Source organism: Lactuca serriola, chromosome 4 (assembly GCF_051521515.1).
Source record: "Lactuca serriola cultivar US96UC23 chromosome 4, Lser_US96UC23_V15, whole genome shotgun sequence".
Lineage (NCBI taxonomy): Eukaryota > Viridiplantae > Streptophyta > Magnoliopsida > Asterales > Asteraceae > Lactuca > Lactuca serriola.
The window spans coordinates 283,053,740-283,121,439 of record NC_136411.1 but is presented as its reverse complement, the minus strand read 5'-3'; the positions used below and the strand labels follow the sequence as shown (position 1 = coordinate 283,121,439).

The window sequence follows — 67,700 nt, the reverse complement described above, 5'->3', positions numbered from 1 at the left end:
ACTTTATAATATATGTTGCCAATTCTCTATGACTTTTGTGCATAGTCATTACAAGAGGATCATTGCATATAAGTTTAGAATCTAACAGATTACAGTAAATGGAAAGAATTTGGTATTCTTACATTTACGGTAAGGATTTGGAATTGTGAAATGATTTTCATTGAAGATGTTTTCAATTAATCTATTTCACAAAGAAAGGACCATAGACAAACATAGCATGCTTGGAGCATGGCATAACTATTGTTTTAATTCAAGTATTAAGTTGATTTATCGAAACAGTATATAATGAATAATGTGTAATCAATATCGTGATTAGATAAAAAGGTGTTTTACTTATATTCATAAGTTCTGAGAGCATATTGGATTCAATTATTCTTGTGTTTCACTTTACATGTTTTGACTTCCCGAAAAACTAGGTTATTTAAACTATCCACAGTCGATCATACTTTGGAAGTAGGCATTGAAGCTAGACTATCATGAATGGTTCTGTAGATTGTCTAAAGGCGTTTAGACATAGCACAAGTTTGATGCAGTGTTCATGAGTACTTCTGGAATAAGATTAGAGTATTGTATTAAACCCACATTCATGTGAATCACTTCATGGACTTTATCATGAGTGATTGTGAGACGATAATATCTTATATTCTTGAAACCAAGATATGTGAGTTGTAATTTACTAGTCGGTTGCACATTGACATATGTAAACGCACCAGTAATTTGGTGTTACAAAACATATTGTTGTGTGTGATTTGATGAGTAAGTACAAGCAAGCATTTTAGTCAAAGTTTATACATTCCTTTAACACAAAGTGGGATAAAAGCGATATTTGTGGGCCCCTCGATGATTTAGTGATGACAACCCTAAGCGCTTGGCCAAGCCAGGACTGATTTGATTTGTTCAATTAAGCAGTCGTCATAAATCAAAAATTAGGAAACAACAGATGGACAGAGAGAATGATTATAATCTATGTCTCATGTCCATATGATATCTAGAATGGAGGAATATATGATCCCTTATCTAATAAACGCATCATTGACGAGTTCAGAGTTCGACAACGACTTTTAAGAGCAACGATTGCCAGTCGGGCTGCAGATTCGTACTTGCAATAATAGTTATTAGACTTATCCAAGTGGGAGATTGTTGGATTAGGTGTCTAAGACCATAACTATAATTGGTATGTACTTGACCCTAGAGTAGCATGGTCCATTTCGGGTTGCATGTCACCAGGACAATTTGATAGGATGGATACTTGAGTAAGAGGTTACTTATGATTTATTAATATATTATAATTCCTTATATTAATATGAAATCATATTATTTAATTAGTATTGATCAAGAATTAATTATGTGATCAAAAGAGACTAATTAAATATATGGGGATTGATTTGGTAAATCAGTGATTCTTATAGTGTGGGCCGATTGTTATTTAGGATGGGCTAAACCAATATGGTAGTCCATGGAGGTTTAACCCATGGAGCCTAAGTAATATGAAAGGTCATGGGCATTAGGGTTTGAATGGATGTAATCCAAGACTTTGCCACACTATAAAAGGACTCCCTTAGCACCCAAAATCGACCACTAGAGTTCTTGGAGTTCACTAGATCCGATTTTGGAGCTAGCAACATCTCTCTCAAGTTCTCCTTTTGTCCTAGGTGTGTTTTGAACCATTTGAGGCATCACACTTGGGGTGCTAAGTTCTTAAAGCCCAAATACAACAATTTCTACAAGCTACATAAAGAGGTAAACTCCTAACGAGTATTTTATGTTGTTTATGTCAACTGTATGCGAGTTGTAGGCCTAATGTTTTGGAAACAATATTGCATGTATAATTAGAGAAAACATAGATCCAAATCATTTAGGGTTGTATGTGCACCATAGGATTTTGTTGTTGGATAAGGTGTATAAGTCCATAAATTATTTGGTATATACTTGACCCGACCCGGCATGGTCCATTTGGGTTGCACTTCACCCGAACAATTATTATGGATAATCTTATGAGAACAGTATGTTTATGATTTATTAATATATTATAAGTTATAATATATTAATATGAAATCATATTGTTTAATTAGTATTGATCTTAAATTAATTATGAATTAATTTAGTGATCAAAAGGTGACTAATTAAACATGGGGTATTGCATTTTATATAATGTGGGCTTACACTCATTAGGAATGGGCTAAGCATGCATGGGGGTCCATGGATGATCCATGGAGCATTTAACCCATGGATCCTTGGAAAGGAAAAGACATGGGTTATTAGGGTTTACCCTAATCCTCCACACTATATAGAGATGCTTGTGATGCTTGAAATGACAACTAGTTGTGTAAGAACTAAGAGGTGGCCGATTTCAAGAGTACACATCCTATTCTTTTAAGTTTCCAAAGTTTGTGGTGATTTGTGATTCCACTTGAGGCATTCACACTATTGGTGCTAGGCTCTCAAACTCCAAGTAATCATTAACTATCAAAAGGTATGTCACTCTTCTAGTGTTTTATGATTCTAGTTCATGCCATGATAGATAGGATGTAAGCCTTGGAATTTATTATTTGCATGTATTTTAGAGAAAACATAAATCCAATGTTTATTAGGGTTGCATGTACACTTAGGAGTGTTAGAATACTCAAAACCCAACAGTTGTAGTATACTAAAACCCAACAGAAAATACCACGTAAAGTTGCTAAATTTACGTCCATGCATGGCATTAAGGGGGCTAAAACACTCAATCATAGATTCTTAAAGGATTTAGGGCATTAAGGAAGGCTATGACTTGATAAATATGGCAACTTTAAGTTAAAAGAGGCCCTAAGATGTCCATATCTGAGGTCATAGCTTCATGACATGCTCAAATCCAAGAATAGTCCCAAAATGAACTAATAATGAACATAAAATCCTACATGAAGAGATCTAGCAAATAAATGACCAAGGTATCAACTTTATACCTCAATATGGCTACCATAACAGTGAAGACTCCGGTTCTACGGTCTCTCCCTTCAGCTATGCACCTCCTACTTCAAGCCTTCTTAAAAAAAACACCAAAAATGCACTCTTTAAGCTCTTACACACTCAAAATGTAGGACAAGATCGAACTAGGGTTTCTCTGGACAAAGGAGCGATGGGGGAGGCTAACAATGAGGCTTAAAGCCTTTAAATAGGGTACAAACCCTAAAAATTAGGGTTTTCTTTTCCAGCATCTACTCGTCGAGTTAAGGCTCCCCAACTCGCCGAGTTGAGTCCTTAAACCCGCGTCCAAATGAATTTCTACACGACGAGTTGGAGCTCCCCAACTTGTCCAGTTCCAGCCCAAAATCCTAAAATATTAAGAAATAAATAATACCTAGACCAAGTGTTACATATCGCCTTGCATCAAGTTTTGTGTAGCTAAACTACAGTTGATTGCATGAACTTGGCTTACCTAGTTGTTTATGACCATTAAATTTCTAGATCTAGAGATTGACCATATCCTAGTGTAGGCGATTGTAACATCCGGAATTTCAGGTATTATATTTATTCATTTTATTTTGAGCTTTATGGAAGAACTCGGCGAGTTGGTGCGTAGACTCGCCGAGTAGAGACGCGATTTCTCACCCGGATTAATGACCGGACTCGACGAGTCGCATTGGTGGACTCGGCGAGTCCGCGCTGTTTAATGAAACCCTAATTTCTCGGGTGTGGGGCCTATTTAAAGGGTCTTATGGCCGTCATTTGTGCTCACCAACCCCAAGAGCGAAACCCTAGTGAGCTTGAGCGTTTGGAGTGAGAGAAGGAGCCATTGTCGACCTTGGAGGTGTTGTCTAGAAAAGGAAAGGAAGCTAATATCCAAGAGGAAGCAAGAGGGTTAACTTCCTGAAGATCTGAGGTCCAGAAGATCACGTTTGAGGTACTATTTTCGAACCATTTTCTGTTGAGGTGATGTTCATGTTGATTTAGGGCTTATTGAGCCCTTTTATGACTAGATCTAGTGCTCCCATGGTCCCTTAAGCGAGTTAGGTTCTGGATCTGGACCCATGGAGGTACAGAGTGCCTCTTTGTCCAAGCTTTATATGATTCTATGGAGGTTTTGGTTTGGGATCATTGTGTGTGAGGATAAAACACCATTTATGAGTCAATAGGTGTGATATGAACGCCAAGACATAAACTTTACGTGATAAATAATCTTGTAAAGACTGGATCTATGAGCTAGTGGAATAGATCTGACCTTAGAAGGTCGTTTGGGGTTATGCATGGAATGCACTCATCGAGTCCATTGGCAGACTCGATGAGTTGGAGCGAGTTGTTCCATGTTTTCAAACCAGGGGTTGAGTAACCGAGTTGGGTGAGTGACTCGGTGAGTCGGAAGGGATTCAGAGGAATTGGGTCCCCGTAGGGACTCGGCGAGTCCACGCCAGACTCGGCGAGTTGGGTTGACCGTTGACCATTGACCAGAGTTGACCGGTGTTAACTTGACAGAGTTAGTCAACCCTAGTTGGGAAAGTGTTAATTAGAGATATATTTGTGTTATAGGAGGACTATAGCTCGGGAGATCGAGCACTAGTGATTTCAGGGATTTACGAGTTACCGAGATACGCGAGGTGAGTCTTCTCACTATACTTTACCTTGAGTAGGTAATTAGAGTTATGTGATACAGTGTTGTATGCTATATATATATATATATATATATGTGTGTGTGTGTGTGTGTTATGTGTTGCACTGCATTATTCTATGTGATTTATGTTGTGCATGCTACAGAGTTAGAACCGGAAGGTTCCCAGAGATAGAGCCTGAGGGTTCATAGAGTTGGGTGCACGGACCCAAAGAGTTATAGCCTCGAGTGGCTAATATGTGTTATATATATGGTATTTTGGGGAACTCACTAAGATTTGTGCTTACAGTGTTTGGTGTTATTTGTTTCAGGTACTAGTGAGGATCGCGGGAAGGCGTCGGCCTGATCAGTACACACACGGGATTTTTATGTTATGAGATCTTGGGATTGTTATATGCTATGAATTTGAGTTTCAAACAATGATATTTTTATGAATAATAAATGAATTATGTTTTTATAAAATGCGAAAAATTGTTTTGAAATTTACGGTGTTACAGGTGATAAGTTAGTTACTTAACTATGTCAGAGAGTAATATTTAACCATAATATTTTCTTGATTACTAGACTTGATCATAGAATAGTCGTCTAAAAATTTTATCTTTCAGAGTCCAAATTATCTTTAAAATCAATTTGGTGTCATTATCTTGCATGATCATTGGGGTTAAAGTTCATGATTGACTTATGCTAGTTAGTCTAACCATGATGACTAGTAACTTTTATTTTGTAACTAACATAATTAATCCATTGTCTTGAAATCAACCATAGGAAAAAGGAGGGATATGAAGCTAAACAAAAGTATCTTTTATTATTTATTTAAAATCGTCTTTCTAGTTGATTACTTTAGTAAATAATTGAGTGTTTTAATTAAGTTAATATGAACTTCAAAATTAAATAAAACCCCTTATTTTCGTTGTTTTTCTTAGTTTAACTTTTTGTAATTGTTTTATTAATTAAATACCATTCCATGTAATCGACACTCGACTTACTTTAATCTTCTATAATCCGACTAGGTGCACTGCCTATAAGTGCATAGTTAGTTAACTTTTGTTAGGTTATGTTGGGCTGAAGTTAATTTTGATGTTGCATCTTTTGGGCTCGATAGTTTAGCTATGTACACTCCGGTTTGGGCCTGTCCAACCGTGAGCCTTTTATGTATTATATATAAGTATATGCTTGCATTCATATTAGGTTAACGATTAAGAGATTAACGAAATAGCGATTTATCTAGAGCATAACAGGTTTCTTTAATCGTTCTTGTAATCTACCAATCCTCTACAGTTGATGTTCTTAATAGAGCTCTTCTGAGGATTTTGTTTAATCATTCGACTCGTTTGATTCAATCTTGTCTTGTTCTTATTATTGCGTTCTTACTGTTTTATATTCATATACTTGTTCAAGATCTAATCGATCTTCATTAATTAAAGGTTTTTAATCTCCTCAATTGGTATCAGAGCAAGAGGCTGTGTAATCAATACACATCTTTTCTGTGAAAAAGATTTCCATTAGGGTTTTTCCGCAACTATCGATATTTATTGAGCCGTCATCTCATTATTGACGTATCTTGATATTTATTGTTTTGCCCTAATCTGCTTTATTACAAGTCTGATCTTTGAACAGGTTTTTTCGATCATAATGGACGAGACGCAATCAAATCCAATTAATATTTCCAACAGCATTGGTTCGACGACAAAGATTCCAATCTTATACACCCATGACTATGAAGTATGGGCGCATCACTTCGAAGACTACGTGATCGGATCTGAGGATAATGGATACCTCATATGGGAAGCCATCATTAATGGACCGTTTTCTCATTCTACAACGTCCAGAATTATTAAGACACAAAAGGAGTACAATGATCTGCTGAAGGATGTTAAGGATATTGCACAAGACGAGAAGGACAAATTCCAGTGCAATATCAAGGCGTTGCGGTTAATCAGATTCGCTCTTCAATCCGACACCTTTAGGTTGGTCAGCTCATGCACGACGGCGAAGGAAGTTTGGGATAGACTTCGCGAACTGTATTCTACAGACGAAGATCTTGAACATTCTATCCAAACCTTGCTCTTATCTGAGTTTGGAGAATTCAGGCAAGGAGCCGAAGAATCAGTGACCCAGACGTTCGATCGCTTCAATCATCTTCTCAGCAAGATGATCAAACACGATATTGAAAGGAAGCTTATCGAGCAGAAGGTTACTTTCTTAAATGGACTGAGATCTGAATGGAGAGCAGTGGTTTCTACAGTCAAAGCCCATGAGCAATTTAAATCATACTCCTTGGCGAAACTGGTGGGTATTCTAAAGTCCCAAGAGAAGATTGTGGTGCAAGAGAAGAATGTCGTTTCTAGCCTTGGTTCGTTGGCCCTCCTATCAAAAAGTAAAGCTGTGATGGAGGATGAAGACCTCAACTTGGAGGAGTATGACCTCACGACTGAGGATTACGCCATGATGGTGTCCAATCCCAAGAGGTTCATAAAGAAGAGATTCCCCAGCAATAAAAACCGAAACTGGCAGGGGAGCTACAGCTCAGAAAAGGTGAACAATGAACCGAAGGTTGAGGAGCCCAAGAAGGAACCGATGGTGGATAGTGATTCCGGAGTAAGCTGTTACTACTGTGGTGGGAAAAACCACTATGCTAAAGACTGTGTGCTTAAGAAGATGGCTAAAAAGGATGATGGAAAGGATGAGGAAGCTGTGTTGCAGAAGAGGCTGGATGAGTTAAGAAAGAAGAAGTCTACCGCTAACTCCTCTATTAATGCTCTTATTGTGCAGGGTTCGGTTGCTAATGATGAGTTTGGTAGCACTGAAGTTTGGTCTACCAATTCAGAAGACGATGAAGTAAGGAAGCCTACCCATGGAAAGGCTTACGTGGCAAAGGAGGAAAGCAGTGGAGGAAAATGCTTCATGGTGTCTGACGTATCTCAAATGAGGGGATACAACACCGATGGTGGAAGCGATGGACCGAAGGTGCAGGAGGACATGTGCTTTACGGCCAAACCCCTCAGCCAGCAGTTCAATGAGCTTGACGAACTAATAAAGAAGGTACAATCAGTTTTTATTTCATCTAAAGTACCACCATCCTCATATGAGAAAGAACTAAAAAACGTTAATACAAGAATTTCTCATCTAGATAGTAGCTTAACTCAAACTCGAGTCACCAATTCTAACCTAACTGATCAATTAAGCAGGGTGGCGTCAAAGAGTGAGGAGCGGAGAATGTGGATCGAGTTGAAGGAGTCTGAATTAGTTAAAGTTAAAGACGAAAACATTTACTTGCAAAGAGATAATTTAAAATTGTTAAAACAGCGGAATGTTTTTTGTTTAATTGCAAAACGTCTGTATTCTAATATTACTCAGCTTCACCTAGACTGTGAAATAGGCCAAAAGATCCATCGCATGATTTTGCCCTTCCTTGAGTTTAAGGAGGATGAAATCGATGTCAAAGCCTATAATTGTGAGAGTGTGATATCGTCTGATGATATCAATCCGACCTACATGTATGGACTGGACAAAATTGAGTCCTTCATTAAATCCAAGGACCACAAGGACATGCTCAAAAATCTTTTGGATGAAAATGATAGACTTAAACTGAGAACCAAAACCATACAAAAATTTGACTCCTTAAACGCCAACGTAAGCTCAGAAAACAAAATTGATGTTGAAAATGCATCTGAGCTTAACGAGGACGACAACATGAGTGAAATTTCTGTAGAGGACACGGTTGACTGCTCAGAATTTGTTAAAAGCAAACCTGAAAACCACAAAAATCTTATTTCTGGAAATTCTGTGGAGTTCGCTCGATTGTCCCAACAAAAGTCCCCGAAATTAGCAGAGAAAGTTGTTGTGTATCAAAAGGTCAGGACCACTCCGAATCAAGTATACAAGGTGACTGGAGTAACCGAACATCAAACAGCTGAACTCACAGCTATTGTAAACGAAGACAATGCTGATGGCTGTGATGAGTATTTCTGGGAAGCTCCAATAGATAATGCAAACGAAACCGTTGGCTTATCTGAAAGAACCTCCTGGATGAGAAAAGGAAGATACATACCTGAACCCTTGAATAAGCTGGATAATTTCAATGGGCCTAGCACCAGTGTTACGAAAGACATTCCTCAGGAGGATGAAAATTCGACAAAAGAAGACGCTCCTTCTACTCCCTTATCTCAAAATGAAACTCCTTCAGACACTCCCTCTGCTCCCTCGGCACAAAGTAAAATTCCTTCAGTTCAAAAGGAACCAGCCAAGGAGAAACCGAAAACGAAAGCTAACATTCATCATCAACCAAAGCAGATGAGGAATAAGAAGAGAGAAAGGAACCAAAGATATAGGAAGAATCTCTCTGAAAGGAGACAATTCTGGCAATCCCAAAATGCATACTTCTCACACCAAGATAAGAATCTGAAGTATGAAAACAATCCTGTTGGAAAGCATGAGAAAGACTTCAACCGAAAGCCAAGGTTCGGTTCACAAGAAAACACCAACCGAAAGCAAACGTTCGGTTCTGAGAAAGACTTCAACTGAAAGCCAAGGTTCGGTTCACAAGATGATTTCAACCGAAAGCAAAGGTTCGGTTTAGAAGTTAAAAGAGATCAAAACTCTAAGGTCTGTCCTTCAAATGATCAAAAGCAAAAGGATCACCTAGAGTCTGTAGCCAAGAACTTCTCTCCATCAAAACTCACTTCTTCCACTATTTCCAATTCTTCTACTGAACCAACTTCTTCTACTTCTTCTAATTCTTCTACTTCCACCAATTCATCTCCATCTAGCTCTAAAGCTAATTCTGTTCGTTCTCAAAAATCTCATCCATCCGCTGAACAAAAGGGCAAACCGAAGGTCAATGAATCTAAACCAGAGTCCAAACTGAACACATCCAATCCTAATAAAATAAAAGTGTTTACCATTAAAAAGAAAGATGAAACAACTCTCATAAAACGAACATATCTAGTTGACATCTCTCTTACTGTTCCTATTCCCATGAAAAGCTCATGTGGACCCAAGAAACTTTGGGTTCCTAAATCTGCTTAATTTTTGCAGGTTATAAGTGACGAGCAGTTCGACGAAGAATGGTACATCGATAGTGGCTGCTCACGTCACATGACAGGGAGGAAAGAGGAGCTCAGGGAATACAGATCTCTTGCAAATGGTGGAAACGTCAAGTTTGGAAATAATTCTTTCGGCACCATAAAGGGATACGGGATGATAACAAATGGTGACTTTACTATAAGGAAGGTTGCCTATGTGGAAGGACTACAACACAACCTCATCAGTGTATCTCAGCTTGTTGGAGGTACAGGTCTAAAAGTTTCATTCGATGATGAAGGTTCTGAAATTATTGAGAAAAAGACAAAGAAAGTGATTCTCAAGTCAGAGCGAAAGGGTGAAATGTTTCCTCTAAACATGAAACCCATCAAAGGAAACCCAGCCATATGCCTGTTATCTAAAGCTCAATCCGACGAAAGCTGGTTGTGGCACCGAAGACTCTCTCATCTCAACTTTAAAGATATTAACCGACTTGTCACTGGAGGTCATGTTAGAGGTCTTCCATTGCTCAAGTTCGACAGAGAGCATTTGTGTGTTGCATGTGAAATGGGGAAGCAGAGTCGTCAAAGTCACCCATCTGTAATCAACACAAAAGTTGTTGAACCACTCGAATTACTTCATATCGATTTGTGTGGTCCTTCATCTATCGAAAGCATCGGTGGTAGCAAGTATATTCTTGTTATTGTTGATGACTTTTCACGATCTACATGGGTGTTCTTTCTAAAGCTCAAATCTGAAGCGACTCAAAAGCTGAAAGTGTTTATCAAGCATATTGAAGTACAGCTCAAGAAGGTTGTTCGCAACATCAGGAGTGACAATGGTCTTGAATTCAAGAATAGGGAGTTTGAAGAGTTTCTTGCAGAAAAGGGAATTAGTCACAATTTCTCAGCTCCCTACACACCACAACATAACGGAATAGTCGAAAGACGAAACCGATCTTTGTGTGAAGCTGCCCGAACTATGCTAAGTTTTGCTTCCTTACCTCTTTATTTTTGGGCTGATGCTATTTCTGCTGCTTGTTTTACACAGAACAGGTCCTATCTCAACAAGCGATTCACGCTCACACCATATGAGATACTAAACAACAGAAAGCCCAATGTGAAATTTTTCCATGTGTTCGGCTCAAGGTGTTTCATCTTTAACTCTAAAGAACACCGCAACAAGTTTGATGTCAAAGCCGACGAGGGAATTTTTCTGGGTTACTCGCTCACATCCAAGGCGTACAGGGTCCTAAACAAGCGTTCGAGAAGGATTGAAGAGACGTACTACGTGACCTTTGACGATAGCTATGTCAAAAAGCTACAGGCCAAAGAAGATACAGCTGGGGAAATCTTTCCTCAAACTGGCCAAGTCACAATCTCTATCACCAATTTATACGAGAAATTTCTGGAACTCTTTGACGAACCGGAAAAAGCTTCTCTCTCAGAAGCAGATGCAGCTGACAACAAAGTTGATCATATGAAGCGAATTGTCGAAGATGCTGCAAGAAGAATGCATGAAGGAGAATCGCCCACTGATGACTCTCCATCCAACAATGCTTCAGTCGAGGGGGAGCCTAGTTCTCATGTCGAGGGGGAGCCAAGTTCTCATGACGAGGGGGAATCAAGCTTACAAGTCCAGGGGAAACCAAGTTCTACAACTTCAACCGAAGGTGTCTCTCCAACCGAAGGTGCTTCAACGCCTGAAAGTCCAACACCACAAGAAACCCCTGAACCTCAAGTTACTCAAAGCTCATCAATTGAGGGGGAGCATGATGATATGACGCTTGCTTACGATAGCCAATCTGAGCCAGAAGAAATGATCAATGCTGAACTAGATCCAACCATTGATCCGAATTACCCTCCTCTTACAAAATGGACCAGAGATCATCCTATCTCTCAAGTAGTTGGTGATGTATCTGAAAAGGTTCTGACCCGATCACAATTGAAGGCCAAACAGACATCCTTATTTCAAAGGTTGAGTTTTGTATGTTTAACTCATTCGTATCAAAAGTTGAATCGAAGACAGTTAACACTGCCCTCAATCACTCTGATTGGGTTCAAGCAATGCAAGACGAACTGAACGAATTTGAAAGGAACAAAGTCTGGTGCCTCATTCCAACTCCACCAGATGCTTCGGTTGTTGGTCTCAAGTGGGTCTTCAGGAACAAAATGGACAAGGAAGGTAATGTAATAAGGAACAAGGCTCGTCTAGTTGTAAAGGGATATTGTCAGGAGGAAGGGATAGATTATGAAGAGACGTTCGCTCCAGTAGCTAGGCTAGAATCTGCTAGAATATTTCTGGCTTATGCTGCTCACAAAAACTTTGAAGTTTTCCAAATGGACGTCAAGTGTGCATTTCTCAATGGAGAACTTGAAGAAACTGTGTATGTGGAGCAACCTCCTGGGTTCGTGAACGAAAAGTATCCAAACCATTGCTATATTCTGGATAAAGCTGTGTACGGACTCAAACAAGCTCCGAGAGCCTGGTATGAAACGCTAACTAAATTTTTAAAGATGTCTAAATTCAAACAAGGTTCGGTTGACCCAACCTTCTTTCGCAAAAAGGAAGGTAACCACCTTATGATAGTTCAAATTTATGTCGATGACATCATCTTTGGCTCCACGAATCCCAGCTTAACAGCTGAATTCAGAAAGTTGATGGAGACTAAGTTTGAAATGAGCTCAATGGGTCCTATTAACTTTTTCCTTGGTTTAAATATAAGACAGGGACCCGAAGGCATCTTTATCAATCAGGAAGCTTACACGAAGACTCTCCTAGCAAAGTTTGGCATGATGGGAGACTCCAAAGTCAAAGTCCCAATGACATTTGGCACCAAGCTTACCCCATCTCTAGACAAACCGGTTGTCGATATCACGCTCTATCGTCAAATGATAGGCTCACTAATGTATCTTACTGCTAGCAGGCCTGATATCATGTTTTCTGTGTGTTATTGTGCTCGATTTCAGGCAAACCCTCGCGAACCTCACATGCTGGCAGTGAAGAACATCTTACGCTATCTCAAGCGAACCACCTCCTTAGGTCTATGGTATCCATCCAACTCAGGCTTCTTCGTTCAAGCCTATTCTGATGCTGACCTTGGAGGATGTGGACTCGACAGAAAAAGCACAACTGGTGGCTGTCAATTCCTTGACGGGAAGTTGGTCAGCTGGCAATCCAAGAAACAAACGTGTGTGTCGTTGTCTACTGCCGAAGCGGAATACATTGTCGCTGCATCCTGCACATCACAAGTGATTTGGATCCAAAGTCAACTTCGAGACTATGGACTCAATATGAAGAAGATCCTACTATATTGTGACTCTGAAAGTGCAATTAGGATCTGTCATAACCCAGTGCAACACTCTAAAACCAAACACATAGCACTGAGGTATCACTTCATCAAAGATCATGTGGAAGATGGAAATGTCGAAGTTCACTTCGTAAGAACCACTGATCAACTGGCTGACGTCTTTACCAAAGCTCTTCCTGAAGCATCTTTCAACAAAATATTGCAAGGGCTAGGTATGATGGAATCAGAGTCAGTACCTCACACTACCTCTCCACCTCAAACGTAAGAAGCGAAAACAACCGAACGTTCGGGTTCGGTTAAACCATCTAACTCGCTCATCACTTCAAAGGTAGTTTTTCTATGTTGTATATTTCTTGTACTAAATTGTTTTTCTTTGTGTAAAAAGTTTTTCCAAATTGCATGTCTAAACTCCTTGGTTTCTTAAAATTTTCCAAAACCGAAACCTACTGAAGGTTCGGGTTCGGTTTTCCAAAATTTTGTTGAACCGAAACCAACCGAAGGTTCGGGTTCGGTTTTTCAAAATTTTCCTGAACCGAAACCAACCGAACGCTCGGGTTCAGTTTTTCAAAATTTTCTGGAACCGAGACCAACCGAACGCTCGGGTTCGGTTTTTCAACTTTTTCCCAACCGAAACCAACCGAACGTTCGGGTTCGGTTTTTCATTTTTTCCCAAAGTTTTTTTAAGTCTTATCTTTTTCTACTTAATTTTTTTTTTTAACTTCTTTTATTTTTTTTTATAAATCTCAAAAACCCCAAAAATATTTTTCTCTTTTACTTTTTCTTGTGTGTTTGTTTGTTTATGGGGATATAATTGATGAATTACTTAAGTGTCCCTAGAAGCATGCTGCTGTATGCGTCCCAAGCCTCATAAGATTTTGAATAATAGCCTTCATGACCTGGTATACACAAACCTTGTCTTCCCAATAAGGCTAACACATTTATTCTAATCGTGAGCTACCTCACTCTCTTCTCACATGAGTTAAGAGTTTCCTGCTTGGTCCTTATTTTCGCAGCAGAGGTACTATGTTTTCTTACACCATCCCCATTATACTTCTCCATTACATTCGATTCATAATCGTAACCCTTGAGACTCTCAGAAATTACCACTGAGGTTTATGGTTACAAAACATCTGTGTTTATGATCTTAGTTTCGTGTCACTACGAGCTGAGTGAAACCCAAAATTCAACACCAAAGAATTGACGGTGAACAATTAATTTGCTCAAGATTTCACCAAAGCATTAACGAATGTACCCTCATGAAATCTCCATTCTCTTTTGTGCGATTCCTATGAAATTGTTAAACCCCATAACATTTCTTCCCTTGGGATCCAATTTTTAATTATTTTGAGATTTTATATTTATCCAAGGCACTTTAAAGTAATAATTCCTACCTACTTGTTCAACAGACTACACTGGTCTCACAAGTACTTTGTTCACTTTCTTTCTTATTTCAAGATTAGAATAGCTGAATCAAAGGGAAAGCCACCCTTATTTTGCCTAATTAAAAGAAGCCTTTCAACATTTATTAATAAGTGTTTGATCGTAATTCAACGGGAATCCACATTAACACTTTAAGGTCTCTCTTGACCTTGAAGGAAGAGATTCGTGCCCAGGATCATCAGTTTCGTGTCATTATTGACATCACAGAAAATCCCTAAAAGAGTAGCTTTATTTCTTTTTCTTTTACACTCTTTGCACGAAAATCCTTGATTTTCCAAAATTCCGTTACTAATCATTTACAGGCTGTATTATTACTTGGTGGTTCATTATGGAGTTGTGGTCAAAAACAATCCACGTGGGCGTTTAATTCAAAAAGATGCCGTTTAACAGGATAAGACGAAAGGTTGCTGACTCGGCGGGAGTTAAAGGGATTAAAATTCAAACGACGGTAAAAAAGGGGCGCGTGTGAATTTGAAACGGCCTTGCTTTTACTGACATTGTGGACGCGTGTGCGACATCCAAGCGTCATCATTCTGGCATTAAAGGCGCGTGAGGAATTGGAACGGTTTTCTCTCTGAAACGGCGCTTGTTGGGCGGCGTGATCCTAGGAATCTGACACTCTCTCTCCTATGTGATCATCGCACGCCTCAACTGTCATCCATCTGTCACAGAGGAAACCTTTTCGTATTTCCATAGAAGATTTGAAACGATTTTCCTCTCTCCTATCACCCACTATAAAAGGCCGTCTACCATACCTTTTACCTCTTTACTGCCTCCGAAATTTCCAAAGAACAAATATTCCCAAACAGCTCTCCTGTTCATCATCTTCTCTAAACCTTCAAAAATGGCTGAATCTTCTTCTGTCCATGCTACTTCACAAATCCTCCCCATCCGTCCACAACAATGTCTGGTGATTGACCTTAACCCACTGGCGTACGACTCCTACATGTCGCCGGTCATAGAATGTTTGAAGTACTCCCAACTTACTCCGGCTCTCTCAAGGATCGAATCTGTGCCAATGGTGGCCCTATCGCAGGTTTATGCGACTGCTTATTACGACAAGGCAGTCGACCGGGTGTTCTTCGAAATTGCAGAACACAAGACTTCTGTTTCTCGCACACGTTTCTGCACCATGCTTGGGTTTGCTGTTGACCCATCGAATAAACCCGGAGACGATTCCGGTTGGGTTTCTGTATAACATGTTTTACAACATGGGATACACAGAGGTTCTCACCTCTGTCGCTAAGTTTAAAAAGTCTTGCCTGCCGCCACAGTGGAATGGCCTATTTACAGTCCTTTTCAAGGGCTTGTCGGAAAGGAGCTCAGGATCCGACGGTGCTAGTCGTCTCTTCCTGTCAATAATGTACGGGGTCTACAACGGGATTAACCTGGACTATGGGTTGGTCCTATGGCAACAGCTCATCCAGAGCCTTTCTTCATCATCTCGACACTCTGAGGTGTCGTTGGCCCGGTTCTGGATCTTGATTACAAAATGGGCGATGGACAAGTTTGACATCCCAACTGCTGTCGGTGCATCAATGTCTTCTGTTGGTACGTTTCATACCAAGAAGATCATCGTCTCAGATGCATCGAAATTTTCTTTCATTGGCTCCATCCCGGAGATAATGTATGCAGACGTACCCTCTGACAGCAGATTGATTCGGACGATCAAGGAGTTTAGGCCAACTGGTCCTAGGGAACTGACACCGGATATGCTCAGGTCTATCCATGATGCTGAAAAACCCACGAACAGGGGCAAAAAGGGTGAAAAAGGGAAGCAAGCAGCCAAAGCTCCTAAGGGTCCTTCTCCCAAAAAGAGGAAGCAAACAAAGGCTGCACAGTCCCCACAGCCGAAGAGGAGGAAGACACAACCGAAGTGCAAGCTTGTTATTCCCTCTTCTTCAAACGATTCTGAGGGCGGGAGTTCGGACTCTGACGGCTCTCAAGGAGACGAATCTCCTCAACGAGGCAACACACTACCTCGGTCCCCAACCCCAGAGCTGGAACTTCATCAATCCCCAGTTCCTTCACCTCCACCTACTATTCCTACTTCCATTCCGACCATAATCCCCAACATCACTGTCCCACCAACATCTTTCCCTATACCACCACCCATTTTCACAACCGCAACCGAAACACCACCAGTTACCGAAACCCCTCCTGTAACCGAACCCCCACAAACTGAAACCCATACAACCGAACCTACCCATACTCAACCACCACCTGAAACTAATCCCACACCCACTCAACCTGAACCTACAAAACCCACAACACCCCCAGCTTCACCACCCCCTCCATCTCCAGAAGATGCATCTGATGGCGAAAACCCATACCTTGGTGGTGACCACATGAACTTCGATTCGGTCTACTATAGTCCGTTTCAAGTTCAGAGTGATGAGGAGGATGATGCTCCAGTGACAAAGAAGCATCTCAAAGAGCTCAATGAGAAGGTTGACCTACTTCTCGCCTCCTCTTCCAACCAGCAGTCCTCTCTTTCTGAAGCTGCCCTTCAGAAAATTGTTGACGCCTTCTCCAGGGCTCAACATGATTCGGTGGCCTCAGCAACTGCTGCGATTGATGCCTCCACCAGAGCCTGTGAGGCAGCGACCGAAAAAGTCGATAAACTATTCTCCGACGCTCCCGTCTTGCTGAAGTCCTTGCAGGAAAGCGTCGATGCCACAAAGACAACTTTGGAACCGATTGTTCAGCAATTGGCCAAGTTCGTCTCAACAGAGTTGAGACGCGTTCGCTACCCTACGCCAAAATATAAGCGACGACAACTCGGCACTTCGTGCCTCCATCGATGCCCGCCTTGCTAAGCTACAAGAGGATCTTGCAGCTGAGAATTCTTTGATGGACGTTTTGGCGAGTAAAACAACCGCCCTAAAGGTCAAGAGCACGCAACTATCCAACGCACAAGAACAACTGGAAGCTCTTCGATCCGAACGGGAGGTGATCAAAACGTGTGTTTCGGATGTCCACGCAGCATTATCCAATATCCTCGAAGCACACGATCCCATCCTAAACCATTCGGTGAGGCGTACCCTCGCTGAAAAGCTATCTCCGGCCATGGACCTTCTTAGCAAAATCGAAGGCCTACCGAGTTTCGTGTCCATTCCGAAACAAGGGGGAGATGAGAAGACTGGATCGAAACCACCTCCTTCCTCCAAAGCTACTCACACAACTGAACCACCTCCAACTGGTCATGCTTCGGGTTCGGGTGTGAAGAACAAAGGCAAAAACTTAGCTGAGGAAGAAGATGAAGATGAAGACAAGGAGACCATTGCTGACTTGTTAAAACGAAAAAACAGTCGCAATGCTGACGATGATGCCAGTCGTGTGGCGCGAGAGGCTGAAGAAGCCGAACGCAAGCAAAAGGAAGCCTACGATCTCCTTGAGAGCCGAAAGACTCTCTTCCCTGCCTGGACCAGGGAACGTATGATTAAAGAGGCCATAGAAACTCCCAGCATACTATGTCTCGAGCCGGTTATATCATTCGACTGCAAAAATACTGTCGACTCGCAGTTTGACATGCCGCTGACTCGAAAGGCGTTCATCTTCCACGCCTTCTCTAACATCTTTGAAGTCCCTCATCCGAACGCTGAGCTTGACAGGGAGCTCATTGACTTCTATCTGGCGGCTGCTCGTCCTCAATATCTTACTTGGAGCGCCCAGAAGATTGTAAACGTTCGGGTGTTGAAGCCTTATGCCGTAGGGAGGTTCACAAACGTTAAGTTCAAGCTCATTCGAGGATCTGCAAGAACTGCTCATCTTATCTCCCTGGCGGATCTACCGAATCTAAATCCTCATGATTGGATTGTCCTGTACAATATCCTTTTGACTAATGAAGCCGAATATGGTCCCATCCTAGACCATGTCAAAAGGATGTTAGCATGCTATATCATGGAGGTTGCCCTAATGGATCAGGAGGTCGCCACAGTTTTCAAGAAGAAACCGAAGATAGCACCTGTAGGATCGGCCAGTGATCTAAACCAAATGCAAATGGGCAAGATTGATCCGAGGCGTAACTCGGTTATGTTCACTAGAGCAGAAGGACATAAATGTCTCTTTGCTTTAGCTGATAAACACCTTTACACCACAGCTTGTTTGGAGCACGTCCTATCGATCATCAAACGGTGTAAAGAGAATTCGGCTGATGACATCAAGTACTTCAATGATATGATCCGGTGGTACATCCGGTTTAGACAGACCATCCTCTCCATCACCAAATGTCTGTTTAACACCGTGAAGAAAAAGGTACCTGCTTCAGCTGCCGGCCCAAGTAATAAGTGAAGGTCTCGCTCCAAATTGACGCAAAGGGGGAGATTGTTGGGCTGAAGTTAATTTTGATGTTGCATCTTTTGGGCTCGATAGTTTAGCTATGTACACTCCGGTTTGGGCCTGTCCAACCGTGAGCCTTTTATGTATTACATATAAGTATATGCTTGCATGCATATTAGGTTAACGATTAAGAGATTAACGAAATAGCGATTTATCTAGAGCATAACAGGTTTCTTTAATCGTTCTTGTAATCTACCAATCCTCTACAGTTGATGTTCTTAATAGAGCTCTTCTGAGGATTTTGTTTAATCATTCGACTCGTTTGATTCAATCTTGTCCTGTTCTTATTATTGCGTTCTTACTGTTTTATATTCATATACTTGTTCAAGATCTAATCGATCTTCATTAATTAAAGGTTTTTAATCTCCTCAGGTTATAACTATAAACTGGTAAGTATATCTATGAACATCACTCTTCAGCCTCCAACCATTTCAACGAAACATTGGCCTCTAATGTTGAGTTCTTGAGGTTTTGGTGGTGTTGTTGGTGCCTTGTTCGAGAATGAATCATGCTTGGTACATAGATCTAACTTTCAGGTTTCATCACCATCTTCTAGCACTTACTTTGGACCTCTATAATTATTCAAGCTCCAAGATTTACGATTCTATGTTTCTATATATTGATTTTCATGTATTATTATCCATGTTTAGACTAGTTGGAATGTTTGGATTCAATAAAGTTGGCAACTTTATGGATCTTTTCAGTCCCGTTGTGGTTAGATGTGTTAGATCTGAAGTTTGGTAGAGTTTTGAACCCATGTATGAGGTTTTGACCTCTTTTTCGTCATTTATGACCTAACTTGAGCTCAACACTTGTATAGGGAATGCATGTCTATAAAGCAATGGTTTTTATGATCCTTTAGGTGTAAGAAAGCCTTTTAGAGGAGATGAGTGTCTTTCTTAATGGATTAAAGGCTTAATCCATTAAGCTGTCTAGGATCAGGTCCCATGACATATCAATATATCTGTCACATTGTGATGTTTGAGGATATCGTGATTGTTTTATCCAGATGTTCCCATGATGTGGCCCAAAGTCCTCCACGTTGTTGTGAGGTTCTGACCGTTGACAACTGACTTTTTGACCAGTTTGACTTGGGGGCAAACTTCAAGGAATTAGGGTATTGATTAAGGTTCCACCATTGTTTAGTGCTAGTCAGTTCGCGAGAGTGATCAGTATAGGGAATGGGCATGTTGTTGTGTTTCCTTTGGGTCTTCGATTCAGGTGAGTTTTCTCATTATATTACATATGTAATAGTAGGGCCTACTAGACTTGTTGAGTCTTAGTTGCTGCTGGTTGTTAGTTACCAAGTTGCTGATAACTCAAGACTACTGATAGTCCTTCAAAATGATGATAGTCCCAGTTGTGCTGATAAATCATAGTTGTTATATTGACATAGGGGTATTGGTGTACTGGTTAGAGTACCAGGAGATCTATGATCGTATAATTGGGTGCCTTAGGGGTTGTATGCAGTCATGCAGGGTATCCAGAGCACTCTTGATCTAAGATTTCTTGCATGATCCTTGTTTGGTAGTGGCTCTACAGTAGAATCATTTGTCTAGCTGTATATCTCACCTCTGATTACATATCATTATGCATTTAATACTGGTCTGATAGTGGTGATGTAGAGTACTGTGTGAGGCCTGACGGATGGTAGTGATTTGTTACTCTGGTAGACTAGTGTAGATGTTGCATGTGTTTATTTTCTTATTTGTTGATTGTTGTTATGTGCTACTGAGCTAATGTTAGCTCTGGGGCATACTGTTAGCCCATTGGGACTACTGATAGTCCCCAAGGTTGCTGATAACTTACAAGGCATGATGTTAGCCCACTGGGATTGCTGATAGTCTCCATGGTGGCTGATAACCCACAAGACGTGCTTCTAGGCCACCCGACATGTGGTTAGTCCATTGGGACTGCTAATGCTCCCCATGTTTCTGATAACCCATAGTTGTTTATTATGTTGTGTTGTATGTGATATTTTGGGGAAACTTACTAAGTTTTGTCTTATAGTTGTAGATTAAATGGTTTTAGGTACCATCGGTAATCGTGGGAAGGCGAAGGCGTAGTTGTACACACACATAAGCAACAATGGAGATTTCACATTATTTATATTACTCTTATTTTCAAACAACTGTATTTTTGGAACAAATGAGTTTTTTATAATTAATTTTTTTTGTAAATGATGATTTTACCTTATTTAAAAATGAAAACTTTTCTTGTTAAAATGAGACATTACATACAAATCTAGATTTTAAGTGACAATAACATCTCATGAATTGGTCAATTGATTGACATTGCAATACAATTGTAAATTTAATGACCTAATTGAGAAAAAGAACTCGGTGTCAAAATAGAAATTTTATGGTAAGATAGTGACTTTCTTGTAAATTGAAACTCGGTGTCAAATTCAAAATGTTGGTAAACATAGTGACTTTATTATAATTCGGAAAAAAATGGTTACCGGAAGAACAGAGAGAAATGGTAATTTGGTGGATCTTGCAATAAAATTGTAAATAGATTAATTAATTGAGAAAAAAAAACTCAGTTTCAAAATCGAAAATTTGTAGTAATATAGTGATTTTTTTTGCAATTTTCCATAAAAAAATCCTTTTCAAGATGTCCATAAAGCTAACAACCTAAATCATTTGCTTATATATATATATATATATATATATATATATATATATATATATATATATATATATATATATATATAGGGGCTAGGTTATTTTGTTTGTTACATTTATTGTGTGCTAGAATGCACCAATAAAGTTACATTTATTTTGTTTGTTACATTATATGTATATTAAATGATATCCATAATTATAATTTTTTTTTATGGAAACTAATGAAATCCATTATTAATGTCAGCAATAACATTCTTTCAGAATGAATTCGTATCTACGTTTTTATATATGAGTTCTAATTTTGTTTCATTACTCATTCACTTAAAATACAATAAAATTGCATGGAATATGAAGAACGAGAGTGTATTTTACTAGAATACACTCTCATTCTTCTAGATATATGAATTCATTTTAAAAGAATATTGTTGTTGAAATTAATCACGAATTTAATTGGTTTCCATAAAAATGAGTTATAAATATGGATATCATTTAATATATATATATATATATATATATATATATATATATATATATATAATTAATACTAAATTCCTATTGGTGCATTCTAACACATAATAGATGTGAGAAACATTTGAACCTACCTCTCTCTCTCTCTCTATCTCTCTCTCTCTCTCTCTCTATATATATATATATATATATATATATATATATATATATATATATATATATTATAATTATTGTTTTAATAGTATGATAAAAGAAAAACACATAACAAAAGGTAATGTAATCGTCCATAATAAATGAAAATAATTTTGTCACGTGTGATTCTCTCATTAACTTAGACACATGTCATTTTTTGGTATTTTTTAATAAATGTTTTTTCCATTTGTCATTTTCTCATTTTTTTTATATTTTCTTAATTAACACATCATATTTACATATTAATTAATAATTGCCTTAACTGAAAATAACCAATAAATTACAGTATTAGTACTCATATAGTATTTAATATGTTTTCTTTTAAATTTTAGATTTCAAATTTACATAAATTATTGTTTAAACTTTCATATTTAATTTTTTTATCAACATATATAACATATTGGTCTCACACCTAGTAAATGAATAAAGTTAAGATAAATTGGTCATTTTATAAATACATTTTTTTATAGACAAATCATACTATATTTATAACGGAGACATTTTTCCTATCACCTCATGCATTTGAAACCCCCACATAAATTTCCAAGCACCTCACACATTTGAAACTCCCACACCATTAGATCTTTAAAGTCATTAATCACACATCATGAAAGGTTTTATAACTTACATAATATGTTTAATAAGCAATTAATGGATAGTCTACTATAAAAATATCCTTCTCTTAAGTACACATACAAATACAAATCACATACAAAATTCACAAAGAAAACAAGTTTAGATTCATGTTATCGATCATATATTATGAAAAATGATATAGATAAGTGTTTCTTAAAAGTATTTTTTAACTTTTTAATAATAATAAGTGGTTTAAAACTAAAGAACAATAATTTTAGATGATAATAACATTAGTTTATAAATTACGTAACGTTAATAACAAATAAATTGTATTTTAAATGAACATCATTATTCAAATTAGAAAATAATCATATAAGTAAAAATTTAAATTAATCAATCATAACAATTATTAAAAATAATATTAAATAGATAATTATATTTAATTTTATTAATGAGGAACGTGGGTTGATGTCAATGACTAATATTGTTGAAAATATTATGTCAAAGTTAATATCAATAACATAACCATTTTCAAAATATATTTTTCAACATTTTAATCATATATTTTTAACCTACGCTGCGCAATGCACGAGAATTCGTCTAATCTAAAATAATTCTAAACACTTTTTAAGATATCTATCTTTCCAACAAGACTTAAACTTTACGTCAAGGAAAGAGGATGGACCGGAAACCCTTTAGTATGTATCCTTTCATGAATTTTGGAGTAGATGGTTGTTAGTGTGTGTTGATCGATTTATAGTGACGTCATTGTCTGCTTTTGGTTGCAATCGCGATGGAGATGGTTTCATGACAATTAGAAAAAAGATTTTATAAATACATATTCTTTATTTTTTTTTAATGGCGTTACCATAAAAATCGCCAATAAAAAGTGAAAAAAGAAACTTAGAGAGTACATTTAATTTATTTTGTAAACCACAAGTACCATTCGGCTAAATTTATCTTTGTTTAATTTTTGCCCAAAATATTTAGGTTAGTAAAAGTATACATAGTACAATCACGAAATTAGATTTTGTTTTCTTTATTAGTATTAGATTAGATTTTTTTTTTTTTTTTTTTTTTTTTTTTTTTTTTTTTTTTTTTATAAAGAGATTATCTTCTTTCACATTTATTGGTCACCACGTGGTCACACAACAATCAACAAAGTCTTGACTTGACTTTTCGCCACTACAAATGTTACGCATCTACTCATTCATTCTTCTCACACACAACTATACGTAACAATGCTGTTGCCTTTCGGCTACTTTGAGCTCATCCTCGCAGCATTATGCTACTACTGTCTCACTGGTTTCCGACAACGGCGCCGGATAATGACCGACTGGCCGTTTCTTGCGATGCTTCCGGCATTAGTTCGTAATATCAGCACGATCCACGACCGTTGCGCCCAGGTTCTCAACCACACCGGCGGCACTTTCTTGTTCAAAGGTCCACGGTTCTTTCAGATGAACATGTTGGCCACCGTAGATCCCGCCGATATCCACCATATCATGAGCTCCAACTTCTTGAATTTCCCAAAAGGCGAAGAGTTCAAGGAGATTTTTGAAATTCTCGGAGACGGTATTTTCAATTCCGATTACGAGTTGTGGCGGAGTCACCGGAAGCTTACCAGTGCTTTAATTAATAATATGAAGTTTCTACGGTTCGTGGCCAGGATGAACACTGAAAAGGTGGCTAAGAGCTTGATTCCTGTTCTTGATTATGTGGCCTCAAAAGCGGTTGTTGTGGACATGCAAGATGTGTTTCAAAGGCTTACCTTTGACACTACTTGCATGTTCGTAACTGGATACGACCCTGGTTGCTTATCTGTTGATTTCAAAGACGTGCCATTTTCGAGGGCCATGGACGATGCCGAAGAAGCCATTTTCGCACGTCACATCATTCCCAAAAGCGTGTGGAAGCTACAAAGGTGGTTGGGGATTGGGAAGGAGAAGAAACTGAAGGAGGCTTCAGAAACCTTAGATGATGTGATAGGGGGTCTCATTTCAAGAAAAAGAAAAGATTTGAGTCAAGGGGTCGTGTCAAAAGGTGAGGCAAATGGTGTCGACATGTTGACATCATTGATAACCGAGCCTCAGTCTTTCGGTGATGAATTCAAATATGACGATAAGTTCTTAAGAGACACGATCTTGAATTTGATGATTGCGGGGAGGGACACAACAAGCTCGTCGCTAACATGGTTCCTTTGGCTCGTTATCACCCACCCAGACGTCGAGAAAAAGATTCTGGAGGAGATAAATGTGATTATCCCAACTTCTGAAGCGGGAAGTTTTAAACTTTTCGATACAGAGGAAACTAACAAGTTGGTCTATCTACATGCTGCGTTTTGCGAAGCATTAAGGCTATACCCGCCTGTTCCATTCCAGCATAAGGCTCCTGTTCAACCCGATGTTCTTCCTAGTGGCCATCGTGTCTATCCCAACATGAAGGTAATACTTACTAACATAAGAAAAAAACCTCGAGGAAAAAAATGACAACCTTAGGGGAATCCATAATTTTACCAACATATATAGAGATTGATGGGAACTTTGTTTTTGTACTGAAGTTGTTCTTGCATATAATATAATAATTTGCAGATTTTGTTTTCATTGTATGCGCTGGGGAGAATGAAAAGAATTTGGGGTAACGATAGCCGGGAATTCAAGCCGGAGAGATGGATCACCGACAAGCACATGATAAGGCACGAGCCATCGTACAAGTTCTTGTCATTCAATGCTGGCCCAAGAACTTGTATTGGGAAACAAGTGGCATTCGCTCAAATAAAGGCCGTAGGTGCGACCATTTTGCACAACTACAAGTTCGAAATGGAGGAAGGTCACGTTGTGGCTCCTAACGTTTCAGTCATTCTCTACATGAAACATGGCCTCAAGGTTAGGGTTGCACGTAGACGGCCTTGATCATGGTGTAGTCGGTGATTGATTTTTAACCATCGATTTTATAAAAAGGAGTAAAAGAACACTTTGGTTATTCACGTTAGAAAAATTATCAAAACATATGATGTTTCTGTTGTAAATATCAAAATAAGTTGGTTCAAGAAGTCAATCGCCGATCCAATAGAATTTTAAGTCTATACAAGAGATAGCAAACTAGGTTATATGATTCCATATTTGGTTTAGTGTGTATACAATTGTGTAATGTACAATATGTATAATATATATAAATCTTAATATTTTTTGTGTAATTTAGAATATGTATAATATATATAAATCTTAAAATTTTAATATTGAAATAAACTTTTTTATTATCACATTTCTTTTGTTGCGTTGTATATAATTATAAAAATGATTTGATTTTTTTTATTGTATTCTCTGATTTTAATTTCTTATCTTTGATGATAGTGGTAATGTTATAGATATTCATCATATTTTAAAGTGCAATGTTCAAGAGACAAAAATAATAGCATAATGATATAATACACAGATAATTTACGATGATAACTATGAAATTTCATTCCCTCGTGAGTAAGTTTATCTTATTATTATGATCAATAACCTTTAAATACAATGTATCATATTATTTAATCTCAAGAAGTCAAAGAGCATTTGATCTACCGGTAAAGAATGATATTTTCAATTAGAGTTCAAGTCTATTATGTGACATAACTTATGTAAGTAGTGTTTATGATTAGATTAGGAGTATATATATAATATTTTGTCATTTCAAAATAATAATAATAATAATAATAATAATAATAAAAACTCATGGGTTCAAGTCTCACTAGAAAACATATGTTATGTTTATGATTAGATTAGAAATAAAATAATCTCATTTTAAAATAATAATAATAATAATAATAATAATAAAAATATCAAGGAAGGTTTTAAATAACGTAGTGGGTGATTTGAGAGCAATATTAAGCCTAAAGCATTTATGAGCTGTGATATAAGACTTAGAACGATGATAAGCCATATCAAGTCATAATAAACTTTTTAAAACCTTGATGTTAAGTAAAATACTAAAGTACATGGTTATCTCCCAACTTTACTCGTATAGTTTGACAATGTAATTGAACAATGCACAAAAATCAAAGGTACCCATATTGTTCTAAATGTCCATATTTCACTTTAATGGTCAAACAAACTATTTGCAATTTCAAAATTCATATGGGTTGGTTGTTTTATTTCTCACACACACACACATATATATATATATATATATATATATATATATATATATATATATATATATATATATATATATATATATATATATATATATATATATATAATTGACTAGGTGTGTTGATTAGTACAGTATTTAGTGTAAAACTATTTTTTTTTTATTATTTATTTTTTTTGCAAATTTTGTATTAGTTACAAAGTCGTGTAGGTTTGGTTGAATATTTTAATGGTTTCATATAGATTAGGACGAAGATGTATTATTAAATAAAGTATAATTATACTTTTAACAAAAGTACAAACGTCACAAGAAGAACAACCTATTATGATGTCCGCTATACCGGCAATGAAAATGTTCGTTGTCGACGTGGCTACTGACCATGACCATGCACACTATTTCGTCGGTTTGTGGTGGCACGTGGTCGTCGTGATTTATGGTGGGAGCACGACGGCGAATGACCAATTCGTTTCTTCTTCACTCTCAGGCGTCTGTCTTCTCTCTCCTTTCATTCTTCTCTTTTGTTGGTCGTATATACTACGAAGTTGGTTCGTGGCTCGTGGTGACTAATCTGAAATATTTCCATTATCGGTGTCGTGGAGAGTATTACTGATGATTTTACAAGTAATAGCAAAAAAAAAAGAAACCAATGTTTTGAGAGCCACATCGAACTAGCCGGTTCAATCGATTTAACCGGGAACAAGTCCCGGATCTGGTTCTTTGAGGCCAAAAAAACTGTCCAGCATGTGAACCGGTAAAACCGGTTGAATCGGTAAAAATCAACCTGGTTAAACCATTTTACTCAAGGATTAACATGATAATATAGAACTCGACAATTATTTAATTAAAAAACTATATCTTTTATATCAAGTCATTAAAATATATGTTTGTTTATTTTTTTCCAATATCCAAAATACTAAATTTCAATAATTTTCAATAACTTTGAACAAGGTCCTATAGCACCGACATGGCTTTCATGCTTTAGCTAATGATAAAACTTTGTTAAGTAGATTTGACAAACTTGATTTATATAAACTTTGCGAATATATATATATATATATATATATATATATATATATATATATATATATATATATTCAAGTATTATAACTAATTACTGTACGGATATCATATGCTATGAGAATTACTAAGTAAATAAGTTGTTGAGCAATGAGAATACGTTCAACCTTACAAAAATATCGTCATTTTCATGCATTCTCGCTAATTATTATTTATTTTTATTCTCACACATTGTTTTTCACTCATTTTCATTTTGACAGAATACGACCAAATAAACATTCTAACGAAAATGAGAATAATAATAATAAATGTATAATAACCTTAAGACGATTTAATTAGTGAGAATGTGTGTTAGAGCATCCACATTGGTGAGTTCAATGGGAGAGTTGAATGAGGTGGCAAGTCCATGTGTCATTCAATGGTTGAAACTCAATCACTGTGAGATGCCACCTTGACATTCAATGAATTTGGAGTTCAATCGCCATTGAACTCTTCAATGGGAAAAGGAAAGTTTTAATCCTTAAATACTTACTATAAATTACATTTTGTAACATTCTATTGAACTTTGTAGAGTTCAATGCATTGTAGAGAAAACAATAATAGAGTTGTATAGATTTTAGAATGATGATGTGACAATCCATTAAACTCTATGGAGTCCAATGCATTGTGGATGCTCTTAACGACAATAGTTATGTAAGACTGAACGTATTAATATTATCAAACAACATATTTTCTTTATCATTCTCCAAGAATAACATTGTCTATACGTCCACACAGTAATTAGTTAGAATAGAATAACCTAAGTCTCTCTCTTTCTCTCTCTCTCTCTCTCTCTCTCTCTCTATATATATATATATATATATATATATATATATATATATATATATATATATATATCACGTATATAAAGAAAAATCTTGAGAATGCTTTAGATGTTTAGATATGGCTTAGATACCTATACTCGTGCAACGAGATTACTCATAGTTATAAATAAACTAATCATGTAAGTATCTTCATGTGTGGTTCGATATGACATAGATACCAATACTCGTGCAATGGTATTACTAAAAGTTATATCCTGCATATAGAGAAAACTCTTGAGAATGTTTTAGATGCTTACATATGACTTAGATACCAATACTCGTACAATGGGATTACTCATAGTTACAAATAAACTAATCATTTAAGTATCTTCATATATGGTTCTCTGAATAACAATGTATTCTAAATTTGTAGTGTAACTGTAATTAAAATCTACATAGAACTCTCATACATGCAAATTTTCCTTCATTCATGACGATGAAACACCCGATTGTGATTAAGAACGATCTCAATCTATTTGGAAGTTTGGATTTGTGTAACAGTTTACACTCAACTTTCTTTCTATTACTTCGTAGATCAAGAACGTTTCTCTATTACTTTGTAAGTACTTTAAAATGTTGGTATCTATCATACCATGACTTATTCTAGGATTATATTAGTATTAATCCATCGTGCTCCAGACATACGAAATTTTTTGTTTTTATGCATAATCATGACATATATGATGAATCTAATTACAACAACATATGGAATACCTTCACAATATCTAGTCAACTATTGTACTAGGATTTTGAGGCATTCTCAAAAACATGCCATATGGTATTGACAAGATAAACTCTCTTAGATACTTATATCTTAAGCTCTTTAAGATTCTTGACAAATAATATAATTCTACTTAATTTTTTAAGTTTCCATGATTTATGTGAGTAGATCTTAATTCCAAGAATTAGTATGTAAATAACATACAAGACAAGGAAAGTAACTGCTCTCCAAATAGCTTTGTAGAAAACACAAGAGTCATCTTGATTTATAAGGAAATCACATTATGCATTTTTCTTATAAGAAAGAAGATTCTTAGTTATAAGATGCCAGCTTAAACCTAAAAAGATTTTAATCAATGTATGTTTTATCCTTTGAAAGCTTATTTGCTTTTTATAGTCATGCTATTTCAAGGAAAATTAATCAAGTTCATACTTGTTTCTCATACATGAATACGTCTCTATGTGTTCTATTAGTTTCTAATCAACTATTTCAACATGTTTAACAACTTTTGAAAAACTTGTTAGTTCTAAATTAAGATGCACTTAGTTTATGGCTCTTTAGCTCTGAAAGTTCCATAATGCTCCCACTTAGAAAATAAACTTTCTAAGTATATGCCTTCTGGAATGAAAATGACTAGGATCGTAAGAACTTCATCCTAACAATCATTTAGGATATTCTACATAAATGCCATTAGTAGATGGTAGGTTGAGTTAAGCTTGTGTCTTACATAAGCTTTATAACTCCATACCTGTTAGATAATGATAGAACATTTTATCCTTAGTCTAAAGAAAGTATTTAATCTACTTGTTTGGTTGAATATATATATATATATATATATATATATATATATATATATATTGGAAAAAGTTTGTTATTCGCCATATAGAGACTGTAAAGTATGATTTATCCTGTTCAAGAACTTGTAATATCGACATTCAACTAGTAGTCAGGTGATCCTATCCCATTAGTTAATGTGAAAAGCTACCTCGCCCAACGTGAGACAAAGAGTAATTGACCAGGTGATCCTGTTTCACAAAGAACCGTAAAAATGATGAGTGAGTGATCTTTGATGGAATGACTTTTAAACCGATTCCACAATTCCTAAGATGTTCCAAGAAGACTTTGTTTAATAACTCATTTTCTTTATAAGAATGAAAAGGTTTATGATGGTCTCATTGAGTTGTATTTCAACGTTCACTATGAAACAACTGGAGCAAATCAAAAGTTTCCACAATAACAAATAAAAGTCGTTAGGAAAATTGATTAAGTATCTATCACCAAATCTATGCATAGATTGAAAGGACATCATACATAACTATGTATAATTCTTTGTCAATCCTTTTCTTCTTTCACTACTTATAGATAGACACTTGTGAATCATCTTCCGATATAAATAGGATTTACATATATCAAATGAATCAAGCTTATTTTCCATCCAAATTCCATCTTTTGGAGTTGGTATATGTGTTTCTTGTTTATATAGTCAGGATGATAATGGCAAAGATAAGACTGAATCAAATATCATTTGATTATAGATGTGTTACTTGTTTATATAGGTTTACTTCATAAATAATATTATGAGAAAATAATCTTACCATAGTGTACATCGTTTCAGAACTTGAATGTGAGCATCCATTAAATGATAAGTAAATCCAAATTTATTAAAAAATTCAACTATTACAAGTTTCTATAAAAATAGGTACAAAACATCTATTGTTTAAATACATACAATTTAGTAATCAAAAGTTCCAACTGTTAGAAATACATGAACGAATAGATTATAAATCAATCAGACAATAAAAGACATGATTAAACAGAATGAACTCAGAGATTTTAATATGATCACTGATTTCATTAGAGAGTAATGTAAACAGTTCGGTACAACGACGTAGGGGACGTATGTAACACCGTGAATTTCAAAATAATTTTTCACAATTTATAAAAAACATTTCTCATTAACTTTTCATAAAAACATCAAGTTTAAATCTCAATTCACATTATACAAAATCCCAAGATCAATGTATATCAAAAATCCCATGCGTGTGTACAGATCAAGCCGACGCCTTCCCACGGTCATCGCTAGTACCTGAAACAACAACACTAACACTGTAAGCACAAAGCTTAGTGAGTTCCCCAAAATACCACATAACACATATATATTAGCCACTCGAGGCTATAACTCTGTGGGTCCGTGCACCCAAGCTCTGTGAACCCTCAGGTTCTAACTCTGGGAACCTTCCGGTTCCAACTCTATAAACATGCACAACATAAATCACATAGACATCATGCAGTACAACACATAGCATACACATAACATACACATACTGTAACACATAACTCTGATTACCTACTCAAGGTAAAGTATAGTGAGAAGACTCACCTCGTGAATATCGATAGCTAGCAAATCCCGAAATCACACGTGCTCGATCCTCCGAGCTACAATCTCCCTATAACACCATATGTCTCTAGTTAACACTTTTAACACTAAGGTTAGCTATCCCTAAAAAGTCAACACTGTTCAACTCTGGTCAATGGTCAACTTTGACCGGACTCGGCGAGTGCACTAAGGCGACTCGGCGAGTCTAGACGTTTTCACCAACTCTCTAGGATTCCCTTTTTACACGTCGAGTACCCCCCATGACTCGAAGAGTTCCACCTGGCAGAATTGCGGGGTCACCCCGACTCAACTCGCCGAGTCTCAAGAACAACTCGGCGAGTCCCAGCTCGACTCAGTCCACCTGACCACCCTCTCTAACTCGTCCTGACTCACTGAGTCAACCTATGACTCGACTGGACCACTCACTGGCCGATCTAAGGGCAATCTTCAAGCTACTCGCCGAGTCTGCTCATCGGACTCGGCGAGTCCATGCCATGCAATCACTCAAACTCGCTTCTAAGATCAGATCCGCTCCTACAATTCATAGATCTGGCCTTCCTAGACTGATTCATCACGTAAAGCCCTTATCTTGGTGTTCACAACACACCCCATGGCTCATAAATAGTATTTTGACCCAAGGCATAAGGATTCCAATCCAAAACCTCCATTGATTCACAGAAAGTTTGGGCAAAGGGACACTCTGGACCTCCAAGGGTCCAGATCTATGGTCTAAATCGCTTAAGGGGACAAGGGGCTCTAGATCTAGCCACAAAAGGGTTCAATAAACCCTAAATCAAATAAACATCAACATAGAAGAGGATAGCTCGAAGATATTACCACAATAATGATGCTCTGGACTCCAAACTCTCAGAAAATGGCTCCCCTTGCTTTCCCCTTAGCTGATCCTCCCTTTCCCTTGCAAGATGACACCTCCAAGATCAATAATGGCCTCCTACTTTGCTCCAAACGCTCACACTCGATTAGGGTTTCACTCAAGGGACTGGTGAGCACAAATGACGGCCATAAGGCCCTTTAAATAGGTCCCAAACCCGAGAAATTAGGGTTTCATTAAACAGCGCAGACTCGCCGAGTCCATACCCTGGACTCGCCGAGTCCAGGCGCGAACCCGCGTCCAGAACCGCGATCCTACTCGGCGAGTCTGAGCTCCAACTCGCTGAGTCCCCTCTCAAAACACCAAAAACATAAACATAAAAGGTACCTGGAAATCCGGGCTGTTACAACTCTCCCCCACTAGAACTAGACATCGCCCTCGAAGTCTCGCTCTGAAAATAGCTCCGGATGCTGCTCACGCATCTCACGCTCCGGCTCCCAGGTCATCTCTGATCCCTTCCGATGTTGCCACTGAACCAACACCAGAGGTACCTCCTTGTTCCTCAGAACCTTGATCTTTCGATCTCTGATGGCCACTGGCCTCTCGGCATAATTCAGGCTCGCATCCACCTGAATATCCTCTAATGGAACCACTGCCGACTCGTCGGCTATACACTTCCTCAACTGCGACACATGAAAAGTGTCGTGAATCTGCCCCAACTTTGCTGGCAACTCCAAACGATAAGCTACCCGGCCTACCCTCGCAACCACACGAAATGGACCAATATACCGGGGCCCCAACTTGCCCCTCTTCCTAAATCGAATCACTCCTTTCCAAGGAGAGACCTTCAGGAGAACGAAGTCGCCGACCTGAAACTCAAGCTCGGACCGGCATCTGTCTACATAACTCTTCTATCGGCTCTGAGCGGTCAACAACCTCTGTCTGACCTACTGAATCTGCTGTCGTCTGAAGCACGATCTCTGTACTGCCCATCACTCGCTGCCCAACCTCTCCCCAACAAATGGGGGTCCGACACCTCCTCCCATACAACAGCTCAAAGGGTGGCATACCAATGCTTGAATGATGGCTGTTGTTGTAGGAAAACTCTGCCAAGGGTAAATACGCATCCCAGCTACCCCCGAAATCCAACACACATGCCCGGAGCATGTCCTTAAGCGTCTGAATTGTCCGCTCACTCTGACCGTCTGACTGGGGATGATAAGCGGTACTAAAATGCAGTCTAGTACCCAACTCCTCATGAAATTTCTTCCAGAACCTGGAAGTGAAACGCACATCATGGTCCGAAACAATCGAGATCGGCACCCCATGCCGAGATACCACTTCCCTCACATACACCTCCGCCAATTTCTCTGCTGAAGAACTCTCACTAATGGCAAGGAAGTGAGCGCTCTTCGTCAACCTGTCCACAATCACCCAAATTGCATCAACTCCTCTGGCAGTCCTCGACAATTTGGTGATGAAATCCATAGTGATCTGTTCCCACTTCCACTTGGGAACCTCCAATGGCTGCAACTTGCCATGCGGCCTCTGGTGCTCGGCCTTAACCCTACGGTAGGTCAAGCACCTCTCCACAAACCATGCGACGTCCCTCTTCATACAGGGCCACCAATACTCCTATCTCAAATCCAAATACATCTTAGTGGCCCCCGGACGGATCGAAAATTTCGACCGATGAGCCTCCTCCATCAAAGTGGTACGCGTTCCTCCCACAAACGGTACCCAGATACGCCCCTGAAATGTCATAAGACCCCGACCATCGGTCACGAACTCTGAAACCAAACCAATAACCCGTTCCCTCTTCTGCATCTCAGGTTGCACAGCCTTGGCCTGTGCCCCGCGAATGGCGTCCAATACCGGAGCTATCACGGTTAATCTCAAACACACATCCCGCAGTGGAGTGCTCTCCGCCCTGCGACTCAACGCATCGGCTACCATATTAGCCTTGCCTGGGTGGTACAAGATCTCACAATCATAATCCTTGATCACATCCACCCACCTTCTCTGACGCATATTTAGGTTGGGCTGATCCGTCAAATACTTCAAACTCTTATGGTCCATGTATATCGTACACCGAACCCCATACAAGTAGTGACACCAAATCTTGAGGGCGAACACCACTGCCCCTAACTCTAGATCATGGGTGGGATATCTCGTGTCATGAGGCTTCAGCTGCCTTGATGCATATGCTATCACATGCCCTCTCTGCATCAGCACCGCTCCCAATCCCAAAATCGATGCATCACAGAATACCACAAAGTCCTCCATTCCTTCCGGAAGAGCTAACACCGGGGCTTCGCACAACCTCTGGCGAAGTGTCTCAACGGAGGCCTGCTGCTTGGGGCCCCATGAAAAAGCAACACCCTTCCGGGTCAATCTGGTGAGTGGTACTGCGATCTTGGAGAAATCCTTGATAAATCTCCGATAATACCCTGCCAACCCTAGGAAACTCCTGATCTCGGAGGGTGACTTCGGCACCTCCCAACTCATCATTGCCTCCACCTTGGCTGGATCGACCAAAATCCCTTCCTGGTTAACGAGATGTCCTAAGAACTGAACCTCCCGCAACCAGAAATCACACTTGGAGAATTTGGCATAGAGCCTCTCCGATCTCAGAACTCCAAGAACCTCTCTTAGATGCTCCTCATGCTGCTCTCTAGATCTCGAATATACCAGAATGTCATCGATAAACACAATCACCGACCGATCCAGCATCGGCCTACACACTCGGTTCATGAGATCCATGAACACTGCCGGGGCATTGGTGAGCCCAAAAGGCATCACCACAAACTCATAATGCCCATAACGCGTCCTGAACACTGTCTTCTGGACGTCCTCATCCCGCACTCTCACCTGATGATATCCCGACCTCAAATCAATCTTGGAGAACCAAGATGCTCCCTAGAACTGGTCGAATAAATCGTCGATCCTCGGTAACGGGTAACGGTTCTTGACCGTCAGCTTGTTCAACTCCCGGTAGTCAATGCACATCCGGTGTGAACCATCCTTCTTCTTGACGAACAAAATAGGTGCTCCCCACGGCGAGCTGCTCGGCCGAATAAATCCCTTCCCCCGCAACTCCTGGAGCTACGAGGATAACTCTTGCATCTCTGGAGGTGCAAGGCGATAAGGCACCTTAGCGATAGGCGCAGCCCCCGGAACCAAATCGATACTGAACTCCACTTGCCTCACAGGAGGCACACCCGACAACTCCTCGGTAAATACATCCGGGAACTCGCGCACTACCGGAACCTCCTCTACTGAACTCGGCCTCTCGGAAATCACCCGCGTATCCACCACATACGCCACAAAACCCTTACAGCCCTGCTGTAAACACTGTGTCGCCTTAGCGGCCGAACAAAACGCTGATCCTGAACGTGTACCCTCGTCGTATACCGAAAGAACCCCCCCCCCCCAACTAGGGTCTCGTATCGTCACCAGCTGTCGCTCACAGTCGATGACCGCACTGAATCTGCTCAACCAATCCATGCCCACAATGACACAGACATCACCCATAGCAATAGGAATCAGATCAATCGGGAACTCAACACCGAATATCTCAACTACGCAACCTCGGAGAACTTCCGTGGCATATATCACCCTCTCATCAGCTATGGAAACTCTCAGAGGCCGACTCAACGCCTCACGACTAACACTGATATGCTGACTAAAAGCCAAAGATACAAAAGACCGACTCGCACCCGAGTCAAATAACACCAAGGCATGTACATAATTCACAAGAAAAGTACCTACGCATAACATAACATAAGCATAATATCTTAACATCAAAATAAATACATGAAAGAATACATACCAGCCACGACATCGGGCGCTGCGCGGACCTCCTCCGCGGTCAGCTGAAAAGCTCTCCCTTGTGCCCTCGGCGCCTCGGCCTTCACTGGCCGACTCTCTGTAGCTTTGATGGTGGCAGGGGCAGATCCCTGAGGTGCTCCCTGAGATGACCCTCGCAGCTGCGGACACTCTGCCTTCCGGTGTCCGGTCTGATTGCAGTGGAAGCACACTACAAACCCCTTGGGGCAATCCTTGGCCATATGCCCCTCCTTGCCACATTTGTAGCAAGATCCCGCTCGGCAGACTCCATCATGACCCTTGCCACACTTCCCACAAGTGCGGCCCTTCAGGCTCCCTGGTTTGGGATCAGCGGGCTTGGACCACTTGGCTGCTGGCTGAGACTGTGCCGGTCGCCGATCCCTCCCTTGAGACTCCGCATCCTCCCTAGCCTGAGTCTCTAGCTCGATCTCCCTCTTCCGGGCATTTGCCTGAAGCTCAGCAAATGTCCGGTACGAGGAGTTCGCCGCGAACTCCCAAATATCCCGCCTCAAAATGCTCAAATAACGGCTCATACGTGCCTGCTCAGTGGACACGTGCTCAGGGCAGAACATCGCCCTCTCATGAAACATCCTCGTGATCGTTGTAACTGACTCAGTACCCTGCTTGAGGGTCAGAAACTCCTGTGCCAAACGCTCCCTCTCCACCTGAAGAACGTACTCATCTCGAAACATGACAGTGAACCTCTCACAGGTCACTGCCGCAAGCTCAGCAGGCGTATAATGCGCTGTCACAAACTTCCACCAGTCCTTCGCTCCCAAGCGAAGCTGGTTCAGCGCGAACCGGACCTTCAAATGCTCAGGAGATGAGCAAGTGAAGAAGCACCCCTCAATATCAGATATCTACCTCATCGCTGCCACCGGATCCTGGGTCCCATCAAACTCTGGTGGTTTTGTGTTGCTGAACTCTCGGAACAGCAACGCATCACCACCTTGCGGCCTCGCAGCAGCAATCGCTGCGGTAGCCGCTGCAACAACAGCCTCGGAAAGAGCGGCATAACGCTCATCAAACATCTCAATCAGCGTGGTCTTTATAGACCCAAACATCTCCGGTATCTCTGCCCTGATGGCCGCAGCCACCTCCTCATGAATGATCCGACGGATCTCCTCATCACCGGTACCACTGCTCTCGGGCATCAAGCGTGTCCTTACCATGATCTACCTCTGAAATACAACATACGATAAATTAGAACTCTTACGAGCATACTCACACTCGTCAACTCTTTCCTCCTTGATTCTTGGTATTCCAAAGATTCTTACTTGGGCTGTACACCGCTCCGGTGCTTTCAGTAGTACGGGCCCAATACTACTGTCCACACCGTATCAGAATACACCCCAAGTCCTCCTCTTCAGATCCCAATTTCCAAGTACTCTATCATGCATAGACCTCCTTCTATTAGATCTCTCATAAACCCCTTGCTGCTACCTACTCACTCTCAAGCATCTCATAGCAGCTCACACTAGTCCTAATAGGAATACCTAGCCTACTCTAGCATGCGAATACATCATATCAATATCAATATCACATAACATAAGGGTATTTTGGGAAATCACCGTTCGGGCGCGGACTGATTGTACACACAACTCTGCTCTGCATTTTCAAAATCTTTTATACTTCTCTTTTTTTTTAAAATACTTCTCAAATCCTCAGTTTGAGTTCAAATACGCCCGAAGGTGTACTCAAGTCCCTCAAACCAAGGCTCTGATATCAACTTGTAACACCGTGAATTTCAAAATAATTTTTCACAATTTATAAAAAACATTTCTCATTAACTTTTCATAAAAACATCAAGTTTAAATCTCAATTCACATTATACAAAATCCCAAGATCAATGTATATCAAAAATACCATGCGTGTGTACAGATCAAGCCGACGCCTTCCCACGGTCATCGCTAGTACCTGAAACAACAACACTAACACTGTAAGCACAAAGCTTAGTGAGTTCCCCAAAATACCACATAACACATATATATTAGCCACTCGAGGCTATAACTCTGTGGGTCCGTGCACCCAAGCTTTGTGAACCCTCAGGTTCTAACTCTAGGAACCTTCCGATTCCAACTCTATAAACATGCACAACATAAATCACATAGACATCATGCAGTACAACACATAGCATACACATAACATACACATACTGTAACACATAACTCTGATTACCTACTCAAGGTAAAGTATAGTGAGAAGACTCACCTCGTGAATATCGATAGCTAGCAAATCCCGAAATCACACGTGCTCGATCCTCCGAGCTACAATCTCCCTATAACACCATATGTCTCTAGTTAACACTTTTAACACTAAGGTTGGCTATCCCTCCAAAGTCAACATTGGTCAACTCTAGTCAACGGTCAACTTTGACCGGACTCGGCGAGTGCACTAAGGCGACTCGGCGAGTCTAGACGTTTTCACCAACTCTCTAGGATTCCCTTTTTACACGTTGAGTACCCCCTGACTCGACGAGTTCCACCTGGCAGAATCGCGGGGCCACCCCGACTCAACTCGCCGAGTCTCAATAACAACTCGGCGAGTCCCAGCTCGACTCAGTCCACCTGACTACCCTCTCTAACTCGTCCCGACTCACTGAGTCAACCTATGACTCGACTGGACCACTCACTGGCCGATGTAAGGGCAATCTTCAAGCTACTCGCCGAGTCTGCTCATCGGACTCGGCAAGTCCATGCCATGCAATCACTCAAACTCGCTTCTAAGATCAGATCCGCTCCAACAATTCATAGATCTGGCCTTCCTAGACTGATTCATCACGTAAAGCCCTTATCTTGGTGTTCACAACACACCCCATGGCTCATAAATAGCATTTTGAACCATGGCATAAGGATTCCAATCCAAAACCTCCATTGATTCACAGAAAGTTTGGGCAAAGGGACACTCTGGACCTCCAAGGGTCCAGATCTATGGTCTAAATCACTTAAGGGGCCAAGGGGCTATAGATCTAGCCACAAAAGGGTTCAATAAACCCTAAATCAAATAAACATCAACATAGAAGAGGATAGCTCGAAGATATTACCAAATTAATGATGCTCTGGACTCCAAACTCTCAGAAAATGGCTCCCCTTGCTTTCCCCTTAGCTGATCCTCCCTTTCCCTTGCAAGATGACACCTCCAAGATCAATAATGGCCTCCTACTTTGCTCCAAACGCTCACACTCGATTAGGGTTTCACTCAAGGGACTGGTGAGCACAAATGACGGCCATAAGGCCCTTTAAATAGGTCCCAAACCCGAGAAATTAGGGTTTCATTAAACAGCGCAGACTCGCCGAGTCCATACCCTGGACTCGCCGAGTCCAGGTGCGAACCCGCGTCCAGAACCGCGATCCTACTCAACGAGTCTGAGCTCCAACTCGCCGAGTCCCCTCTCAAAACACCAAAAACATAAACATAAAAGGTACCTGGAAATCTGGGCTGTTACAACGTATTCACTACAAAAGATACCCTCTCTACTAACTAACCTTCCTATATATAGGCTTGAGAGGAAAGTTAGAAAGGAGTACGTCTAAGTCAACAACAAAGCTACAAACCTAAACATAAAATAATATGCGAATACAAACTCCTAATCTTGTATACGACAAGTGAATACTTTATAGCAATGAAACAAACTACAAACTAAACACATATAAACTTGAGGAAATACAAAACAGCATATGAAACCTAACACTAACAATATCAATAACAACAATGTATCATATCTCCAATATTTAATACCATTAGTCCGCAATCAGTTTCTAATTTCTTCCAATCATTTGCACATAATATCAAGTAATAGTTTCACATGCAATATAAAATACTCAATTGAATGGTGAAAAAAATAATAGTTTTATCATATAGATATCTGAAGTGTTGGTCATGACAGACTTCCTTAATTCAGTGAGATAAGAGCAAAAAATTTTATCTTTTAGTGTCTAGTTTCTCCACAATAGAAACAACACTGGTCTTTTTTGGCCCTTTCTTGATTTCTTGGGTTTATGTTGTTTTTCCCTAAACTAAACTATAGGTCTCTTAGTTTACACAATCTCTTAGACCCACATTTTATTCAATAATTGAATATGTTTGAGGCAGGTTCTACTGTTATGAAGGAATATAATGAGTATCTGCTTTACTTAATGAAACATATGATATGCTTTATAATTCCCCAGGGCCTTCAGCAGGTTAAGGGTAATTATTGCAGTATGATGTGAGATAGATCGATAGCATTACAATATCACTTACACTAAGCATTATGATCAGATAGACTAGTAAACAAACAGAGTTCAGGAATGGGATCTTTTAGTATATATAATTTTTATTTATCCTTGAGGAAAATATCAAAGCTTCATACCAGTGATAGAAATTATAACCGTCAATTATTACTATCTCTTGGAACTCAATAAGAGAGCGGTTGTACAGGGGCGTATGAGTATTAGTAGTTATATACATAATTTAACAAAATTTCATTTACTATTTTCAATATTAAGTCTTTAAAAATTAATACATTTTTATTGTTTCTAAGATATTAATTTATTAAATTCTAGGATCCAATTAACGAAACTAATAAATGGTTAGGTGAACTGTATCTCATCTACTTAATCCAACTCGGTAAGTAGAGATTACCAATTGCATCAAGTATATAATTCCTAGATAATGGGATCCTAAAAACTAGTGTTTAACTTGTAATGTTTGATCCCATCTATGCATTGGGTATCTCATGCTTAGGTGACATTTATCACACAAGATTACTGATCAAATATTCCTACTTGAAAAACTTATACATCGTAACTAACCAGTAACTAGGTGAACATATGCTAGTAGGAAGTACAAAACCACCTCAAACATCATAATACAAAATCCTAATGACCAAGTGACCCTATTCAACCAAGACCGTACAAACGATGCGTGAGTGTTCTTCGAAAGGATGGCATTGACTTCCATTTTTAAGAAAAGGTTTTATATATGTTTTACAAATATAGTTATAAAAATATGGTCTCATGAATATTGCATGCATCCAACAATTCATGTACATTTTGTAAAAATCATATATCTTGTATAAGGTTATTTAGGTTCTAAATAAAACATCATTATACTAACTGTTAATCGCGATCAATTACGAACTAATATCTTATATTGAAAGTTTAGTGATGAACACTTTAAGAACCGATTATAGTCTTTTAATAAAACTTCATTTTATACTTAAGACTTGGAGTTTTGGATGAGTTCTAAAATCAAAATATTTAAACACATTTTAAACCATTTTAAAACTCCTTATAATAAAACTCTTATTTATTATAACAAACATGAAGTATAGATATTGTTTAAAACACATTTTAAACAATTTTAAATATTTTAAAGTTGGATTTTAAAATTTTACAATAACAACTATGTCTAAGAAAACCTCAATTTCAAACGTTTTAAAACGCTTTAATAGAAACTCATTTATAAATATCTTATGTTATAATTTAAATATTTATTTCTCAAACTTCAAGTGACATTATTTTATGATAAAATGTTATTTGACATGTAAAAACCATTTTCATACATAAACATAACATATAACAACAGAAAACCATGCCATAAACTAGTTATAACTTTTGTGAACTAACACAAGAGTTATTAAGTCATTCATAAATACTTAAGGGACACTTCAAAAAAGTCTTCAATCTCCCAGTCATCAAGAAAACTCTTACATGCAAAAAAGACTTCAAGGCTCCATGTGTTATGATGACATTTAAACCATTAAGACTACAATTATGCCCAAAACCAAGAGTAGAAGCTGAAAGTTGGGATTATAGACTTAAGTGGTGCAGTCATCTTCAACTTGATACATTTTGAAAAAAAGAATACAACTACTCTACCTAATTTATTACATACAAAATAAACAAATGAAAAAAAAACTTATTTATCTGTTACATCTTATTATAAATAAATATCAACCAAACACAACATAATGGTCCTAATGGCTTATTTATTGTAACGCCCCGACTCTCAGGTAGTACTTCAAATAAAATATTTTTGGGTTTTGGCCCTACTCGATGAGTTGGTTGCCCTACTCGTCGAGTAGCAGCGGGTTGGATCGCGAACTAAGTGATCTACTCGACGAGTCCTTTATGGGACTCGGCGAGTAGGAGATGGAAAGTGAAACCCTAATTCCCGGGGTTTGCACCCCTATTTAAGGAAGCTCAAGCCTCTTTCAGTTCCTTTGTATCCCCCTTTGTATCTCTAACTCGTGTGAGTGTGTGTCATTGTGTGTTGAAGCTTTGTGAGAAGATTTTTGGTGAAGGAGTTTGGGGAGGCAAGTGATTGAGGCAAGGAGCTGGGAGGTGACCCGAATTCTTCTGCTGTGGACATCTCTTGGGAAGGTATTTAACCATTTCCCTTAGTTATTTTAGTTTAGACCTCAGTTTTGAGTGAGACTCAGGGTTTTAAAAAGGGTATCAAGTTGGTATGGCAATCCATGGGCTAGATCTGAAGTTGTAACTTCAGATCTGGACCCTCTTTGGATTATACAAGAATAAAGTTCTAGATTAAGTCGAGTTTAAGGTTCCCTTGGTCCATGAGCACCCATTAAAATTTTGGTTTTGGCATTAAGAGCTTGTAGAGCAATGCATGCACGTAAAGTTTGCAACTTTATGTGAAAAGCAGGCCTAAGGAAGTTGGTTCTGCAATTTGGGGCCTTTCCATGGCTTAAAGACGTCTGCATGTTAAAATGACTGAAGGGACTCAGCGAGTCGCAAAGCCGACTCGGCAAGTCATATGAAGATGTGCATTAAACTCGACGAGTTGGATGAAAAACTCGACGAGTCAGATGAAGGAAGCCGTGAACTCGACGAGTTGTTTGAACAACTCGGCGAGTTTGATGAAGATGGCCATAAAACTTGACGAGTTGAAGAACAACTCGTCGAGTCGGATGAGTTTTAGCCAAGGATATGGTTGCGTATATACCCGTCGAGCTGCAAGGAGGAAACTCGACGGGTGGCCTTAAGGTTTGATCGAGATTCGAAGGAACTCGAAGAGTCACACCGATGACTCGGCGAGTTGGAATGTGCTCCAAGGACTCTGCGAGTGGCCGAGTGTACTCGACGAGTTGAGGTCAACATGGACTGTTGACCTTGACCAAGGACTTTGACCTTGATCGGGAATTGACTAGGGGGTTACGGAGTACCTTATAAGGTTAAGGACTTATGAGTATATTGTGCTATAGTTATAGGTAGTGGAGTCTGTGTCAAGTGATCCGATAGTTGGAGTTTACCTTTAGAGTCGACATCTGCGAGGTGAGTTATCCTCACTATATCGGTAGGGTCTACGGCACCAAGGCTGACCCTTTGACTGTTATTGCTATGGTATGATGCATGTGATTATGATCTATTCGATTGAAATCAGGGTAGACAGTATGATACGCTCTTCTGATCCTTAGGGATTGGTAGGTTAGTGACATGTTCGGTCAATGCTCTAGTTACGAGTGAATTCTATGATTTATGGCTAGTGAGATAGATATGTTTGTTGTTTGTATATGCCAGTATATGATAGTATGCGTACATGGTTATTTGCTTGTTGGTTGGGTTGAGGCGGTCCTACTTTGTGCTGAAGGCCAACATACCTTATGAACGGTCCTGGGAGACTGTAGGCCCACGCGGCGGACCAGTCATGCCGAAGGCTCATGATAGATTTGGAATGACTGTAGGCCCAGTCGGACGGACCAGTCAGGCCGATTGCTCAGTATGCACGTTGATTGATTGATTGATTGTTATTGATATGGTTTCTGTCTGTACGGTATTGGTATTTTGAGGTAGCTCACTAAGCCCTCGGGCTTACAGTTTTCAGTTTACTGTTTCAGGTACTTCAGGAGATCGAGGGAAGGCGAAGGTGTGACCGTACCGCTCCTCATCCTCATGATCTGTTTTGGGACACTCTGATGATAAATGAATTGAGAATGTTTTGTAAAAACAATTACTATTTGGTTCTTTTGTTAATATTAAAAGTTTAAATTTGGCATAAATTTTATGGATATTACATTTATACGCAAAAAAATCATATGAAATATAACAACAAACACTTTTTTTTTCTAAGGTAACATTATACAACCAAATGCGTGAAAAACTTGGTTACATAAAATAACAATTATAAAAAATAAAAAGTTGTGATAGAAAATATATTTGGTGATTTCTTTGCCAAAAGAAATACCAAACATATTTTCCAAAACCAAAGGTTATCAAACACTTAAATAAATCTTTCTAAACATTTATAAGAGGCTTTGATACCACTGATGGATTTTGGAAAGCTAAAAATGATCTTTTTTATAACAATTTTAAGAATGACAACGGAAGATTAAAACTAGCTTGGTGATTTTTATGATCATTTTAACAAAACCACCAAGAGGATCTAAATACATGAACTAGAAAGATAATAACAACACACACACACACACATATATATATATATATATATATATATATATATATATATATATATATATATTAAGAAGACAACCTTTGGAACCTTTGATCCCTCTCATAACTGGGGAGTTGATGAAGATAGCAAAAGAACAAGAAGCTTAAGCTTGTCTACAACTTCTCTACAATTATCCACCATCAAGAGTAAGGCACTTTCGAATGCTAGTTCCCATCTTGTATGAAGTACTTCTTAAGCCTTAATTTCTTAACATAATTGAACACTAAAGGAGAAGCATAAATAAACACCATAACTTGCATCACTCTTCAAAAGAAAGCAAGAAAGGAAGGAGAGAAGGGCTCTTGACTCTAGAGGAAGAAAAGGAAAAAGCAACTCTAATATGAAAGCCTTATGCATCCTTTTATACCCACATATACAATCTAAGAGCTATACCCTTTCACAAGTTAATGGTATGACATAAAAGAGGTAGTGTGTGTCTAAGAAAAAAGACTTGCAAGCAAACTCTTACCCATGCCTTCACATTTATGGTTCTAGAGAGAGAGAGAGAGAGAGAGAGAGAGAGAAAAGAAAGAAATATGTTTGACTAATTCAACCACTAGTTTAGTTCATGTAACTAAAAAGATCGATGGTAACCAAAGTGACCCAAAACTTGTACATGACTTATTAATCATACCTTATGATATAATATCTGGTTTTTACTCTTTTAAATTATTATTTCAGTAAACAATAAATATTCTCTAATTAAATACAAGAGTGGATTATATTTATTAATAATCATATTAATAAAAAATGTTCAGTATGTGCTAATTTGATAAAGGTGCGAACCTATAGAATCATATTTGTGGGTTACGAACCTAGTAAAAGACCAAATCGGGACAACGGAAGCAATAATATTTTTCTGTTCTATAGATTCCTAATAATTATATCTAATTCTAACAATCTATGCAACTTAATGGGCTTCATAGAATGAATCATACCTTCATGTTTTTCTTGGATTTATTTAGTCTTGCCGGTTGATTGAACTTGAGAACCCAACATAGAGTTAGCTTCTTATGATCGAACCCAAGACACAAAACACCAACATATCTGAAATCAACTCAAGAACCGGCAGGAATAAGACTTGAATATTGAATATGGAAGTGACTACGACATGGAAAACTATGGACCATGACATGGCAACGAGTTCTAACCCTTCTCGGGTTTTTTCTTTGGGTTTTCAAACTTTGGAGGTGAAAGGCTATTTATTCATGCATCCAAAACTGGATGTTGACCCCACTATATATATATAAGGAGGTGATCTGCAACCCTAGAGATAATTACCATATATATATATTTGTAATTATCTAGGCTTTTCGTAATTATCCATAAATCAAATCAATTTAAAATATTCCATATTTTTAAAATTTTCTAATTAATTAATTAAACTATCAATTAATTAACAAAGCAAGTCCCTAAAATAAATATCTTTTTAGTTCTGCTTTATTTTGCTATTGCATGTAACCCATAAGGACACTTTTATTTATAGTAATATTACCTGTTTGTTATGGCTATAAGCACTAATCTCCATCCGCTCCCACTTTCTCTTAGGCATGACAATTGACCTATCCAATACTTACTAGGAGCCGCATGGAGTGGCAGTCCAATACAACTAGTATACTTATCGAAACATGTCTATTTAGTCCTACGAATAGTGACTTCAAATTCCTTTGATCTTCATGTTATATTATTATGAACTTTAGACATGGATCAATGGTAAATCTTATGGTTTAAGAATATGTTTCTAGATACTGACTTATGGTGACTTTTCAGACTGACTGTCAAATTATATCAACTCAGTTTCAACTTAGCCAAGAATTTATTGTTAGCACCAAATCATCGAGGGGTTCATATATATCTACTTCTCCATTTATGGAAGAAGGATCAAAAAACATTGATTGCATAGGTGAATACTATTCCTCATGAAATATCTAGTCAAACGTTATATGGCTGCCAAGGACGGACAACACTGGGTAAAAATGAAGATGCAATAGCTTGTAGAACAAAACCTCATGCATCTCCATTTGAAGAATAAGAAATATAATAATCTTAATTTACTCATGACATGATCCATGAAGTAATCTTTAAGCATGGTTACTCCAATACTTAAAATCTCTATTTTCAAGTACTCATTAGTATTTGTCGCAAAATTTTGCAATGTTCATCTCCATAAATAGTCTACCAATACTCCATGACAATCTTGACTCACTACTATCTTCCAAGAGTAGGACCGATTGTGGAAATTTGAATAAAATATTATTCTAAAAGTGGTTCTAAACATGCAAAATAGGAGCACATATAATATGAACAAAAAAGCAAATTATTATTAATAAGCACCAAATCTAAACATAATCTAAACATGTTCCATAAAATCAAACTACAAATCATGTAATATAAACCAATTCATTAGCATATCAAATGTCAATAGATCTAGTATGAGCATCATGCTTGATTTTTTCTAATGGTTTGGTGAGCGGATCAACTATATTATCTTCTGATGGAACTCGACTCACAATAATGTCTCTATCTTCAACTAGATTCCTAATATAATGGAACTTTCTGAGTATATCACTTATGCACTTGTGATCTCCATGTTCTTTAGCTAAAGCAGTGACACCCTTATTGAACTTCTTTAGCCACATTACATCCTTTCACACTTCCTTTTTCGCAACATACTCTAACTCTATAGTTGATACCGTTATAGTTTCTTGCTTGGAACTCCTCCAAGTCACTTCTCCTCCATTTAACATAAAGAATCTTGCATCCATAAATCCTTCAACACTTAGATCTTCCTTATCATCAAAGACAAGAACATATCTTCCTCCTAAGATACTTCAGAATGTTCTTGATTGCAATCTAGTGACTTTCACCAGGATTAGCTTGATAATGACTCATGTAAAGACACCTTAGAATATGATAATGCAAAACCTTCACGCTAACACTCTCATCAGTGACCGCATCTCACCAGCACTAGCTTGGAGTAAACAATATAAATGTAATATCTTGTGTATATGGATAAATACGTAGTTAGTTAATAGATCTGATATCTTAAGGATATCGGATATACTGTATTCTTATAGTATATTAGGTGATATCCCTGGCTTGTAGGGATTCTGTTGGGTTCGTTATGTGTTGCGTCTTGGGCTCGTTATTTAGTCCATTTTTTGTATCCAGATTGGTCCTGTCCATCCATGATTTATTTATTAGGGTTTAGTATTTATAGATGCTTGCATGCATCTTAGTACGTAAGATTTGGGAGTCAATCATTCACAACGTATACTTTTATTGATTGTAACCCTAAACAGCCTCTACAACGGAAGTTCTTAGTCGAGCTCTGCTGAGGTGTGAATCTATTGAATCATTCAACATATTTTGATTCATTCCAGTGTTTGATATTTCTGTTCTTATTACTGTGATAAACCTGTTTAAAGATCTAAACGATCAAAGAGTTTTTCAACTCTTCAATTGGTATCAGAGCAGGAGACTATGTAATTCATACACATCTCTTCTGTGAAAGAAGTGATTAGGGTTTATTCCACATTCATTGATATTTATTGAGCCGTCACTCCATAATTGACGTATCTCGTTAATTATTCATCTTACCCTAATATTACGTATTACATAGTCTGATCTTATAACAGGTTACTCAATCAAGCATGGACGATTCTCAATCCAATCCCATCAACATCTCTAATAGCACCGGATCAACCACCAAGATTCCAATCCTCTACACTCAAGACTATGAAGTATGGACGCACCACTTTGAAGACTACATTATTGGATCTGAAGATAACGGGTATCTGATATGGGAAGCTATCACATCTGGCCCTTTCGCTCATTCAAGCACGTCTAGAATCATTAAAACTCAAAAGGAGTATAATGATCTATTAAAAGATGTGAAAGATGTCACTCAGGATGAAAAGGAGAAGTTCCAATGCAACATTAAGGCATTGAGACTAATTCGATTCGCCCTTCAATCCGACACATTTCGATTAGTAAGTTCTTGCGGTACAGCAAAAGAAATCTGGGATCGGCTGCGAGAGCTGTACTTCACAGATGAAGATCTAGAGCATTCAATTCAGACCCTACTTCTCTCTGAATTTGGAGAATTCAAGCAGATGCCGGATGAGGTTGTTACACAAACATTTGATCGGATCAATCATCTTCTGAGCAAGATGATCAAGCATGACATTGAAAGAAAGCTCATCGAACAGAAGGTCACCTTCTTAAATGGTCTAAGACCTTAATGGAGGGTAGTTGTGTCGACGGTTAAAGCGCATGAGCAGTTCAAATCGTATTCCTTGGAAAAACTGGTGGGGATTCTGAAATCCCAAGAAAAGATTGTGTTACAAGAGAAAAGAGTGGTTTTAAACTTGGGGCCTTTGGCGCTTTTGTCTAAAGGTAAAAATGCAGCAGAAGAAGAAGAAGATTTGAATATGGGAGATTACGATTTAAATGCTGAAGACTATGCTATGATGGTATCAAATCCCAGAAGGTTCATTAAGAATAAGTTCCCTACCAACAAGAATCAAAATTGCCAGGGAAGCTACAGCTCTGAAAAAGTGAAAGAGGAGCCGAAGGTTGAAGAATCAAAGAAGGAAGCAAAGGGTGAAGCTGACTCTGGTGTCAGTTGCTTCTACTGTGGTGGGAAAAATCACTACACAAAAGATTGCGTGTTGAAGAAGATGGCAGAGAAAGATGAAGAAGCAAGTCTCCTGAAAAGACTGGAAGAGATTAAGAGGAAGAAAGCTACTACTAATCCCTCTATGAATGCTCTTGTTGTGCAGGATTTAGTAGATGATGATGAGTTCGGTGGCGTACATGTGTGGTCAACCGACTCAGAAGATGATGAAGTGAGAAAGCCATCTCATGGAAAGGCATATGTGGCGAAGAATGGTGATGCTGGTGGAAGATGTCTGATGGTGACGGATGTATCCCAGATGAGAGGATACAACACTGATGGTGGAAATGAAGAGGCTAAGGAGCGAGAGGACGTATGCTTTACAGCGAAACCTATCAGTGTGTAGATCAGTGAGCTAGATGAACTGATCAAGAAGGTACAATGTATTTTTATTTCATTTAAAATTCCACAAACTTCATATGAAAAGGAATTAAATAACTTGAATTCACGAATTTCAAATCTAGATAGTTGTTTAACTCAAACGCGTGTCACGAATTCTAATCTAACTGACCAAATAAGCAGGGTATCATCCAAGAGTGAGGAGCGAAGGATATGGATAGAGCAGAAGGATTTGGAGCTGGTTAAGTCTAGGGATGAGAACATTTATTTGCAAAGAGACAATCTTAAATGATTAAAACAGAGGAATTTTTTTTGTTTAATTGCAAAAAGACTGTATACTAACATTACTCAGCTGCATTTAAACCGTGAAATAGGCCAGAAATACATCGCATGATTCTGCCCTTCCTTGACTTTAAGGAGGATGAAATCGATGCCGAAGCATACAATTGCGAAAATGTTGTATCTTCTGATGATGTTAATCCCACCTATATGTATGGTCTGGACAAAATTGAATCTTTTATAAAGTCCAAAGACCATAAGGACATGCTTAAGAATCTTTTGGATGAAAATGATAAGTTGAAACTCTGGGCCGAAACTATACAAAAATTTGACTCATTGAGTACCAAATTAAGTTCAGAAAATAAAATCGATGTTGAAAATGCATCTGAACTTAATGAGGACGATGACATGAGTGAAATTTCTGTAGAGGATGAGGTTGACTGTTCCGACTTCGTTAGGAGCGAATCTGAAAACCACAAAAACTTGATTTTTGAAAATTATGTGGAATTCGCTCGTTTGTCCATACATAAGTCCCCAATCCTTAAAAGAAAAGGCCGTTGTATACCAAAAGGTTCGAACCACTCCCAATCAGGTTTATAAGGTCACAGGAGTAACCGAACATCAGACAGCCGAACTCACTGCCATAGTGAATTAAGATAATGCAGATGGCTGTGATGAGTTTTTCTGGTCTCCACCGATAGAGAACGCAGATGAAACAATTGGTTTGTCGGAGCGAACATCATGGAAGGCCAAAGGTAGATACGTGGCAGAACCACTGAATAAACCTACCAAGTTTGACGTGCCCAGCTCCAGCGGCACAAAAGAGGTTCTGGTGGAATATGTCTCCTCAACTAGCGAAACCTCTTCCATGAAAAGTGAACCTGTTGCTAAGAAGCCGAAACAGAAGGCAAATATTCACAGACAACCGAAACAGGTGAAAAATCAAAAGCAGCAGAGAAATCTGAGATACAAGAAAAATCTCTCAGAGCGAAAGCAATTTTGGCGCTCCCAAAATCCTCACCATACTCACTTTGACAGAAATTCCAAGCCAAAAGGAGAAGAACATAACAATAAAAGGAGCTTCGGTCCATCAGATCAAAAGAATCAGAAGAAGACTTTCGGGCCACAGGAAGAATAAAACCGAAAGGATAGGTTCGGTCCCGAAAGTAACAACAACCGAAAGGCTGGTTTCGGTTCCCCAAACAACAATAGACAAAGATCAGATTTTAGCCCTTCAAGCTTTTACAGTAGAAGACCCAGCTTCGGTCCAGCTAATAACAACAATCAAAAAAACAGTTTCGGTCCATCATCAAACGGTAACCGAAGGTCCAGGTTCTGTCCCTCAAATGACCTCAACCGAAAGGGTCATTTCGAACCTCAAGTCAGGAAAGATTCTCATTCTAATTTCTTCTCTTCTAATTCTTCTCGTTCTCATTCTTCTTCTAAGCCTAATTCTCGTCATACACCAAATTCACAATCATCGAAGGATTTGAAAGGAAAAAGGAAAATTTCCTCAGCAAATGAAGACCGAAAGCAAGCTAAAGTCCAAACGCCCGAACCTGAATCCAAAATACCTGCATCTAACTCCAATAAAATCAAAGTGTTTACCATTAAGAGGAAAGATGAAACAACCTTAATAAAACGAACATATCTGGTTGATGTATCTCTTACTATTCCTGTTTCTGTAAAAGGCTCACGAGGACCAAAGAAACTTTGGGTTCCTAAATCTGCTTAATTTTTGTACGTTATAAGTGACGAGAAGTTTGACGAAGAATGGTACATAGACAGTGGCTGCTCGCGTCACATGACAGGAAGGAAGGAAGAGTTAAGGGAGTTTCGGTCACTTCAAAACGGTGGCAATGTCAAGTTTGATAACAACTCTTTTGGAACGATCAAGGGTTATGGGATGATAACCAATGGAGATTTTACAATCAGGAAGGTGGCATATGTAGAGGGGTTGTAGCATAACCTCATCAGTGTGTCTCAACTGGTGGGAGGAACAGGTCTCAAAGTCTCATTCGATGACGAAGGTTCAAAGATAATAGAGAAGAAATCCAACAAAGTCATTCTCAAGTCTGAACGAAAAGGTGAAATGTTCCCTCTGAATCTCAGACCAATCAAAGGGAATCTAGCAATATGTCTTTTGTCCAAAGCTCATTCAGACGAAAGTTGGTTGTGGCACCGAAGGCTCTCACATCTCAACTTCAAAGACATCAACAAGCTAGTCACCGGTGGTCATGTTCGGGGACTTCCACTGCTTAAGTTCGATCGAGAACACTTATGTGCTGCATGTGAAATGGGGAAACAAAGTCGCCAAAGTCACCCAACTATCATAAACACCAAAATTGTTGAACCACTTGAGTTGCTTCACATTGACTTATGTGGTCCATCATCAATCGAGAGCATTGGTGGTAACAAGTACATCCTTGTTATTGTCGATGACTTCTCACTATTTACTTGGGTATTCTTTCTAAAGCACAAATCTGAGGCAACTCCCAAACTGAAGATCTTTATCAAGCAGGTTGAAGTGCAACTAAGAAAAGTCGTTCGAAACATTAGGAGCGACAATGGACTGGAATTCAAGAACAAAGAATTCGAAGACTTCCTAGCAGAAAAAGGCACCAGTCACAACTTCTCATCCCCTTATACACCTCAACAGAACGGAATTGTCGAAAGGCGAAACCGATCCCTGTGTGAGGCGGCCCGAACCATGCTAAGTTTTGCTTCCCTTCCTTTATATTTCTAGGCTGACGCCATTGCTGCAGCGTGTTTTACTCAGAACAGGTCTTATCTCAACAAGCGTTTCTCTCTCACTCCTTATGAGATAATTAACAACAGGAAGCCGAATGTCAAGTTCTTTCATGTGTTCGGTTCCAGGTGCTTCATCTTCAACTCCAAAGAATATCGCAACAAGTTTGATGTCAAAGCTGATGAAGGTATCTTTCTGGGATATTCTCTTACTTCAAAGGCATACAGAGTATTGAATAAGCGCTCTAAAAGAATTAAAGAAACCTATTATGTGACGTTCGATGAAAATTACGTCAAGAAGTTGAAGTCTACCGGAGAAGCAATTGGAGAGATTTTCTCTCAAACAGGTCAAGTCACAGCCTCTATCGCCAATCTTTTTGACCAGTTCATGGATCTATTTGATGAACCTGAGAAAGCAGCTCACTCTGAGGCCACATCAGCAGACAACAAGATTGATCACCTTAAGAAGATTGTCGAAGATGCAGCCAAACAAATGGGAGAAGAAGAACCATTTCGAAAAGAACCTCCCGAGAGCAGTACTTCGGTCGAGGGAGAGAATCTATTTTCTTCAAATCAACAGGACTCACATATTTAGGTGGAGAATCCAATTTTCGACGAACCCGAAAGCCCGGTTGCACTCGAAAGTCCTGTAGCACCCAAAAGCCCGGTTGCACCCGAAAGTCCTGTAGCACCCGAAAGTCCGGATCAACCCGAAAGCTCAGTTGAAGAAAGACTTCTTGGTTCATCATTTGTCGAGAGGGAGAACTCAGATATGCTCTATGATGATGATATTCAATCAGAGTTTGAAGAAATGGTAAATGCTGAATTGGATCCATCCCATGATCCAAATTATCCTCCTCTTACCAAATGGACCAGAGATCATCCTGTATCTCAAATAGTGGGTGATGTATCTGAAAAGGTTCAAAATCGATCTCAACTGAAGGCGAAGCAAACTGTTCTATTCTCCAAAGTAGAATTCTGCATGTTTAATTCTTTCATCTCCAAAATAGAGCCGAAGACCGTCAATAATGCTCTCGATCATTCTGATTGGGTTCAGGCAATGCAAGATGAACTCAATGAGTTCGAAAGAAATAAGGTCTAGCGAGTCATTCCAACACCAAAATATGCCTCGGTCGTAGGTCTCAAATGGGTGTTCAGAAACAAAATGGACAAGGAGGGTAATGTGATTCGAAATAAGGCTTGGCTAGTGGTGAAAGGTTACTGCCAGGAAGAAGGAATCGATTACAAAGAGACATTCGCTCCAGTGGCAAGGCTAGAATCTGTTCGTATATTTCTTGCCTATGCTGCACACAAGAACTTTGAGGTCTACCAGATGGATGTAAAGTGCGCCTTTCTAAATGGGGAACTTGAAGAAACCGTGTATGTGGAGCAACCTCCTAGCTTTGTAAATGAAAAGCATCCAGATCACTGCTACATCTTGGATAAAGCTGTTTATGGTCTGAAACAAGCACCTAGGGCATGGTATGAAACATTAACTAAGTTTTTAAAGATGTCTAAATTCAAACAAGGTTTGGTTGACCCAACCTTCTTTCGTAAAAAGGAAGGTAACCACCTTATGATCATTCAAATCTATGTCGATGATATCATCTTTGGCTCAACGAATCCTAGCCTAACAACTAAATTCAAAAAGCTGATGGAGACTAAATTTGAAATGAGCTCAATGGGTCCAATTAACTTTTTCCTTGGTTTAAATATAAGACAGGGACCGGAAGGAATCTTTATCAACCAGGAAGCATATACCAAGACTCTTCTTGCTAAGTTCAGCATGATGGGAGACTCAAAGGTTAAAGTCCCTATGGCGTTCGGTACCAAGCTCACACCATCTTTGGAAAAACTAGCAGTCGATATAACACTTTATCGCCAAATGATTGGTTCCCTGATGTCCCTCACAGCTAGCAGGCCTGATATAATGTTTTTAGTTTGCTATTGTGCCAGGTTTCAAGCAAATCCGCGTGAACCACACATGTTGGCAGTGAAGAACATATTCCGGTATTTGAAGCGAACCACCTCTCTCGGTCTTTGGTATCCCTCAAACTCAGGTTTCTTTGTTCAAGCCTACTCAGATGCAGACCTAGGAGGATGTGGTCTAGACCGGAAAAGCACTACAGGAGGCTGTCAATTCCTCGACGAGAAGTTGGTGAGCTGGCAATCTAAGAAACAAACGTGTGTTTCTCTGTCTACAGCTGAAGCAGAGTACATTGCAGCCGCCTCATGCACATCTCAAGTGATTTGGATCCAAAGCCAACTCCAGGATTATGGACTCAATATGAAAAAGATCCCACTATATTGCGACTCAGAAAGTGTAATTAGGATCTGTCATAACCCAATGCAACATTCCAAGACGAAGCATATAGCACTGACGTATCACTTTATTAAGGATCATGTGGAAGAAGGAAACGTAGAAATTCACTTTCTTCGAACAAATGATCAACTGGCCGACATCTTTACCAAAGCCCTTCCTGAAGCAAGTTTTAATAAAATCCTACAAGGTCTAGGTATGATGGAATCGGAGTCAGTACCAAAAATACCTTCTCAGAACTAAAAGTTGGAAGCGAAATGAACCGAACGCTCGGTCTATTTCGGGCTCGGTTCACATGGGAACCGAAATGAACCGAACGCTCGATCTATTTCGGGTTCGGTCCCATTGCAATTATTTTCGCTTATCTCAAAAAGGTGATATCTTTGGTTGTATACTCTTGTACAATAGTTTTTCCAAAAATTCCAAAAATATTTTTTAAGGAACCGAAATGAACCAAGCGTTCGGTTCATTTCGGGTTCGGTTCCAAATTTTTTTTTGTTTGGTTTGTTTTGTTTTTCTCTTTACAAAAATATCAAAAGTTCCAAAAATATTTTCTTTTTCTTTTTGTCTCTACTTCTGTTTATATTAACTGTTTATGGATTATCGATGGGGCAGGTATCATTCTCACACTTTTTATTAGTTAAGTGTCCCTAGAAACATGTTGCTGCATGTTGTCCAAAGCCTCAACTGATTCTGAATAAAGCCTTATTGACTTGGTATATACAAACCTTGTCTTCCCAATTAGGCTGCTATATTTATTCTAATCATGAGCTACCTTACTCTTTTTCTCATATGAGTTAAGAGTTATCTGCTTAGTCACTATATTTATAGCAGATGTACTTTGGTTTTCTTACACCATCTCAAACATTTTTCTCCATCATATTCGCTTCATACATGTAACCCTTGAGACTCTCAGAAATTACCACTAAGGTTTATGGTTACACAACCTCTGTGTTTGTGATCTTAGCTTCGTGTCACTACGTGCTAAGTGAAAACCAAAATTCAATACCCACTATGCATTAACGGTGAACAATTAAATTTGCTCTAGCTTTCACTTCTGAATTAACGAATCCACCCAAGTGGTTGTACGATGAAATCTCTAATTTTCTCTTTGTGTGATTCTTATGAAATTGTTACATACCATAACATTTCTTCCCTTAGAGTCCAGTTTTAAGTTTTCTTGAGATTTCACACCGAGTATTTATAACACCGTAAATTTCCAAAATAATTTTTCACAATTTATAAAAACGTTTCCCATTAACTTTTCATAAAATCATCAAGTTTAAATCCCAATTTACATTGTACAAAATCCCAAGATCACAAGTATAACAAAATCCCATGCGTGTGTACGGATCAAGTCGGCGCCTTTCCACGGTCATCGCTAGTACCTGAAACAACAACACTAACACTGTAAGCACAAAGCTTAGTGAGTTCCCCAAAATACCACACATAAAACACATATTAGCCACTCGAGGCTATAACTCTATGGGTCCGTGCACCCAAACTCTGTGAACCCTCAGGTTCTAACTCTAGGAACCTTCCGGTTCCAACTCTGTAAACATGCACAGCATAATCACATAGAAATAATGCAGTACAACATATAGCATACAATACTCTATCACATAACTCTGGTTACCTACTCAAGGTAAAGTATAGTGAGAAGACTCACCTCACGTATCTCGATGACTCACAAATCCTGAAATCCCTCGTGCCCGATCCTCCGAGCTATAATCCTCCTATAACATCATATGTATCTAATTAACACTTTTTATCTCTAAGGTTGACTATCCCTAAGAAGTCAACACAGGTCAACTCTGGTCAACGGTCAACGGTCAATTTTGACCGGACTCGGCGAGTGCACGAGGGCAACTCGGCGAGTCTAGATGTTTTCACCAACTCTCTAGGATTCCCTTCTTACACGTCGAGTACTCCCCCTGACTCGACGAGTCCCACCTGGAAGAATCGCGGGGCCACCCCGACTCAACTCGCTGAGTCTCAAGAACAACTCGGCGAGTCCCAGCTCGACTCAGTCCTCTTGACCACCCTTCCCTACTCGCCCTGACTCACCGAGTCAACCCATGACTCGACTAGACCACTCACTGGCCGAAGCAACGCAATCTTCAAGCTACTCGCCGAGTCTGCTCATCGGACTCGGCGAGTCCATGCCATGCAATCACTCAAACTCGCTTCTAAGGTCAGATCTGTTCTATCAATTCATAGATCTGGCCTTCCTAGACTGATTCACCACGTAAAGCCCCAAACTTGGTGTACATACAACCTCTATGTGTCCATAAATGGAGAATTATCAACAAATATCACAAATCAAGGTCATAACCTCCATTGTTCTTCATAAAGCTTGATGAATGAGGCTCTCTGGACCTCTATGGATCCAGATCCAAAGCCTCATCACTAGCCAGGGACTATTTGGCCATCAAATCAACCCAACAAGGCCACAAGAAACCCTAAACCCAAATATACTTCACAAAACAGAAGATGAGCCGAATTCATACCTTTAGATCAATGATCTAAGCTTCAAATCCACAAAATAGCAACCTCCTTTGCTTCCTCTTGGCTAGAACCTCCCTCTTCTTTGCTAAACAATACACAAAGGTCAAGAAATGCTTCCTCACTCTCTCAAATCGCTAAAGCACTCTAGGGTTTCTCTCTATGGACTGCTGGGTACAAATGACGGCCATAAGGCCCTTTAAATAGGTCCCAAACCCGAGAAATTAGGGTTTCTTTAAACAGCGCAGACTCGCTGAGTCCATATCCTGGACTCGCCGAGTCCAGGCGAATCCCACGTCCAGAATCGTGTCCCTACTCGGCGAGTCTGAGCTCCAACTCGCTGAGTCCCCTCTCAAAACACCAAAATCGTAAACAATAAAGATACCTGGAAATCCGGGCTGTTACAATTCTCCCCCACTAGAACTAGACTTCGCCCTCGAAGTCTCGCTCTGAAAATAGCTCCGGATGTTGCTCCCACATCTCACGCTCCGGCTCCCAGGTCATCTCTGATCCCTTCCGGTGTTGCCACTGAACCAACACCAGAGGTACCTCCTTGTTCCTCAGAACCTTGATCTTCCGATCTCTGATGGCCACTGGCCTCTCGGCATAATTCAGGCTCGCATCCACCTGAATATCCTCTAATGGAACCACTACCGACTCATCGGCTACACACTTCCTCAATTGCGACACATGAAAAGTGTCGTGGATCTGCCCCAACTCTGCTGGCAACTCCAAACGATAGGCTGCCCGGCCTACCCTCACAATCACACGAAATGGCCCAATATACCGGGGTCCCAACTTGCCCCTCTTCCTGAATCGAATCACTCCTTTCCAAGGAGAGACCCTCAGGAGAACGAAGTCGCCGACCTGAAACTCAAGCTCGGACCGGCGTCGGTCTGCATAACTCTTCTGTTGGCTCTGGGTGGTTAATAACCTCTGTCTGACCTGCTGAATCTGCTCTGTCGTCTGAAGCACGATCTCTGTACTGCCCATCACTCTCTGCCCAACCTCTCCCCAACAAATGGGGATCCGACACCTCCTACCATACAACAGCTCAAAGGGTGGCATACCAATGCTCGAATGATGGCTGTTGTTGTAGGAAAACTTTGCCAAGGGTAAATACGCATCCCAGCTACCCCCGAAATCTAACACACATGCTCGAAGCAAGTCCTCAAGCGTCTGAATCGTCTGCTCACTCTGGCCGTCTGTCTGGGGATGATATGCGGTACTAAAATGCAATCTAGTACCCAACTCCTCATGAAATTTCTGCCAGAATCTGGAAGTGAAACGCACATCACGGTCCGAAACAATCGAGATCGGCACCCCATGCCGAGATACCACTTCTCTCACATATATCTCCGCCAACTTCTCCGCTGAAGAACTCTCACTGATGGCGAGGAAGTGAGCGCTCTTCGTCAACCTGTCCACAGTCACCCAAATTGCATCAACTCCCCTGGCAGTCCTCGGCAATTTGGTGATGAAATCCATAGTGATCTACTCCCACTTCCATTCGGGAACCTCCAATGGCTGCAACTTGCCATGCGGTCTTTGGTGCTCGGCCTTAACCCTGCGGCAGGTCAAGCACCTCTCAACAAACCAGGCGACATCCCTCTTCATACAGGGCCACCAATACTCTTTCCTCAAATCCAAATACATCTTCGTGGCCCCCGGATGGATTGAAAATTTCGACCGATGAGCCTCCTCCATCAAAGTAGCACGCATACCGCCCACAAATGGTACCCAAATCCGACCCTGAAAAGTCATAAGCCCTCGACCATCCGTAACGAACTCTGAAACCAAACCAACGACCCGTTCCCTCTTCTGCATCCCCGGTTGCACAGCCTCGACCTGTGCCCCACGAATAGCCTCCAATACCGGAGCTATCACGGTCAACCTCAAAACATACATCTTGCAGTGGTGTGCTCTCCGCCCTGCGGCTCAACGCATCGGCTACCACATTAGCCTTGCCTGGGTGGTACAGGATCTCACAATCATAATCCATGACCACATCCAACCACCTCCTCTGTCGCATATTTAGGTTGGGCTGATCCATCAAGTACTTCAAACTCTTGTGGTCCGTGTATATCGGACACCGAACCCCATACAAGTAGTGACGCCAAATCTTGAGGGCGAACACTACTGCCCCCAGCTCTAGATCATGCGTGGGATATCTCGCCTCATGAGGCTTCAGCTGCCTCGATGCGTATGCTATCACATGACCCCTCTGCATCAACACCGCACCCAGCCCCAAAATCGATGCATCACAATATACTACAAAATCCTCCATCCCTTCTGGGAGAGCTAATACCTGGGCTTCGCACAACCTTTGGCGAAGTGTCTCAAAGGAGGTTTGCTGCTCGGGACCACATGAGAATGCAACACCCTTCCGGGTCAATCTGGTGAGTGGCACTGCGATCATGGAGAAATCCTTGATAAATCTCCGATAATACCCTGCCAACCCAAGGAAACTCCTGATCTCAGATGGTGACTTTGGCACCTCCCAACTCATCACCGCCTCAACCTTGGCCGGATCGACCAGAATCCCTTCCTGGTTAACAAGATGTCCTAGGAACTGGACCTCCCGCAACCAGAAATCACACTTGGAGAACTTTGCATAAAGCTTCTCCGATCTCAAAACCCCGAGGACCTCCCTCAAATGCTCCTCATGCTGCTCTCTAGATCTCGAATATACTAGAATGTCATCGATAAATACAATCACCGACCGATCCAACATCGGCCTGCATACCCTGTTCATGAGATCCATGAACACCGTCGGGGCATTGGTGAGCCCAAAAGGCATCACCACAAACTCATAATGCCCATATCGCGTCCTGAACGCTGTCTTCTGGACGTCCTCATCCCGCACTCTCACCTGATGATATCCCGACCTCAAATCGATCTTGGAGAACCAAGATGCTCCCTGCAACTGGTCGAATAAATCGTCGATCCTCGGTAACGGGTAACGGTTCTTAACCGTCAGCTTGTTCAACTCCCGGTAGTCAATGCACATCCGGTGTGAACCATCCTTCTTCTTGACGAACAGGATAGGCGCTCCCCATGGTGAGCTACTCGGCCGAATAAACCCCTTCCCCAGCAGCTCCTGAAGCTGCGAGGATAATTCTTGCATCTCTGGAGGTGCAAGACGATAAGGCACCTTAGCGATAGGTGTGGCCCCCGGAACCAAATCAATACTGAACTCCACTTGCCTTATAGGAGGCACACCCGGTAACTCCTCGGGAAAAACATCTGGAAACTCACACACCACCGGAACCTCCTCAACTGAACTCGGTCTCTCGGAAGCCACCCGCGTATCCATTGCATATGCCACAAAACCCTTACAGCCCTGCTGTAGACACTGCCTCACCCTAGCGGCCGAACAAAAAGCTGATCCTGAACGAGTACCCTCACCGTATACTGAAAGAACTCCCCCACTAGGGTCTCGTATGGTCACCAGCTGACGCTCACAGTCGATAACTACGCCGAATCGGCTCAACCAGTCCATGCCCACAATGACACAGACATCACCCATCGCAATAGGAATCAGATCAATCGGAAACTCAACCCCTAAAATCTCTAATACACATCTCCGGAGAACCTTCGTGGCACAAATCACTCTATCGTCAGCTATGGAAACTCTCAGAGGCTGACTCAATGCCTCACGACTAACACTGATATGCTGACTAAATGCCAATGATACAAAAGACCGACTCGCACCCAAGTCAAATAACACTAAAGCAGGTACAGAGTTCACAAGGAAAGTACCAGCCACAACATCGGGCGCAGCGCGGACCTCCTCCGCAGTCAGATGGAAAGCTCTCCCTCGAGCTCTCGGTGCCTCGGCCTTCACATGCCGACTCTCTGTAGCTCTGATGGCGGCAGGAGCAGATCCCTGAGATGCTTCGCGCAACTGCGGACACTCGGCTTTCCGGTGTCCGGTCTGGTTGCAGTGAAAACACACTGCAAACCCCTTGGGGCAGTCCTTGGTCATATGCCCCTCCTTGCCACATCTGTAGCAAGATCCCGCTCGGCAGACTCCATCATGACCCTTGTCGCACTTCCCGCAAGTGTGGCTCTTCTGGCTCCCTGGTTTGGGATCAGCGGGCTTGGCCCGCTTGGCTGCCGGCTGAGACTGTGCCGGTCGCCGATCCCTCCCCTGAGACTCTGCCTCCTCCCTGGCCTGAGTCTCAAGCTCAATCTCCCTCTTCCGGGCATTTGCCTGAAGCTCAGCAAATGTCCGGTACGAGGAGTTCGCAGCGAAGTCCCGAATATCCCACCTCAAAATGCTCAAGTAGCGGCTCATACGTGCCTGCTCAGTGGACACGTGCTCAGGGCAGAACATCGCCCTCTCATGGAACATCCTCGTGATCGCTGTAACTGACTCAGTACCCTGCTTGAGGGTCAGAAACTCCTGTGCCAAACGCTCCCTCTCCACCTGGGGAACGTACTCATCCAGGAACATGGTAGTGAACCTCTCCCAGGTCACCGCAGAAAGCTCAGCAGGCGTATAGTGCGCCGTCACAAACTTCCACCAGTCCTTCGCTCCCAAGCGAAGCTGGTTCAGCGCGAACCGAACCTTCAAATGCTCAGGAGAAGAGCAAGTGAAGAAACACCCCTCAATATCAGATATCCACCTCATAGCTGCCACCGGATCCTGAGTCCCATCAAACTCTGGTGGTTTGGTGTTGCTGAACTCCCGAAACAGCAACGCATCACCACCCTGCGGCCTCGCAACAGCAATCGCTGCGGTAGCCGCTGCAACAGCAGCCTCAGATAGAGCGGCATAACGCTCATCAAACGTCTCAATCAGTGTGTTCTGTATAGACCCAAACATCTTCGGTATCTCTGCCCTGATGGCCGCAACCACCTCCTCCTGGATGATCCGGCAGATCTCCTCCTCACTGGTACCACTGCTCTCGGGCATCAAACGTGTCCTCACCATGATCTACCTTTGAAATACAACATACGAAAATCAGAATCCACACGATCATACTCACACTCGACAACTCTTTCCTCCTTGATTCTTGGTATTCCAAAGATTCTTACTTGGGCTGCATACCACTCCGGTGCTTCCAGTAGTACGGGCCCAATACTACTGTCCGCACCGCACCAGAATACACTCCAAGTCCTCCTCTTCGGATCCCAAGTCTCAAGTACTCTATCATGCGTAGACCACTCTCTAATAGATCTTTCATAAGCCCCTCGCTGCTATCTCCTCACTCTCAAGCATCTCATAGCAGCTCACCTCTCCCTAGGCTAAGGCATCACAAATCAGGCCACTCTAGTACTAATAGCAATACCTAGCCTACTCTAGCATGCAGATACTTCATATCAATATCAATATCACATAATATAAAGGTATTATGGGAAATCACCGTTCGGGCGCTGACTGATCGTACACACATCTCTTGCTCTGCGTTTTTCAAAAATCTTTTACTCTTTTTGTAAATACATCACAAATCCTCAGTTTGAGTTCAAATACTCCCGAAGGTGTACTTGAATCCCTCAAACCAAGGCTCTGATACCAACATGTAACACCATAAATTTCCAAAATAATTTTTCACAATTTATAAAAACGTTTCCCATTAAGTTTTCATAAAATCATCAAGTTTAAATCCCAATTTACATTGTACAAAATCCCAAGATCACAAGTATAACAAAATCCCATGCGTGTGTACGGATCAAGCCGGCGCCTTCCCACGGTCATCACTAGTACTTGAAACAACAACACTAACACTATAAGCACAAAGCTTAGTGAGTTCCCCAAAATACCACACATAAAACACATATTAGCCACTCGAGGCTATAACTCTATGGGTCCGTGCACCCAAACTCTGTGAACCCTCAGGTTCTAACTCTAGGAACCTTCCGGTTCCAACTCTGTAAACATGCACAGCATAATCACATAGAAATAATGCAGTACAACATATAGCATACAATACTCTATCACATAACTCTGGTTACCTACTCAAGGTAAAGTATAGTGAGAAGACTCAGCTCGCGTATCTCGATGACTCATAAATCCTGAAATCCCTCGTGCCCAATCCTCCGAGCTATAATCCTCCTATAACATCATATGTCTCTAATTAACACTTTTTATCTCTAAGGTTGACTATCCCTAAGAAGTCAACATAGGTCAACTCTGGTCAACGGTCAACGGTCAATTTTGACCGGACTCGGCGAGTGCACGAGGGCAACTCGGCGAGTCTAGATGTTTTCACCAACTCTCTAGGATTCCCTTCTTACACGTCGAGTACTCCCCCTGACTCGACGAGTCCCACCTGGAAGAATCGCGGGGCCACCCCGACTCAACTCGCTGAGTCTCAAGAATAACTCGGCGAGTCCCAGCTCGACTCAGTCCTCTTGACCACCCTTCCCTACTCGCCCTGACTCACTGAGTCAACCCATGACTCGACTGGACCACTCACTGGCCGAAGCAAGGCAATCTTCAAGCTACTCGCCGAGTCTGCTCATCGGACTCGGCGAGTCCATGCCATGCAATCACTCAAACTCGCTTCTAAGGTCAGATCTGTTCTATCAATTCATAGATCTGGCCTTCCTAGACTGATTCACCACGTAAAGCCCCAAACTTGGTGTACATACAACCTCTATGTGTCCATAAATGGAGAATTATCAACAAATATCACAACTCAAGGTCATAACCTCCATTGTTCTTCATAAAGCTTGATGAATGAGGCTCTATGGACCTCTATGGATCCAGATCCAAAGCCTCATCACTAGTAAGGGACTATTTGGCCATCAAATCAACCCAACAAGGCCACAAGAAACCCTAAACCCAAATATACTTCACAAAACAGAAGATGAGCCGAATTCATACCTTTAGATCGATGATCTAAGCTTCAAATCCACAGAATAGCAACCTCCTTTGCTTCCTCTTGGCTAGAACCTCCCTCTTCTTTGCTAAACAATACACAAAGGTCAAGAAATGCTTCCTCACTCTCTCAAATAGCGAAAGCACTCTAGGGTTTCTCTCTATGGACTGCTGGGTACAAATGACGGCCATAAGGCCCTTTAAATAGGTCCCAAACCCGAGAAATTAGGGTTTCATTAAACAGCGCGGACTCGCTAAGTCCATATCCTGGACTCGTCGAGTCCAGGCGAATCCCGCGTCCAGAATCGCGTCCCTACTCGGCGAGTCTGAGCTCCAACTCGCCGAGTCCCCTCTCAAAACACCAAAATCATAAACAATAAAGATACCTGGAAATCCGGGCTGTTACAATATTTCCATCATGTCACTAAAATATTGTCCAAACCTACTTGTTCAATAGACCACATTGGTCTCACAAGTACTTCATTCGGTTTCTATCTTATGTCAAGATCAGGAACTCTGAACTGAAGCGAAAGCCACCCTTATCAGTCTCATTAAAAGATGCCTTTCAACACTTCTTAACAAGTGATTGATCGTAATTCAATTGGAAACCAGACAAACACTTTAAAGTCTCTCTTGACTTTGAAGGAAGAGATTCATGTCGGGGATCCACTGTTTCGTGTCAATATTGACATCACCATTTCCCACATATAATGTTGCTTTATTTCTTTATCTTTGACACTCTATGCACAAAAATCTTTTTGATTTTCCAAAAGTCTGGTTTGGTTCACTACAAGCTACTTTTATAGCTTTGGTTTTTACCGTTGCTATGGTATATCTACATGGTTTATCTATGAAGACAACTCATTTTAAAAGGATAAGTTGATGACTCAGCCGGGAGACTAAAGGTTTCAGGAATTCAAAAAGGGTATCTGATGGAAAGGCGTGCAAAACAGAAGCGTTTTTCTCTCTCATGCGTAATCATAGGGGTTGCTAACTGTCACGCATCAATCAACTCAGGAACCACTTCGTTTTTCAAGAAGATTTGGGGGCAGATTTTTCTCTCTCCTCTACACTCGGTAGAAAGGGTAAATCGCAAGTATTTTCAAGAAAAAGCCCACCATCTCTCCTGTTGGTTCTGCAAGTTATTTAAATATGATGCAAATGGGGAGGATCAACCCAAAGCAGAACTCAGTCATGTTCACAAGGAATGAAGGCCAAAAATGCCTGTTCGCCTTGCCAGATAAGCATCTATATACCACTGCATGCTTGGAACATGTTCTGGGGATCATCAATCGATGCAAGCAGAAGTCTGAAGATGACAAGAAGTATTTCGATGATATGATCCAGTGGTACATTCGTTTCAGACAAACCATCCTTGCCCTCATTCCTCGTCTGTTCGAAACCACAAAGAAAGTTCCTGCAGCTGGACCCAGCAAGCCGAAGTATGTCTCGCTCCAATTGACGCAAAGGGGGAGATTTTTGGGTTCGTTACGTGTTGTGTCTTAGGCTCGTTATTTAGTCCATTTTTTGTATCCGAATTGGGCCTGTCCATCCGTGATTTATTTATTAGGGTTTAGTATTTATAGATTCTTGCATGCATCTTAGTATGTAAGATTTGGGAGTCAATCATTCACAACGTATACTTTTATTGATTGTAACCCTAAACAGCCTCTACAGTGGAAGTTCTTAGTCGAGCTCTGCTAAGGAGTGAATCTATTGAATCATTCAGCATATTTTGATTTCATTCCAGTGTTTGATATTTCTGTTCTTATTACTGTGATAAACCTGTTTAAAGATCTAAACGATCAAAGAGTTTTTCAACTCTTTAGATTCACAATGTATTTACTTTTCTTTTTATACTAGGGTTCTGATCATTTGTTTATTATTAAACCTTAGAGAGATTTGTGCTATTTCTCTTTGTGAGAACCTTTCTTAATGAAAAAACCTTTGTGATGCGTCTATGTTTTTCTTTCAATCGTCTTATTTGTTAATTGTTCTTGATTAAGGGAACCTACAAGTGGTATCAGACTAAGTTATCTTGTTCGATTAACAATGTCTTCTTATTCCTCATCAAACCATGCTAAAACCACTTCCAGGCATAAAATACCTCAATTTACTAAATAGAATTTTAGAATGTGGAAGTCCAAAGTAATGATGGTTCTTGAAACCATGGACTACTCCATGTTGAGCATCATCAATGATGGTCCTCATGTTCCTATGTATCAACCAATCAAGGAGAATGTTAAAAAAGGTAATATGGTCAAAAAAGTTATCCATGACTTCGTTGATGAAGACTAGTGTTTTGTTGCTTTTGATATGAAGGCTCGTGCTGCTATAGGGAACGCTCTACCCTATGATATCTATCACTTTATTCAAAACCGCAGATCTGCAAAGAGATGATGCAAATGCTGACTATTGCTAGGCAAACATCAACCCTTGACTACCATGTTTATCAAACGTGAGCTCCGTTACATTTAATGTAATTTTAGTGGGATATGTTAACAAGCCCCCTAGGCTAGTAGTGTCATAGTTTGCTTAGGGTAGCTTAGTTATACTAGCTTAGATCTATACACCCGTTCGGTTGAGATTACTCTTGATGGCTGCTGACGTGATTGAGGTATCTGTGCTGACAATTTTCATCATTATAACCACTTGGGCTTCTTGTCTACATTTAAATCTTCCCTTATTTGTGTCATTTTCCTTTTCTTCGCTTCTTCCGACTTCTACCATTCCTTTCTTTCAACTATTTTCCTTTTCTCCTTCTTTCTTGTCTTTTATTGTTGAAAAACAATGGCTACCTAAAAGACAAAAATTGTGCCCTCTGTGAGTAAGATTGCCGATCTTCAAGAATGGTTCGGTTCTCTTCATGATCATGGTGTGGAATACCCTCGGAAAGGGGCTATTATTTATCATCCACCGGAGGGGAAGGTTGCAATTCCCATACCGATCTTTTTGGCAAGGCTCTGACTACCCACATCTAAATTTTTTTTTATGAAATTATGTGTTAATATAGTTGTCTGTCGATGATCTGACTCCCAACGTTGTCAACAAGATTGTTTGCTTTGAAATGGTGTGCAGGGCTTTAGGTGTGCTCCCCCAGTTATGGGCCTTTAAGTATTTCTTTAACTCGTCGACCGCGGAATTGAAATTGCTTTCTCTTATTGAATTTTTCTATTCTTTTAATTAAGTTATTTCAT

The 67,700-nt window shown here is 40.0% G+C and overlaps 1 protein-coding gene across 1 annotated transcript; it reads left to right on the top strand.

Annotated features, from left to right (window-relative positions):
* The first annotated feature begins 23,725 nt into the window (after nucleotides 1-23,725).
* Nucleotides 23,726-25,764, top strand: LOC145097088 (alkane hydroxylase MAH1-like). Its single transcript, XM_079034588.1, has 2 exons — nucleotides 23,726-25,002; nucleotides 25,150-25,764. The coding sequence occupies exons 1-2, from the start codon at nucleotides 23,800-23,802 to the stop codon at nucleotides 25,468-25,470; spliced, it is 1,524 nt and encodes a 507-aa protein (XP_078890714.1). The 5' UTR covers nucleotides 23,726-23,799; the 3' UTR covers nucleotides 25,471-25,764.
* Nucleotides 25,765-67,700: the final 41,936 nt, after the last annotated feature.

Coding starts and splice junctions, on each gene's coding strand:
- LOC145097088 (XM_079034588.1), top strand. CDS start 23,800: ATGCTGTTGCCTTTCGGCTACTTTGAGCTCATCCTCGCAGCATTATGC. Junction 25,003..25,149: donor GTGTCTATCCCAACATGAAG/GTAATACTTACT, acceptor AATAATTTGCAG/ATTTTGTTTTCATTGTATGC.